Genomic DNA, 68721 nt, shown 5'->3' with positions numbered 1-68721 from the left:
ACAGAAAATTCACAGAGAATCCCACTTTTAAGATAGTTTCAATAGCATTCTCTTACAAAACGAGTTACTATAATGCCGGGCACACAATGTTGTTATCGTTATTGTTTAATATGTAATTTGGCTTCTGTATCTTTTCTATTTTATTAATAAAATTCTATCATTTCTTTTTAAAAAAAGTATGTAATATACAAACGTCAATAATTGCTAATAACACATGTAATTGACGATAACATTGCAAAATCTTAAATATTTCTAACATGTAAGATACTAATAAAACGAGCGAAGAATTAGAAAAGAATGAGGCTAGAGATTGCTAGGGCTAAATTTCGGTTAAGAAAGAAAGGGAACTCCACAAAATCAAGGGAGGATAGGCTCCATGTAGGGTTGAGATATGGAGGAAATACAAGATGACATGTTTCGGTAAGGAGGGGGATATCGTTAACGACAAAAGATGGGTAATAGGGAGGTTGCGTGAGAGTTTTGGAGAAAGGAAAAGAAATTATGGCATGTCTATTTACTTTGAACGAAAAAGGTTATGAATCGAAGAATGGAGTAAAGAATGGGGATGAGATCAACAAGAAGTTTATATGATTCATGATTTTCAAGATTTCAATTACAATTTTTCATGCATGTTTCGATTCTACGTGTCAGAATTCATGTTTTAATAAACGGAAGTAAAGAATCAAAACGACCTTATAAGATTAGGTCCACAAACTTAATATAGTGTTGGCATATATAGTAACTTATGAAGTTGACAAATAGGGAAAAAAAACATGTACCATATGTTGAGAATGAGTCACCAATTGATGGGAGGATGGACCTTACATGAGCTTATAAGAGGTTGGGCTATTCTCAATATTGTCAATTGGTTTTATGATGGAACCTTAACTTTTTTCATGGTATCAGAGCAGGTTGTCCCACGTGTGAAGCCAAACGGCCACACGCGCTCCACGTCACCCCGTTGTGTTGTCCACGTGTTAGATTTGAAAATTCGCCACACATGAGGTGGCTTGTTGAGAATGAGTCTCACATAAATTGAATGAGAGACCTTACATGGGCTTATAAGATGTTGGACTACTTTTCATATTCTCAATTGGTTTTATGATAGAACTTCAATTTTCTTTACTATAAAATTACTAAAAAAACTACGAAGATTTGGTTGATTCGGTTCGATTTAAGTTTTGAATTTATACTACATTAGCAACTAGTTCCAATCTTTTTGAGATTTGAAATTGAATAACAATAGGTGCGTAGTATCCCTCGTAAAATGAATTAATATACATGAAATCCATGGGTGCTTTGGTTGGACCACAAACAAACACATGCAATTTGGAGTTGCTTAGAAGCAGCGGCGCTAGGGCGGACATAGGGAAGTGGATATATAAAAATAGAGTCACGGGACCACCGTGAATAGAACTAGTGTCGCCATCTTTCGGTGGTGGTGCTGTCAGAGAGAGAGAGGCAGAATGACATTCTCTTCTGCTCTTTTGTATTCTCTTCGGGATGCGTTATTTTATGCTTTTACTTTCGTTTCGTCAACGTAACGGACTTGCTTTACACTCACTCACTGCACTCTTTTATCTCAATCTTCGTCTCCTTTTACTGTGACACGTACTGGTTGATTCATGATTTGGAACGTTGGGGGTCTTAGTGTTAAAGTTTAAAGTTTTTTTAAGCGGGAAGTGTGAAAAAAAAAAATTCAGTTTATTCACAGAAATATTTTGTTAAAAACTTGGTTGATTTGTTATCTTCAACCGAACCATGTTACGGACATATCAAGAGATATCGACGCATATCAAAGCAATCTAATAATTTATATCGTGTTTAGTAGACATTACACCAAACACTTAGTGAGTAAATGAGAGACCCATACCAAACATTCGAAAGGCCTTTTGAAGTCCTTCACATTTATATTTTTTGAATTCCGAATGAATCATTTGATCTATATGTACATCCATCATTAGTGACACGACGGATCCCTATCTCCTTGTCCTCATTAATTTTGCATTTGGCGAGATTTATTGTGGTTGGAGTAATTGTTGGCCGGCTGTCGCCGCCGTGGACGGTGGACCCCAATTTATTAGCGCCCATTTTACTCTTAGGGATAATAATCTAGTATTGCAAGTGCAAAGCATCTTTTAGTTGCTCAAATCATTTACTGTTTTGCTTGCCCATTTCTGGTACTAATTAATTCCCATCACAAATGTCATCACTCACTTCTTTGTTAATCGTGCCTCCCGCTTTTACAGCTCAATCTGCCAACCAAATTTTTTACTAGCCTTTTTTTTTTTTTTTAATTGTTAATAGAAAGAAATGTTACCTACCCACTTCATGTTTAAAGATAAATGAACGTGACGGATAAAATCTCTTATTTACTTGTTAGAAGTAACAATGAGAGATGAATCGACGATCGTATATAATGTGTGCAAGCGCTAAGACGATAATGTCAGATCTTTCAGCTCCAACAAACATGCATCATGCATGGGGGTATGCATTGCGCATGCACATGATAGAACTAAGTTGAAAAACAGTCTAATCAATGTATGATATACATTATTGTTAAATAAAGGGACTCGTGATACATTGGTCTTGATTTCTTTTTGCTTTGTCGCCTCTATAATTTGAGTGTCACATACATTAATAGGATGAAAATGAAAAAGAGATAATTCATTAGTAACTTAAAAAATAAACGGTTTAAATTATTTTTTGATATTGAATATAATAAGAATGAAATTCGAAGAAGTAGAAAGAAAATGTCGGTACTCAGTAGCACCACCATTGAAGAAAGGCACGCGAAGCAGATGGATGAATATTTACGAAGAAATTATATTAGTATTAAATGAGGGAAGCAAGTAGGAAGGGTACATCGCGAAACACAAGTTAATGGAAGTGAGAAAGCTTGAATAGTGCCGGGCTAGGCGTGCCTGCGAGGAGCCGACAACCAAATGGGAGATGAGATTGAGAGGAGAGGAGATGGATTGGTGGGAACCACAAGGCGGATAGATTGGGACCCACCCGGATCGTGATGAGAATTTGATATACTCATCTGCGCTCTCTCAAGAGAAATTATTCATTGTGATCGGAATACGAGTGGTACATCATATATTTTTATATAAGTAGTGAAATTTTTTATTTTTTAAGTTATTAATTTTTTAATACACATATCGCACAATTTGTATTGTGACACGTAATGTAACACTTCGTGTTTTGGTCACATTGAAAATCCTCTCTCACATCATAAATCACAAACAAATGGTAGAATATTCGGCGGCGCCACTTTAAATGGATTGGCCGCTACGCCCATTCTCGGTTTACCGTTTTCCCACCGCATTTAAACTAGTAGGCGCCTGGACGGCCCCACTATAACTCTAACTGGTATTTTGTTAATGTTTCTTTTATTTCTCCTACCATAACAACAAACTATCATATTCGTGTTTTTCAAAATTTTTTTTTTTTGTGCAAAATATATTATAATTCATTTTTAAAAATTTGTAATCAATGATTTAAGATCTAAATTGAAAAAGAAAAAAAAAAGAAAGAAAATGATACGATCGGTACTTTGATAACTATTCTCCTTAAGGATAATCGGTATAAAAATAGCGACTGATTTCCCAAAAAGTCGCTATCTTCATACCGATCCCTCCCTTTTCAATTTTTTATTTTATTTTATTTTGTTAATGTTTCTTTTATTTCTCTTACCATAACAACAAACTATCATATTCGTGTTTTTCAAAATATATTTTTTTTTGTGAAAAATAAATTATAATTCATTTATAAAAATTTGTAATCAATGATTTAAGACCTAAATTGAAAAAGAAAAAAAAAAAAAAACGATACGATCGGTACTTTGATAACTATTCCCCAACAGGATAATCGCTAAAAAAATAGCGACTGATATCGCAAAAGGTCGCTATTTTCATACCGATCTCTCCCTTTTCAATTTTTTATTTTATTTTATTTTGTTAATGTTTCTTTTATTTCTCTTACCATAACAACAAACTATCATATTCGTGTTTTTCAAAATATATTTTTTTTGTGCAAAATATATTATAATTCATTTTTAAAAATTTGTAATCAATGATTTAAGACCTAAATTGAAAAAGAAAAAAAGAAAAAAAAAAAACGATACGATTGGTACTTTGATAACTATTCCCCTTAAAAATAATCGCTAAAAAGATAGCGACTGCTATCCAAAAAGTCGCTATCTACATACCGATCCCTCCCTTTTCAATTTTTTTTTAATTTTATTTTGTTAATGTTTCTTTTATTTCTCTTACCATAACAACAAACTATCATATTCGTGTTTTTCAAAATATATTTTTTTTGTGCATAATATATTATAATTCATTTTTAAAAATTTGTAATCAATGATTTAAGACCTAAATTGAAAAAGAAAAAAAAGAAAAAAAAAAGAAAACGATACGATCGGTACTTTGATAACTATTCTTCTTGAGGATAATCGCTAAAAAAATAGCGACTGATTTCGCAAAACGTCGCTAACCTCATACCGATCCCTCCCTTTTCAATTTTTTATTTTATTTTATTTTGTTAATGTTTCTTTTATTTCTCTTACCATAACAACAAACTATCATATTCGTGTTTTTCAAAATATATTTTTTTTTTGCAAAATAAATTATAATTCATTTATAAAAATTTGTAATCAATGATTTAAGACCTAAATTGAAAAAGAAAAAAAAAGAAAACGATACGATCGGTACTTTGATAACTATTCCCCTTCAGGATAATAGCTAAAAAAATAGCGACTAATATCGCAAAAGGTCGCTATTTTCATACCGATCCCTCCCTTTTCAAATTTTTATTTTATTTTATTTTGTTAATGTTTCTTTTATTTCTCTTACCATAACAACAAACTATCATATTCGTGTTTTTCGAAATATATTTTTTTTTTGCAAAATAAATTATAATTCATTTATAAAAATTTGTAATCATTGCTTTAAGACCTAAATTGAAAAAGAAAAAAAAAGAAAAAAAAAAAAAAAAACGATACGATCGGTACTTTGATAACGATTCAGCTTCCAGATAATCGCTAAAAAGATAGCGACTGATGTCGCAAAAGGTCGCTATTTTCATACCGATCCCTTCCTTTTCAAATTTTTATTTTATTTTATTTTGTTAATGTTTCTTTTATTTCTCTTACCATAACAACAAACTATCATATTCGTGTTTTTCAAAATATATCTTTTTTTGTGCAAAATATATTATAATTCATTTTTAAAAATTTGTAATCAATGATTTAAGACCTAAATTGAAAAAGAAAAAAAAAGAAAAAAAAATAAGAAAATGATACGATCGGTACTTTGATAACTATTCTCCTTAAGGATAATCGCTAAAAAGATAGCGACTGATTTTGCAAAAAGTCGTTATCTTCATACGGATCCCTCCCTTTTCAATTTTTTATTTTATTGTATTTTGTTAATGTTTTTTTTATTTCTCTTACCATAACAACAAACTATCATATTCGTGTTTTTCAAAATATATTTTTTTTGAGCAAAATATATTATAATTCATTTTTAAAAATTTGTAATCAATGATTTAAGACCTAAATTGAAAAAGAAAAAAAAAGAAAAAAAAAAGAAAACGATACGATCGGTACTTTGATAACTATTCTCCTTAAGGATAATCGGTATAAAAATAGCGACTGATTTCGCAAAAAAGTCGCTATCTTCATACCGATCCCTCCCTTTTCAATTTTTTTTTAATTTTATTTTGTTAATGTTTCTTTTATTTCTCTTACCATAATAACAAACTATCATATTCGTGTTTTTCAAAATATATTTTTTTTGTGCAAAATATATTATAATTCATTTTTAAAAATTTGTAATCAATGATTTAAGACCTAAATTGAAAAAGAAAAAGAAAAAAGAAAATGATACGATCGGTACTTTGATAACTATTCTCCTTAAGGATAATCGCTAAAAAATAAGCGACTGATTTTGCAAAAAGTCGTTATCTTCATACGGATCCCTCCCTTTTCAATTTTTTATTTTATTTTATTTTGTTAATGTTTTTTTTATTTCTCTTACCATAACAACAAACTATCATATTCGTGTTTTTCAAAATATATTTTTTTGTGCAAAATATATTATAATTCATTTTTAAAAATTTGTAATCAATGATTTAAGACCTAAATTGAAAAAGAAAAAAAAAGAAAAAAAAAAGAAAATCATACGATCGATACTTTGATAACTATTCTCCTTAAGGATAATCGCTAAAAAAATAGCGACTGATTTCGCAAAAAGTCGCTATCTTCATACCGATCCCTCCCTTTTCAATTTTTTTTTAATTTTATTTTGTTAATGTTTCTTTTATTTCTCTTACCATAACAACAAACTATCATATTCGTGTTTTTCAAAATATATTTTTTTTGTGCAAAATATATTATAATTCATTTTTTAAAATTTGTAATCAATGATTTAAGACCTAAATTGAAAAAGAAAAAAAAAAAAAAAATCATACGATCGGTACTTTGATAACTATTCTCCTTAAGGAATCGCTAAAAAATTAGGCCCAAAGTGCTTGAACGTAATGGTTTAGGCCCAACCCACCCTCATCTCTGTAAAAGTTTTGGGTGGACGGATAACCAGACACAAAAGTTAGGTACGACCGGATGCTCTTAACCGCTTCAGCTACAAGCATTCACATGACTCCATAAGGTTAAATATCTATGATGTATGTGTCACAAATCAACCATTTCTCCCAACTTTTTACAAAATACAGGAGTTATGACAAGTATTGAAATTCTCCGCCAAAAATTTTCGCTTCTACAATCTGCCTAATTAGTTCAAGATGCAAAAGTTATGAGGATTCCGAAACATTCATGGCGTAATTACCAAACTAGATTGGAGTGTGGAATTGCACTTTTCCCGAAGCATTCCAACGTTTACTAAGATCCATGGAATGAGAAAAAATGTGGAATTAAGGCTTAATATTTCGGAACAGAGTTGAATTAATGCTTGGTTATGTAATAAATGTACATTTAACACCGAATCAAGCAGAAATGTAAATTTTTCTCTTTTGTTTTTAATCATGTTTGCTCAAAATCTCATCTTCCATGTGAAATGGAGGAAAAAGTTTAAATGTAATTAGTACAAGTTCTTGTGAACATACAAGTGGAATCAAAATTGGAAGCACTGAAGAATGAAAAGTATATAGTATGGATCAATATCAAATACCTATTTACCGTTTATATACTCAAGAAGTTGCCTGTCGAGCTTAAAGTACCCCGAAAGAAATCTCTGCAACACAAACAAGAAGCCCGTAGAAATAAGTCACAAGAAGTCGGACCACGTTAACATGAAATCACCTGTTGAACTAAGTATTATCAAAGCATGATAGATTGAATTGGAAATATTTGATTATGTTACTCAAAGAGCTGGTGAACCCAACTGAAATCATCAGTCGATTGAGGTTCTGGGAAATCGAAAACAACTTGAGATCAACGACTACAAAATTGGTTCATACCTAGCTATGTTGGATATGGAAGGGAAGAATAAGGTGGTTGCAATTAGAAATAACGGAAAACAGGAAAATTGACTGCGGTCTAGGCAATATAATTTGTCCCGGTACCTTAGTTATGGGATCACGAAATGCTTTTGCTTGAGATTCTAGTTGTGGATAGCGTGCAACTTCAGCTCCATTCGTGAATAAGACATAGGTAGGAAGTTGTCCCATGCTCCCTGCAAGTACATGATCTCAGTATGGATTGCTGGGCAGTAAGCCAGTAACTAAATATAGCAATATGGAAGACATATTATGTACTTTGGCTTTAGAGGTAATTAAAGAATTTCGATTAAAGATTAATAATCAAGTTCAGGATTTGTTATCCAATATCATTTACCAGAAAGGGATATTCCAAAATACTCTGCAGTGTTTGGGAAGAGTCCGAGATCAACTATTCCAAAAGAGAAATTTTTGTTGGAATATCTGTAGATAATGATTCATGGCCAACACAAAATTCAGTGACAAGTAATACGATTATAGGAACAACCACGAAAACAATTTAAAGGAGAAAAAAGTAAAATGATCACATACGTAATTGAAAGCTCAGGAAAGCACCGACTTGTGCGGATGCAAGCAGGAGAGTAAGAAGCACGAAATTCAATCTGCCAAATATTCCATATTAAATATACCAAAAGAGAACATTTAACTCTCTTTCGTATACTATCAGTGCATTTATTGAAATGATGTATATAGCACAATACCCTATATCTTATGAAAATAAAAATCTCGAGAAAAAGTCTGCACAACAAACCAGCCAATGTTTCGATGTGCTCCCTTCAGTCAGCAAACTTTCTAACTGCAACGGTGTCAATTTACCAGAAGTACCTGAGAGAATTTGAAAAATGAAAACAGAGAATAAGTTTTTAATTTAAGTCATTATATAAAAAGCAAAACTCGTTCACAATTTGCATTAATCTACATGATGCAAACAGAGGAAAAGGAAAGGAAAAGAAAGAAAGACGGGGAAATAAAACAGTTTATCAGGTACCTAATTTTTGAAAGGCAGGTTGTTGTGTGAAAATATATATCACTGCACAAAATAAAACAACAACAAATGTGCATTTAGATCAAAATATATATATCATTGCAGAAAAAAGAAAGGGAATTTGAGATGTACCCACCTGTAAACACCACAACATACCAGAGAGTCAAGTGGCGGTCCAGAATTAAAGTGAGACCGATAAGAAAAATCTGAAAACAGAACAAACAAATTACCCCGCGTAGAAATAGGTGTATACAAAAAGTGGAATTTGATCGTAAACACCGGCATTGTCATTTTGTTTGTTAATAACAGTTTCAGCTTAGGTTGATTATGAATTTATGAGCTCCATATGCCATAGGCTAGTGATTTTCACGGTCCCAGTTTAGCTTCTGGCATTCCCTGAGTGTAAAATCGAGAATTAATAATACAACGACCACATTGTGCCAGAAGCTAAACCGGTAGTGCCAAAATCGCTACGCCCAATAATACAACGAATACATTGTTAAAATGGTGATTAAGACTAATCAGTGGTGGAAATGGAGATTATTATTTGTCTCACCTTAGCAAAAAAGAGTGAATCAGCAATAAATCCTTCCCAAGTTTCTTCCCTCACCATCTATAATTCCAAATAAAACATTTAAAAAACAAAATGCCCAGAAACATAAATTGAAAATTAAACGTGGGTTTTGCTCCAATTGCAATGCTGAAGTTGAAAAAATCCAAACCTTGATTGCAGTCAAGAGCCCAAATGTCAAAGCTGCTTGAATTTCCTGAAAAAATTACAATTATAAACAAAAAGGTAAATTTATGAATCAAAATGGAAAGGGAGAGAGAGACAGAGTAAGGGATGGAAAATTACTCGGTGGAGGAGGTGATCGGTGATGTGGGCGGAGAGGACGTGGGAGGCGGAGGTACGGATGACGAGGTAGGAGAAAAAAGCCAAGAAATGGAGCAGATAGTATGGCTCTGATACCATCGTGTTTAACAGCTCCATTGGTTTGCTCTGCTTCTTCTCCATTGCTTTGTCCCTCTCTCTCTCTCTGCGATTTCGAGCTCGATCTGACTCCGGTCAAGGTCTGAGGTTTCAGTGCTCCATCGCAATTCACAACGCCTTGTGTCCCTCCATTGTTTATTGGTACATGGGCCTCTATTGGATTGGAGGAGATTGGACCAGGTAAAGGCCTAATTAAACCCAGGCCCATTTTCTTGTTTTCAAACCCAACAAAAAAACTGAGATTTGCCCCAAACAAGAAACAAAAAACCTGATAGGTATCTTCTGTAGCCTTGACTGCTTATGTAGAAAACACTTTTGTTCGTACAAACTTATATCAGAAGAATGGTTGAAATCCAAAATGATCTTTGTAGTGTTTTCTGATAGAAGTGCTTTCGATTGTAAAAAGAACTTTTAACCTTTACAAAGAAAAAAAATATATATTTATTTATGATTTATTTCGCCCGTTAAATAAAAATAAAAACACATTTACCACTCAACTCCCTCTCCGACCATGGTTGTCACCTTGTCGGACAAAGAGAGAGTGAAAAGCTTATGCCAATGTATCATTCCCCTGGTATCGGTGGAGTTTGGTCTCTTCTCTATTAGAAGAATGATACGTTAAACAACCAGTAGAAATTGAATTAATCTTGAGTGTAACCAATTATATACAGTCAGTAATAAGGAAGTTTGTCTTGTTGAAATTATACAAATTGACTTAGGGCTCATTTGAACGTGCTTTTAAAATGACTAAAAGCACTTTTAGAGAAAATATTTTTGGGTTTCAAAAGCGCTTAAAGTGTTTTCTGCAAGAAGGAAACACTTTAAGTGTTTTTCCATAATTCATTTACATCTTTACTAATGATTGGTTTTAAAAACATTTTCACCAAATGCGTCTTCAGTCATTTCAAAAGTATATCCAAACGAGTTCTTAAGCAGTTGCTTGATTCCACATATGCACTTTGTCTTCTACATGAGTTATTCTTTTTTGGGGAATTCCATTTGCAAATATCAAAAAGCTTAATTAAGCACTTGACTTAAGCAACCAAAGGAAGAAACCAAGGACAACGGAGCTAGCTGGGATGGCAAAGTGGTAAATATGCCCCCACCACAGCACCAAAAATTGAAAAAGAAAAGGACTTGGGCTTGCAATGCAAGGCTGGCGGCATTGCATAGAGCTTTTATAACCCTTCTCGTTACATTGTAACATTTTACCTCTCCTGACGCTAAGGGAAAGTCATGACGGTTAGGCATTTTTTTTCTAACACAGTGCATCTCGTGTTAAAATTTTTGTTTTCTTTGTTGTTTTAAAGTAGTAATATCGTTTGTATTAAAATAATAAATATAATTCTTGCTCCATTTTGACGATCAAATTCTAATTACTTTTTGCTTTCCTTTTAGCTTTACCAGTGGAAACCCTAATTAATGCTCACTTTAACGAAAAATCACATTTTTACACTAAAAAATCAATAATGATACTATTCACTTTACCTTTTATTTTGTCCTTATCGTTAAAACTAAAAATTTTCAAGCTCTTTTCATTAGTTTTACTTTAATAATATGCACCCTATTATTTATTTATTTTCTAAAGCAACCCAGGTTCTTCATTATTTACAAACCTCTTCCCTTATACTTCTTTTTCTATCAAAAACATATTTCTTTGTATTTCCTTTAGCCTTTCTTGCATGCACGTTATCGTAAACTACATGGTGATGAATCATCAACCCAGGCAAAGATGGCAATGGGGCATATTGGGTTGGGATGTGTCATTCCCATACCCAAACCCGTTTATTTTCCCCGAACCTAAACCTGTAGAATTCTCGAATAGTTTTTCCCCATAACCGAACCTATTGGGTGACGGATTTGTGATCGAGGAACGGTTTTCCCCATTATGATATTTATATATTTATATTAATAACTTGTACAAGTTTTCAAAGTCTAGCATGAGTCTTCACTGCTGGGCACACTGCACCCTCTGAGCACCATCATGCATGTCATCATCCTCATCATAGGCCTCTTGCTGAGCCTGCTGCTGCTTCCTCCTCATCTCCTCCTCCATGTTCACATCATGCAGAGTCGTCTCCTCACACTCGTCCACCTCCATATCCGTGAGGCTTCAATGCATGATTATTAACAACTCTTTTTCATACAATAAATATTTATATTTTTTTATTCATTGATGAAATGGTTCGGTTTCCAGTATGGGTTTGGGGCGGATACCCCAATAACCATAACTAAACCCGAAACCAAAAAATTTACCCGACGGTTACCCATAACCTTAAAATATCTGAAATTTTATGCTTGAAACCGAATCATTTGGATCGGTTACTGTGGGGATCAGATTTGACAGGTTAAATTGTCATCCCAAAACCCATGCATGATTTATATCTAAATTCGAAAGTTAAGTTACTTGGTACTACGGTTTAGTGGTATTCATCTTTACTTGTAAGTGAGAGGTCTTAGGTTCGATTCTTGTCAAAGGCGAATTTGAACCATATCATTGCTAACTCATTTTGAGGCTAAACTCATCCACTTCTTTTAATATAAATAGTATCGTTTGCTAAAAATAAAGGGAATTGTTATTAACACCTTAAAAATCTTATTTGGCACTCCAAACTTTCTATAATTAGAACGAAAATTACACTTGTAAAGAGTATAGAATGAGATTTTTGAAGTGCTAATAACAATTTCCAAAATTAAAAAATAAAAAAATTAAAAAAAAAATAAAAAAAAAACAACAACATATCGGGTCGGAACATCTCACAAAGGGCAATGCGTTATTGATTCACGACACGTGTCATTGACCACCGTCAGTTTAGCCTTACGACACGAGCGAAAGCACGCACATGGGCCGCTGATATTACTCTATCTCGTGCAAACTGGACCCCACGCCAAATAAAATATATGTCAAATATTTTTCAAAAAACGCTTCAAAAATTTAATTATAAACTTTTTATATAAATATACAGAGAATTTAAGTGCACAATTAAGTTTTTATAATGTCGATAATATTTTTCCAGGTAGAAAATAATTAATAATATTACCAAAAAAATTGATTAAAAGACTAAATAATATGTGAAAAACGAAAACCCTCCAAGCCAACCTACAGCTCTCTTTATCAGGCTTTCCTTTTAATTCGGGAGCATTTTTGCTTACCACTATTTAATGTGGTGTATGCTCACCATCCTATTTATCATCGTTAGATGAGTTTGAATTTCGAGATTTGTGTAGTGGATAAGCACAAATCTCAAAATTCAAACTCATGCTAAATTGGGTGATAAGCATACACCACACTAAATGGTGGTTAACAAAAATGCACTCTTTTAATTCACGCAAAAAGTGAGAAAGAAAAGAAAATTATCAAAAAAATAAGGGAATTGTTATTAGCACTCCAAAAATCTCATTTTACACTCCTCACAAATGTATTTTTCTTTCTAATTATAATAAGTTTGAAGTGTAAAATAAGATTTTTAGAGTGCCAATAACAATTATCAAAAATAAAATAAAATAAAATTTAAGAGCAATAAATAAGAACAGTAACACCTATCCAATTCTAGCCCAGACTTAACTTGGGATTGGTGCCATCAGATTCGGGACCCACCTCACTCAAGCCAGCACTTCTCGATGTCTGCCACGTGGTGACTACCCGACATTCAACAGTGTGATTAACGTCATCTATTTGTCGCTCCGGAAAGTGTTCACCGCCCATGAGCTTAAATTATGCATGTTAATTGGACGACGTCGTTTCTCCTTTTTTTTTTTTTTTTTTTTTTTTTTTTGTAGTAAGATTAGATTGTTGGAGGAGGTAGAGAGAGTTACTGTTTGTTGGGGGCAATCTAATCAAAATTCAATGGCATTGGAATCAAATTGTTCCTAACCCTACTTAACACAAATAAAATTTTGAAACATGAAAGGTATGATAGCTTTTTTCTCTTTTTAACCTATATAATTTGATCGTATTTAATTATTGAATTTGAATTTGTTTTCCGTTGTTTAGATAAATTTAACATAATTATCATATATTTTTGGAAACAATATTTATTTTTCTTCTTTCAATTATTCTTTAAAAAACATAAGTGTGTCGAATAATTATTCATTCACGCATACAAAAAACAAATACGAGGTAATTAATATGACTTTAATTTCTTTGATGAGCAATATTAGACGATGGATAGCCGAACATATGATTTCAGTGCAAGGATAAATGTTTTAACAAACTATGTTACAGACAACTTGTTAATAAACATGAATTTCTTCTAACTAAATAGTATTTGGAGCAGCAAAATATGTAGTAGTGTGATTAAATTTTTGGATTTAAAAGTTATTAACCGAAATGACATTAATCGTGTATCTAATTTAAGAAAATATGATACATCACACGTGTGCATTCAATCATAGAGAATTAGAGAATGACTATTTCTAACAGCAAACTTTACATACCATTATACTTGCATCGTGTAAGTTAGTTTTTCAATAATTGTAAGGCAGATTATCTACTCTAGTAGCTAGTAAAAGAAAAGTGTCTTACTCGTTCACAATCCTACGCGGCAAGGCGAGGTGACAAGTGAAACCCTATATGGCAGGGTAGTAGTAAGAGGTAAACACGTTGGGAAGATCCCAGCCGTTGATTAGCTGAAGTCGAGCTGCAACCGTCGTGCTCACAAGTGAGGCCTTCCCATTAAATAAACCATTTTGCACAGAGATTAGCTAGGGAAAAGAAAAAAAAAAAAAAAAAAAACGAATATTATAAGTAATTAAAAATTGGGTAAAAATCAGAAGAAGAAAAAAGATAAAATTATTAAAAAATTAAAAAAAATTAAATAAAAGCACGTCTTCCAATAAAATAAAAGCAGAGGAATCGGTCTGTATAAACTTGGACGCTAATGCACAAGTCTTAGCGACAAACCTGCTAGATCGGTTCCTAAGGGGTTGAATTTTAACTCTTAATCACGTTTTATGTTAAATAATCCAATTAAAAAATCACGTGAACTTTACGATTTTACCCTCCATGCATCACGACTGTTAACCTTGTGTTGCCAATTTTGCCCATGCCTAAGTAGTCCAGTGCAAAAGCAACACGAACATGTGATGCACTTGAATGATTCTGTGCGGTACGTGCCGTGATTATTGTTGTACAACCGGGTGATCATCCACATCATCATCCATGCACGTGCATCTGATTTGACACCCTTGATAAAGAGTGGGTCCTCTTAGTGTAGTTGTTAGATTAATTTCTTAGTTTGGATGTTAAACTATAATAAGTGACGGAGCCATTAAGGGACCAAAATGGTCTTTGGCAGATTTTATCTTTTTTTATTCTTATTACTATAACAGATGTTGTTGTACATCAGTCTAATACCTTTAAAATTTAAGTTTGTTATCAATTCAAACTTTTTCCCGTTTTAAAGCAGGCATCATTTTTTCTCTTAATCGTTCTTCTTTTGATGTAGTCTTCACTTTATCTCCTTATTCTATTAGCTTTTCTTTGGCCTTAACTTATCTTTTTAAAAAAAAAAAATTGGTTACTCTTTACCTTATATTCGGGTTTCCTGATTTGTGAAATGCTTTTAGTTTTCTTTGTTGAATCTAAAGTCTTTCAATTTTTATGCAAATTACTCTAATCTCTCATGTTATGAGTTCAAATTACCCATATATGTGAGATGCCCTCACACACATGAAATTCTAGCTTTGTCACTGACTATAATATACACATGTATTTTACTGTAACTTTTTCGCATCGTAGTATTGTACTTGGTCGGAATGCCTCTCTAGAGGCGTGCCAATCATAAATAAGTATATATCTTAAGTCTAACGTATCATTTATTCAACTGTTAATAATACAACACACTAAATTCATTAATTAGTAACACTATGCAGCAGTGTAACTATCTCAGTCTAAGATTTTCTTTCCTGTTAAAGCAAATGATAAATGGCAAACGGGCAAAACTTGAACACAAAAGAAGCGAAAAGAGCCAAAAGGGCACAAAAGTAAACATGGCGAGATTTCTCTTTAAATCAAAATTAAAGGCTCTTTAAATTTTTGTTGTAATAAGTGATTTTCTTATCTTTTCTTTTAAAATTAAAAAATTTGCTTTAATTTTTAATTTTTAATTTTTTTAGAGAGGGGGTGACTTTTATTTTTGCTCTCGTCAAAATCCACCATTTTAGGTGTCCGTCTGTCCCTCTTGAAGCGCAAAATAAACCCTCTCAGCTCTCTCCCTCTTCCTACACTTTCTCTCTCACTCCTCCCTCACTACTTTCCCTCTCCTCTCATTCCCTCCCTTTCCTCATTGCCTTAACTCCAAGGCCCAAAAAAAAACCAGAAAATAACCCAAGAAAATAATTACTGACTAAAATTCTAGAGCTCCCTTGCAGCCATGGAAGCTCCGGAGTATTACCAGAACTCTTTCTGCCCGCAATTCGCACCCGAAAAGCGCCACCCCTTCGACAACAACAAGACCGCCGTTGGTAGTGGTGGCGGGGACCACTTCAAGGTGGAGGACCTCCTCGACTTTTCCAATGACGACGACGCTGTCATTACCGACGGCGGCTGTCCTGCTGCTGCTGTTTTCGAGAACGCTGCCGGAAACTCCACCGACTCTTCGACACTCACCGTCATGGACAGCTGCAATTCTTCCTCCTTGTCGGGCTCCGAACCCCTTTTCGGGTCCCGGAATCTCGCCGACGGCCCCTTATCCAGTGAACTCTGCGTCCCGGTATATAATTTAGTTAATTTTTTGGGTCAATTTGATTTTTGAATTTGTTTTTCAATCCCAAAAATAAAAAACGACAAAATAATGATTGAATTTTAATGAATTGAGTTCTCGGCGTTACGCAATTTGTCACTTGGCCCTGCCTACAGTTCTTCGGAATTCGAAATGAAAAAATGGAAAATTTAAAATTTAAATTTAAGTGGGGTTTTGATTAATTAATTGTTTATGTGAATTTTGAATTATTTGTTTTTACAGTACGACGATTTGGCTGAGCTCGAATGGCTGTCGAATTTCGTGGAGGAGTCGTTTTCCAGTGAGGACCTGCAGAGGCTGCAGCTGATATCCGGAATGAAAGCCCGACCCGACGAGGCCGCCTCCGAAACCCGACTACTCCAACCGGACCCCACCCGAACCAACAACAATCCTTACAGCAATTCCAACCCGATATTCAACCCGGAAGTTTCGGTACCCGCCAAGGCCCGAAGCAAGCGGTCCCGGGCCGCCCCGTGCAACTGGACCTCCCGCATCCTCCTCCTGTCCTCGACTAAGGAACAATCCGACGTTCTGGTGTCGGCGGCGGAGGCGGCGACACCGCTACAGCAGCCGTCAAGCACCGGGAAGAAGACGGTGAAGTCGGCACCGAAAAAGAAGGAGAGCCAGGAAGGTTCGGGCGGCGGGCACGGTGACGGGAGGAAGTGCCTGCATTGCGCGACGGACAAAACGCCGCAGTGGCGGACGGGGCCGATGGGTCCGAAGACACTGTGTAATGCGTGCGGGGTTCGGTATAAGTCGGGTCGGCTCGTGCCAGAGTACCGACCCGCGGCGAGCCCGACGTTCGTTCTGACGAAGCACTCCAACTCGCACCGTAAGGTAATGGAGCTGCGGCGGCAGAAGGAGATGGGAAGGGCGCAGCAGACGTATATTCACCAGGTGCCGCCTCCGCACCACCACCACCATCAGAATATGGTCTTTGACGTAAGCAACGGCGGAGATTACTTGATTCATCAGCACGTGGGGCCCGATTTCCGGCAGCTGATCTAGTGGAGAAGCGAGAGTTAGCTAAAACTAGGCAACTTTTCGAGGTTAATTTAGTGGGGCCCAGTTGATCTTCTTCTTTTTTTCTTTTTGTTAATTAGACAATTTCGTCTTCGTAATGTTATTTTCTTTTTCTAAAATTCAATTGAGCAAAATGCACACTGGTTTTGTTCATAGCGAAAAAGTTCCTCTCTTAAAACAAACAAAGAAAAAAATTACCACAAAATAGTTCGAAGTCGACTGAACTCCACTAACGTCCTTAAAAACGAAAAACAAATATCTATTTTGACTTACAAGAATTCATCATGCACTCATCTCTATTGTGAAAATAATTTCCATTGAACATAATTCATATCTTTTCATTGGGAAACCATCATAATTCGTTTGCCCTTACCACGTTGTTTAGGATTTGAAATTGCGTCCAGTGCGTTTAAAAGAGTTGGAGTAGTATCATCTTCATCATGAATCATCATCTTCGTCATCATTGTTATTAAGAAATAACCCTAATTTCCAAGTTAATGATTCGTTTTCTACATGAATTAACACTATTTTTTCCCCATATCTAGGGTTTGTATGCATGATACTTATATGTAATTAAGGTAATTATTGGCAAAAAAATTGTTCATGGGGACAGACTCCAGATGATTGAAATGATATTTTGATGTATACATGTTATAGTTGTCCAAATGTGCACCCACTATGTTGGTGTCTGGTAAGAGATAATCATGTTATCTTGTTGACAACCCACCATCACCAAGTGAAAGGTCTCCAAACCTAATCATAATTTTCATCACAACAATTGCTGGACTCCACCCTATTTAATCTATCTCCTCCTGTTTAGTAATTAATTACCCATCATTCACACAGCTAAAACTAATCTTGTTTTGTTTTGTTTTCTTTATCAGTTTGTGTTAGGAGTGAATCTCATTTTGGAGAAATGAGAGGCCTTATATGTGCTTATAAGAAGTTGGGCTACTCATCATATTGCCAATTGGAATTATGGTGCAACATCAACTTTCTTTATGGTATCAGAGCAGGTTGTCCCATGTGTGAAGCTCAACAACCACACATGCTCCATGTCACCTGATTTGTGAGTCCACATGTTAGGTTTGAAAATTTGCCACACGTGAGGGGTTGTGTTGAGAGTGAATCCAACATCGGCAAAATGAGGGACTTTGCATAAGCTTATAAGTAATTGGGCTATTCCTCATATTACTTATTAGTTTTATGGTAGAACCTCATCTTTATTCAGTTTGACACGAATGACAATAAAGGCGTCAAATACAGAAACTCGATTGCAGAGTATATCATGTTAACTGCTTGAGCTACAAGCCTTGAAAGCATATTAACCGAGGTTCGTGGCTAGGTTTTCCTTCTTCTTCTTTTTTCCTATTTTACACAAATGATACTGACAAAAATAATACGAAAACTCGAATAAAGAGTAATTCATCTTAACTGCTTGAGCTACAAACTTATTGCACAACAGTAAATTACAATGTTATTTTTAATTTACAGATTTTTATTTGAAGAATAGAAAGGAAGATTACTACTAGTCTAATATTATATATTTTTGCATGAATTTCAGTGAAAAACTGATTGAAGCCAGTGGGGGGATTTTAACCATTTCAGAGAATGTTAGAAAGAAGAGGCAGATTATTTTCACATCGTTTTCTGCTGCAAGAAATCCGGTTGGCAGATTTTGTTATTTTCTCACTTTTGAAGACATGGGGAAAATCAAATACGAAATTCCCGATGAAAAGGAAAATGATTGAAGATGCATGTATTTCGCAAAATCCACACTTTTTCTATCATTTTATTGCACGTGGTTTCACTTCCACAATAATTCAGCGTTAAGTATACAAGTCCTTGGACCAAGGCCACAGTAATACAAGTTAGTCCCTAGTTTGTCTTCAATTTTTTTGGTTTCCTAATTTATTTATTTATTTAAAAGAGGATTAGCGGATAGTTTCGTTCCGGCAGTTCACTCTTTCGAGAGTTGGAGAGACTCACAGAGGCGTTTCAATTTTTTCTTAACCACCATCGTATGATTCATCAGCACCAGGATTTGAACCGAGGACTTACTGTGTGTAATGCAGTCCTAAAATTTGTCCCCAACCATTTATTTATAAATAAATTATTCGTGTCGAACTTGGGTCAAACCAAATACCATTTCAAAGCGAGGTTTGGTATTTAGGGTTCCTCACAAATACTTCAAAACTCCTTTACATGAGAAAAACGGCTTAAAATTCTGTTATCATTCACGAATAGAAAATTATAAAGTTAACCGTTATCTCACTTGATTGTTATTACATTGTAAAAATGAAGTGTTTTGTAGTAAACTGATTCTTTAAGCGTATGCCTATGATGAAATTATGCATTGTTAACAGTGTAAACTAATTTAGTGTGCAAGGGTTTTGCAGCTCAGTTGATTAGAACGTTAACCTTTGTATTTGAAGCCTCAAGTTTAAATTTGATTCTTCACACCTCGTTCGTACAAAAAAGTTATTTTCTAGTAAATGAAAAATAAATTGTTAATTGAAGTTGACAAATGCTATGATATTGCATATATGTGCATGGAGGATCCTAGGCAGTGCTGATCCAGAGATCTGTTAATTAAGTTTAATTTGTACATTGTCCTATAAATTAGTGATATTTTCTTAAGCTGGCCTTCTAATTTGTACGATTTTCTGTCTCTGAAATTTGATTTGCTTCTTATCGTTGGCCAACAAAGTAAACAGGAAAAATAATAAGAAATTAAGCGGGGAACCTTTAACCTTAGTAGTACTGGTGGGAATAATAATTAATTTAAATAAAAAATTTCTTCTTTAATTGTTAAATAGTTAATTCTGTTGAATATTTGTACATTAGCGTGAGGGTGTAGCAAAGTTTGCGGTGGTCACGTGCCTCTTTTTCATGCCCTCATGCACCCCAGTCTCACTGGTTTATGATGCCATCACTGACAAACGCAAACACAACAGTTTCTGCATTAATATTAATTTGTAACAAACAATAAAAATAATATTAATCTTATAATAAAACTGAACATATTACTTTGGGATTAAAATTTAATTAAGTTTAGCCTAACTTTCTAATGTCACGAAAAGGGGGAAATGGAAATGACAAGTAAATTGCAGGTGGTTGATTGTTGCTTTGGTTACAGTTTTCCTTTTTAGTTTAATAAGTTTTGAATTTGAACACTCCTTTTTTTTTTTTCAATGTAATTTAATGTAGAATATCGTGACTCTTCATCCACTGGAGAAGAAAATGCTCCAATTTTCCATTCTTATATGAGGTTGAAAGGTTTATTAGCAACTGGTCAGCACAAAGTGATTCATCATACTCAAACATGAGCCGATATTCTGAAACAGAATGAGAAAATTTGAATTTGATTAATTCCACTCATAAGATTCGGAACAATTGGAAAATTACGTTACATTCTAGTTAGGATTAAGAATATGCCCTCGCACTCCTCAATAGAATGGAGTTCCGAGCGGAAACATCGCCATACTTGTAATAAAAAATCTCTCAAAACTTATTTTCATGATAGGAAATACTTTTGAAGGAAAAAAAAAACACATGCACTCAATTGTTATTTCACTATATAATTGAGAAATGTCTTTAACCATACTTATTGCCCTAACTGCTACTGTACTTGACTGTTATTCAACAACTGTTGCACTAATAAGATGAGATGTGCTTACATCTATAATTCTTTAAGTGTTTCACACCAACATTATCAAATGTTTGAATTAGGATAATACGAAATCGAGATCAAAAGTGAATTAATTCTATAACATTTGACCTAGTAAGGAAATGAGAATCCCTTCAACCACACTTCATGGAAGAAAAAGCAACTCCACTCAATAAAATGACCAAATCAAGCAAAGGTGAGAAGACTGCTCATTTAGTTGGGAGGATTAGTTTAAAGCTTAATACTACTTAACATGGTCATTAGTCACTAATTGAAATCTTTGAAACCAAAAGTAGTAAATGGCTTCCATGCATGGGGCATATGTACATGGAATTGGATCCTCTCCGAGGCAATGCCTCGGGATCCTGCTGACCGACATGGACCGTTGGAATTTGATCCAACGACTACAAATAGGGGGTCCTTCTAAAGTTATAATAATTGTAGCCGTTGGATCAAAATCCAACAACCTATGTTGTCCGGTCAGTAGAATCCCGAGGCATTGCCTCGGGGAGAGGATCCAATTCCTATGTACATGTTCATTACAAAGGGTTTTGTCCCCCTTCCCACCACCTCCTTATTCTGACAAGGTCTTGGCCACCATTTTTATAAGCTTCCCAACCAACTTTGATATATTTTATTAATTAATTAAACTTCCATTCAACAAGTAGTAACTGTACAAATACACAGGACAGGTTATTTATAGACACCAGCAGAAGGAGCTGCTAAAGACAACTGTTTATTTAGCTATGGAGTGGGGTTTTGATGTTCATAAGATAAGATTTGTAACGTCTGGCAGTCATGGCTCGTTCGGTGAGTAATGGATTTTTAGTATTATTCTGGGTTGCACGATATCACTATTTTAAGATAGACTAAGGAAATAAGAAGCATTTGAATTCAAGAAAAAATAAGTTGAAGAACAAACCCTATCCATCATCGCAATTCAAAGACAATGACTTGCAACTACTGAAACTACACAGACTAAAGTGAAAATTCACCCAACTATAAGAATCAAAATCGCCCGTACAAGCAAATAACAAGACAGCAAAAATCGAACACATGATCTAAGGCGAAAAATAAAATGTTATTAACCACTTGAGCTGCAAATCGCTTGAATACGAAACAACTGATTAGATTTTGGTTACGGTTCAATCATGTTTGGAAGGTGACACATTGACAATGAGTTGCGTACATGCATATAGCTTGGGTCTGAAAGCAGTGTGTAGATGCAGAGGACTTTGTAGAGAGAGAGAGAGAGAGAGAGAGAGAGAGAGAGAGAGAGAGAGAGAGAGAGAGAGAGAGAGAGAGCGCACATGTAAGTGTATTGTGTGATGGAGGAGTTGGGAGACATTGAAATTGGGATTCAGGGCTAGCTCTTTTGTCAAACAAATGGGAAACAATTTGGACGTTATCAATTTATCACATCGATCGCCCCGCATCCTCACCTGCGCTTCACGTTTCCTATTCCTAAACCTTTTATCAAATTTTATGCTACGTGGCAGAAACCCAATTGCCCACCTTCGCAACGGCACCTTCACTTAACTTCCGGGTAAAAAGATAGAGTTGGAAAACTGTAACTTATAACACACGTCAGAATATCACCCTTTGAAATTTAACAAAATCATCACTATTATTTTCTCCTCTACATTGCTGCTGTGCCGTTATAGAGTATACGAAAAATCCCGAAAATTCTACTATGCTTCAATGTATGACACGCATGCGCGAGGATGCATCGGTGCATTATGGAAATTTCCGTGGTAGCCATAGGGAAGGTAAACAAAATACTTGCGGGAGAATTTAAAAAATTATAGCAACGAGTCAGAGAATTCATTTCTCGCAGCTACTGTGCTACATCTTCAGGATACAAAACTGTTCAGAATTTAACTCCAATGGATGATGAAAAGGACTTGCTGGTAGCAGAGGTGATGAGACTGATCCATTGGCCTCTATCTTCCAACTTCTTCAATCTCTTATCGAGGCACGCTGAGACCTAGTTCTGTATGTATTAAAGAAGTAGAAAAATAAGTACAACGTGTTAGAATCAACTGACAATAGGACGTCTTACTAAAAACGACTTCAACGAGTAAACTGCCTCCCTATCAAACAACAATATTCTGCAGAACAAAGTAAATCAGACATTTAAACAGTATTACTACATGAAGTGCGAAACGTTCAGTAGTTGCAAACTACGATTAGAAGTTGGTAAATCAACCTATTTTGATAAGTGAAATATCTTATTAGGAAGGGCAGTCAGTAATAATAATAAAAACAAACACCCATGCTTCTGTTTACCACTGTGCATATATAGAAAAACTGTGTAAAGGTTAAGAATCAAGTGTTGGAGACCCAAAGAATGAAGGGTAATTCACTCAGAAAACAATATTATTGTTTTCACATCTATCTTCAGCCTTAACAAAGAGGATGGCGCCTCCCACATCCTGACTATTGACGTCAGAATTGGAAAAACACAATCTTCATCTGATGGCTTATACCCAGAACAGAATTGGGTTTTCAGGATTGTGATTAGAGAAAAAGCCAACGACAGTAGACATCTAGAAGTTATTTATAGTGCATGATTAAATAAACCCTTACATATCACCAGGTAAACCAGCATGGAATCGTAATTTTTACTATCACTATCATATACAATCCACGAAACGAATATGACTCATTTAGACTGATAATGTTCAAGCATTCATCAAACCTAAATAGACAATATAAAACAGCTTAGATGTTAGCACTGAACAAAATGGTTAAAGTGACGACCGTGTCTACGTTTGTAAGGACTTAAATGTCTGGAAAACAAATTGAAGCTCAAACTCCGAGCATGACTTCACATACCCCTTTTTTTTTTTAAACTATAAAGATTATGGCATTAGTTTCTCAAAATACATCAGATGGACAAAATTCTTCTTGAAAGTTTATCCTATTATTTGGTATGGGGTGTGCAATTTGGCTCCAGGCTTCCATGCATGAAACTTTTGATGAAATCTTTCTTCCCATCCATAGAAGTTTAAAAGTCACTGGCTTTATCTAATAAAGGAAAACACAAAACCAATCAAGTTTCAACACCATTGGCAGCATGCAACACCTACCATCCCCAATCTAGGTGCCATTGCTAAAATTTGAATCTTACCTAAAGCTAAAGTATTATCACAGGTAGCACATAACAATAGACAAATTCAGAATTGTGACATGTTGTATGTCAAACAGCGCCTCCAAAAGTCAGTGAGAGCTGGTTTTTCTTGAGCAGTACTAATACTCTACCAGTTTTGGATGTTATTTACACACAATTTTCAAACTAGGTGGTCCAAACTTGCTTCTGTAAACTTAATTATCAGACCAAAAATATGGCTAGATAAATCACAATAAAAAAAGAACTCAAGTTTGCACAATCTGAGTAAGAAGCTAATAAAGACATAAAGGTTCAGACTGATCTACATGAATACCAATTTTCTACCTATTCGTTTCACAGATTTTGCAACGACGAGTAAACAAATTGAGCATTATAAACACAGAAATGAAGATCAATACAAATTCAGGATTCAAATTTTAGCTAACTATAGAGTAAAAAAGTTGCTTACAGAGATAATAAATACAATACATTGGAGAAATCAAACTCCTGGGTTTGCACCGAGCATACCCTGAGACAACGACCTCGAGCTCCTAGAGTCAATGCCAAGGCACGACGTGAGCCGAGCTGAAGACACCGCCGTGTGAAATGGAAGCAGAGATTGTAGACAACCCAACTGCGGAATCGGCCTGAAATTCAAAAATATCGAAAAAAAGAGTCAAGAGCTTTGCTGATTTGAGGAAAAACCCAATTGAGAAAACGACCTGAAATCCAAAAATTCGACAATAACCAATTGAAAATTTCCCAAAAGACTGAGAATTTTACAGGTTTGAAGGGCTTTGCGTACCTTGAGAGATTGATTGAAGGGCGGGTGGAGGGGAGAGAAGACATGGGAGTGGCCTTGAACGCCGGTTTGTTGACGGCAGATTTGAGAAGAGAGAAAGCCGGCTTCGAGAAAGATCTGCAGCGAGAGGCCATTGGAGCGCTGGGCGGAGAAATAGCGGAGTTAGGGTTTTGGGGTTAACACTCACAGCAGTTGGAAGTTGGAACTTGGAGAGGCAGGGACTCTAGTGGGGTTTTTGCATTTTTGGGAAAATTACCAAAAGGTCATGGAGAATATTATTATTTCACTTTAGCCAGTGTTGGGTGAGAAATTATATTTTCTTTTCCCATAGGCCATAAGCGATTAACCAAAAAAATAATAAAATTGTGAGTTACGTCAGTTGGGTAAGACAATGTGCTAAATTTTTCTGCACTCAAGTTTTTATTTTTATTTCCGAAGGTTAGGTTTAGATTTCTGTTTTGTCAAAAGTAAGGGAAGAAAAAAAATTTGTCGTAGTTAAAGCCAATCGGTCACATAATAATTAACAAGAGATTTGTATTGTTGGTATTAAAAAAACAGTAGCTTAATAGATTAAAAACATTCACTTCTAGTCCCTGGAAATGTATATTCTGGTGTTAGTTTTCTCTTCTCGTATCGCTTGTATCAAACAAACTTCAATGAAAAACTTCAAGTACTGTTCACTTTACCGAAAAACCACATTTTTACCCTAAAAAGTCAATCATGGTATTATTTACTTTACCCTTTATTTTGTCCTTATCGTTAAAACTCAAAGTTTTCAAACATTTTTCATTAGTTTTCTTGGGGTGTTATGGAAGGGAAAATATTGGATTAATGTTTCCTTTTAACAATAAAGTGTACTGGGCTCACCTTCTTTCCCCAAACAAAAAGAAGATCGTTGTAATTACTTTCATCACATGACGCTTTTGAATGGTGAAATTGGAAGCTGCAAATATTGGATTGTTGTACACCATTGAAAACTTCAAGCTGAATTCTTCACAAGCAATTACGAACAGTAGATTCATTACCCAAATCGACGAGTTTCCGTGTACACAATTCATGCCACATTTCGGCAGTCAAGAGAATGAATGATATTAATAGACCTAAAAATTTTACAATTTGTCTAGCAATACATGCCAATCAGAATACAAGCTACACGTCCACCTTTCCTTCCTATCTTACCTCCGTCGGGGATGGAGAGGGGTTAGGTCTACCGGGAACTTAATGGAATCCGACTAGAAAACTAACGACCTTCCTTTGGATAAACACTAGGGAGAATTGAATCACGTCTGGCCACTGCTTGCAACGTGATGTCAACCACCGTCACCTTGATTTACATTTAAGGGCCTCAATTAGAGAAGCAATAAAGAAGAAGAAAAAGCTACCCACGAATACGAGAGAGACATGAAGATGGAGGAAGCCTTTGCTTTCTACGGCACTATCATAGAAGAGCCTGTTTCCCTGTCACTGAATCTACTGATTCTTTTGGTCCTGCACAAAAACTGAGTAATGAGAAGACAGTGACACCTCTCGCTGTTCTTCGGTTATACATTTAGTTATGGGTAATGTAGAAAGCCTAAATAATCACTAGACAGCCATGTGGTAATGTCAGATTTCTCTGTACTCTAAAATCTAAAACATATTTCCAAGTGTGAGATGCATACCAGGTCCAATGGCAAGAACTGTCTTCGATCCACTCACAACCTGGGAAAAATAAAGTGAAAGTCAAGATCTCAACTACACTCTTATTCCCGTGCCAAAAGAAAAGCTATAATCGTATCTTTTCTGTTCAAGGTTAAATCTGAAACGACCTAGCAACTTAATAGTACTTGAACTTCCGCAAGTAAATTCATATTCATTGGCAGCTAACCACATATGTCGAAAATCCAACACTCCTCACAAATAAGCAGTTCTCGTACTAGTTGCAGACTTCAGAGTAATTTTGTACTTGGATGATTACAATATCTTACCTGTGTTCGCCCTGCATCAGCAACGACAAAAGTTGGAATGCCAATGTTCTCAGCTGCTTCCTTCAGCTTATTCCTGATTTAGAAAATTCAAAATTATAACAATAAAGAGTAAAATCTTAGCCCCACAATTCATCCCAATAGAATCGTATTTATTTATGTTATTTAGGAGTCAGAAGTTCAGAACAACATCACCGACTTACATTTCTTGTTGATTCTTGCATGCAACCACTATTTTGGGTTGCCCGTGTTGCTCCCACTGTCTCAAAAGGGATCTGTGGCTGCAGTGGATATATAATGTTATAGCGTTGATATAATGAAACTTGTAAATAAGTATATGAATCGTGAGAGGATCCACTGAATCAGCAGAAACCACTCATAATCACCTTTGCATCAGTTCTGCATACGCGCCAGTGGCAGCATCTGCAAGTTTGTGAAAGAAATATTCATTAAATGGTTCAGCAAAAGGTTTCGAAGAATAAGGTGTTGAGGTTGGGAGAGGGAATCTCTCACAGAAATCAATATTAGATGCAATGAATTAAACATATGTAGAGTAGAGAATCTAAGGTACTTACGAGCACACTGAGATGCAATTTTACCCGTTGTCATCTTTAGGTCTCGTCTAACTACCAGTACCTGTCATGAGCAGTTCAGCACTTGAAATCAGAGAATACATCAACAACCAAAATAAGAAACCTATTAAGCAAAGGAACTAAAATCAGATCATTATTCATTACTAATCTGATAATAGTACTACGAAGTTAACAACCTCTATGAGATACCGGTATGGCTATTCATTGACATTGGTAGAAAGAAAACCTGAAAAAAAACAAATGCGACATTCAACGGTTCCCCAAAACATGGGATAGTAGCTTTCTTTATTATTTCTAACTTTTCATATTTTAAAAACAAAAAAATCGGACATTTTTCTTTGTGTGTACAAAAGAGGCCAAAGGAGGAGGCAGAGGTTCAGACTCTGGCCTTAGTTGAAGGGCCAAATGCTCTCTACCACTGGAGCCACGCCACGTAAAATTCAAACAGTCTCGATAGAGGCATTAGTCTTAAATTTTTTTTATAAAATATCATCAGGGAAAGTTGCTCCCAAATTCATGAGTTCCACCTTGTTATTGTTGCATCTCATTATCGATGCCACTAAATAACCTTACTCATCGACACACAATGACATGATGAGATTTAAAGAGCATACTTATTTGTCTGTTGTCTATATCGCCCTGGCCAACGAGATTCCAATATAATTAAACAAATTCATTCATCAAGTTTTCTCAATGATAAAAAAACCAGATACGATCATACAAAATTACAAATGAACTTTACCCCCTATAATTAGGCCTATGCATAGTCGGACATGTTAACAAATATTAAGAATGCAATTACGCAATAAACCAACAATAACACTATTCCACGCAACGATTATTCAAAAGCGAAGAAGCCAATAGCATAACAACTCAATAGGATTAAGAACATGCGGCTCCAAAGACAAACCATTTTAAGTTCTTCACCACCACTGACATTACTTGTGACCAAACTCCGCTGTTGGAGCTGGCCTACCGAAGCATTGTTCTTCTTCGATCGACCCTTACCGGGCTGTGATAAATCCAGCAACAACCCAAGAATGAAGCCAATGACAACTCCTGGAATGAAGTTCTCTGGCTTAAAGCTCACTGCCAACCATTCTCTTTCTTGCTTCTGTGGCTGCATTCAGTAACACCCATGACAGTAAAATCGATACCAATTCCGGAAGTTAGCAAATTAGGATAAGAAGACGAACTATATAATTGAAATTCTCCTAATTTTGTTACTTGGGTCATAATAACTAGAACAAATTCTCACTCAACCAAGCTTATAAATTTATAATACAACAATATGGTCTCTTTCAAACTTTCTGATTGACCCATATGAAAAAAGATGCAATATTTTCTATTTGGCAGCTGGGAAATCGGTGTGTTTTCCATTTTCCCGGAAAATTCAGAAAATTTGGAACCGAAAACGAGAGAAGGAGATGTAACAAGTAGTACCTTGTTTGGATGCTGAGAAGCGTTTCGAAACATGGGTTTTGTTGAGTTGAGAGCAACGAAGACGAAGAGTAAACTGCTCAGTGCTCTGAGAGAAGCAGAGAGACTTTTGGTGGGCTTGTAAGCCGGAGGATGAGGGTAAGGTAAAGGTAAGGCGAGGGATGTCATAGGGTTAACTCCTTTTACCGTTTTCTTTTGATCTTGACGAATTCAGCAAAAGTGGGTCCCTTTCGTGCCAACAAAGCAGTTTTTTTAGAGATATTTGTTGATTTGCTCTATGAACTTGTATGGAGCTATCAATTTCCCCTTTGAACTTTAATTTTATCCGATTACCTTCTTGAACTTTTTTAATTAGCCAATTTCTATCTTGAGCTTTAATTTTAATCAATTACCCCTGAACAGTCAATTCCCCCTTAGCGTTAGATTTTAAAAACTTTCATTCAATTTTTCATCCATCCATTTTTTTCATTCTTTTTGCCCTCATATAGTTGCTTCCGTGATCAAGATGGCTGGAAAATTGGATGAAATTTTTTATAATTTAATGTCAGGGGGAAATTGGTTACTTATAAAAGTTTAGGGGGATAATCGGCTAAAATTAAAGTTCAATGGGGAAATTGGCTAATTATAAAAGTTCAAGAGGGTAATCAACTAAAATTAAAGTTCAGGGAGAAATTGGTAGCTCCATACAAGTTCAGGAGGCAAATCGACAAATGTCATTTTTGTTAACAGAATAGTAAGAGTAGACGGTAGAGACTCTAGAGAAATAAATTGAATTTAAAGAATGAGGATCCTCTCAGAATCCTCTTTGTAAGGATCTTAGGGATCCTCAAATCGTGTCCATTTATCGTATATCATGTGATCATAAATCATTTTAAATACTTTTATTTAAAATTAAATATGAAAAATACCTGACGAAAACTAATCGCACGATGTACGATGAATGAACACGATTTGAAAATCCCTAGGATCCTCACAAAGAGGATTCGGAGAGGATCCTCATTCGAACTTAAAAGGTTAATGAGAACGAATTTGAGTTTCAAGAGTATTAGATGTAATTAAAGTCTTAGTGGTTGAAAGGTGTTGAACCCTTGTATGATAGCGTAAGTTTGAACTCTATCGATGACTAATTTAATATCTAACATAACAAAATCTATTATTTGACAAAAAAAAAAACAGATCTTTTTTGTTTCTTTAGGGCCTCAATTGTTCAAACTCACAAAACCTTATGGGGGTAGGCACAATAACCAACATGTGAGCCTTGGTCACCATACATACATTGTCACACAGTTTTAACTGAGTGACCTAACTCATATGCGTTTGTAACATATAATGTTAATAATCTATTATTATTATAATATGTTGTGTGTACCCTAGGGGACACCCGAGGCTTGTTCAAACAAAAAAAAAAGGACAGAAGTGGTGAAATATGTGCGTTTCCATGCGGGGAACGCAAGAATCGTCCATAGAGAAAGGATATACAAAGGGTTGGTAAGAATTTAGAGTTATATAGGCTCACTTTTTTTGGTACTAGCTAATGCATTACAGAAAATAAATAGTCTTGGAGACCAATTTGCAAGTGCAGAAAACAAATGGTTGCCCTATAACGTGGCTCGAGAGTCTACCATCACAATCCAATTCCCTACCCTCCCGCTATCCCTCACGTACTCCTCCATCTCACACAAAGAATCCCACCATTCCCACATAACAAACAGTTCTTTCCTATTTCTCACATTTTTTGTTCTCCCAACAATACAATCACATTTCCGACTGCCACCCTAACTGCATGCCGTAACTGCCCTAATGGAGTCCGTCGCCTCCAACTCCTCCCCAGAAAACCACCGCCCGGCCCAGCGGCCACGAACACGTATCATACCCACGCAACCCTTCGCCGACCGCATTCTCCGAGCCCTACACCACAACCTCCGACTCCTTCACCACCGCGAATCCAACTTCTTTGTGTTAGGTGCCACGGGGAATGTGTACACTGTCTCCTTATCCGCCACCCCTTCATGCACGTGCCCCGACCGTACAACCCCATGCAAGCACATCCTCTTCGTGTTCCTTCGAGTGTTGGACCTCCCCCTCGATGACGCGTGTCTGAGGAGGAAGACGCTGCGGCCGTGCCAGGTCAGCCGCCTCTTAGGGCTGCCTACGCTGCCGGAATCACTGGCGGCTTTCAGCCTTCGAGAGAGGTTTCATCAGCTGTTTTTTCAGGGATCTTCGTCGACAACAACAAGGCCACGCCATGACCTGGAGATTGAAGAGGGGAGGAGCTGCCCTATTTGTTTGGAGGAGATGGTGGGAAGGGATGAGAGAGTGGTGGCTTGCGGGACGTGCAGAAACCCTATTCACGAAGAGTGTTTGATGAAGTGGAAGCGGAGCAGCGGGAGAAGGTCGGCGAATTGTGTGATTTGTAGGGCAAGGTGGAAGGATATTAATAGGATTATGCAACAGGATAAGTACTTGAATTTGGCTGCTTATTATGGTACTAATCATCATCAAGATGACATTGATAATGTTGATGAGGGTCTATATGGTAATCGTTGATCGATCCAAATAGTCTCTCTAATGTAATTTAAACTAAATTGTTAGAAGGGATGATTTATAATTGTAAATAGATTGAGGGATTATGTAGATTTGAAAAGGAAATGACAAATTGCTCAGTGGAAACTTGAAAATTAACAAAAATCTCAAAGAGATGGCCCAAGGGTTTACTATTAATTAATCAAACAAATATTGTCTTCAATTTGTATATTATTGTCTACATATCTGGCATAATAAGTATCGGATTTTATCACAAAAAGATAAGTGTTAAAATAACGAAAATTACAAGTCTTTTGAAAGGAAATGAATAAGTGCTTTTTGCATAAAATTGATGAAACTATGGTATTGCTTAATGAAAGAGATGGATGCTGACCAATTCATGCACATTCTAATGTGAAAGAAAATATGTCGTGTCACTTAGTATACAGACTCATTACGCCTTATAGAAAAAGAAATGTATATTCGATGGCATGGCATAATCTCTCATTGTATTGTGGAATGAATTGACATGTCTTGAATTGTTGATTAAGCAAGAAATTAACTATACATTCAGCTGTGGCAGGTTTAGTCAAATATAATGATCAATTGTTTGACAAGAAACAGAATTAAGTGGATAAGCTTCTTAATTCCAGTTAAGCATCTGCCAATCACAACTTCACACTACAAATCAAGAAATAGATCAGCATTATCAATGTCGACTAAAGTCACTTTGAACAAGACCCAAGTTTTATTTTTGTTTCACATTTGATTTACGTTGTTTTTTAATTGGTTGCTCGTGATTGGATGGAAATTTCAGGTGTTTTCGTCACCTTCTTTTAAGCCCTTAGTCATAATAATAAATAATAATGATAATAACAAAAGAGAAGTTCGCTATGATCATTGCGCAGTCAAAATACAATACCGTCTCATATTATACCGAATGTGCAAAAGGAAGATTTGTCGATCATCAACAAAAGATAGTCAATTTTTACATTTAATTTTATCAATTAATAATATTTAGATTGGATAAATAAAAAAGAAATGAGATAAATAAATAAACACGAGTGCGTAAAAAGCGTGGGAAAATCAGTTTCCAAATAAGAAAATATTACGGTTAAAATGTGGTCAACTGTCACATAGGTAGTACATATCTCTCAAAATTTTAGCATATAAGGGGTAACTCTCATTGGCATTTTGTCATACATCTGGTCAGGAGGGTCATTGCACAGAGAAATTCCAGCTGAAGAAAAAGACCTCTGCTTTTTTCATCGGCATTTTCTCAAACACCTTATCTTCTGGGTCTCTCCAGCTCCAAAAATGGAAGAGGAAAGCGCCAGTCCTCCGCACGGCCGCAACTTGTCTCGCAAGGTGGTGGCGGTGGCCGCCGGCGAAGCACACACTCTGGCTCTCACCGCCGATGGGTTTGTGTATTCGTGGGGAAGAGGCATGTTTGGGCGGCTCGGGACCGGTTCGGAATCCGACGAGCTCTTCCCTGTCCGAATCAAGTTCAATGATCCTCGCAGCGCAAAAGGGACGGGGCTCAAATTTGTGGGAGTTGCCGCCGGTGCCTACCACAGTCTTGCTCTTGCCGGTCAGCTTTCAGATTTTGGTGTTTTCAGATAGTTTGTTTTATGTGTGATTAAGTCTGATGGTTAAAGTTAACATCTTTCCTCGGTAGTGGGTTAGGCCAGTTGTATAGGGCGGTGTGCCCGTCCTCTTGCACCAAAGTTTGAATCCCGCTTCTCGTAGATTAGAGTAGTTTAAATATTTTCTTATTAAAAGCTCATTACTTTCCTCCATTTGCATACATAGAAGGCAAATTTGAAGTTTTAACTGGGTGCTATTGGAATTTAAAATGCTTTTGCTTTTGTTGTTGTTTGTTACAGTGATAGGGTTTTGTTGCTTGGCAAACTTCATGATAATAATATAAATAAACCAACTATACAGGTTAGCGTTTAGTCAATAAGTTAGATATCAGGGGCAAGAACATGCATCTGGGAATAGGTTTAGCCGGAATCTAGTTCGAATATTGAAGTAATACAACAATGAAATAATCGAACGCTGGACATGATTCTGCTGTGTTCTAACTTTAGTTTTGTGGTGGCAGATGATGGATCGGTTTGGTGCTGGGGTTACAACGTCTGTATCCTTCATTATAGGGTTACATATTAATTATTAATTCAATGCAACGAAATAACTTAGTTGAATCCCTAGTATTTGCCTTTGTGTTTGCTCCTCGTTTATATTGTTTAAGTTCTTGACTGTTAAATGGATGGCCAACTTGGTGTAAATGGAGAAAATTCTTTGGTGCCCTGCTTGCTGGAGCAGTTTCTTGATGTGGGATCTGCAACAGAGAGTGAAGTGCCACTTAAGGTATTGGAGAAAATTGTATTCGCCGAAATCAATACCTGATGAAGATAGGAACCTTACATGCTTTTTTTGCATCAGGTTTGTTCTGTTAAAGCTGGAGGAATGATGTCCCTAGGAATTGATAATCTAGGTACCCTTTGGGTGTGGGGAAATTTCCCACACGAAAGCAGCAGCAATGAAGGTGGGTTCTCTCTGGTGAGCGGTTTCACCCCAACTCCTGTTTGGGATTTCCATGGCCACGTTGTTGTGAAGGTGGCGTGTGGAAATGAGCACGTTGTGGCCCTGGTTTCCGCCGAAGAAACATATAAAGGTGAAGATCTTGTTTGCTTCTCTTGGGGCGGTAACAGCCATGGCCAGTTAGGCCTGGGGGATAAAGAGAGCAGGAGTCGTCCCCAAATAGTAGAACCTTTTGATCACGACTCCCCCTTCGCAGTTTATGAGGTAGCATGTGGGGCTTTTCACACGGCTTTGCTCACCCACAAAAAAAGGCCAAGTGACACATTGGAAAGCATGTGCTGGACTTTTGGCCTCGGAGAAAATGGGCAGCTCGGGCATGGAACCACCCAAAGTGGATTGTCTCCTGAACCTGTGAAAGAATTGCCGCAGTACGTATATCTGGTGTCTGTTGACTGTGGCTTATTTCACACTAGTGTTGTTTCGTCTGTGGGAGATGTGTGGTCGTGGGGAATGGAGAAGGGTCTTGGCCTATGCCCAGATGCTAGTTTTAGTGGGAATGATTCGGGGGATGCCGTTTCTCCCCTACAGATTAATGAATTGAATGGCGCAAAATTTCAGGATCCAATCCAAGTTGTCTGTGGGGCTGCCCATACGGTTGTTGTTGCAAATGATGGATTTAAGCTTTGGTCATGGGGGAGAGGAAGGAGTGGGGTTCTTGGAAATGGTAAGACAATTGACTGTTATTCTCCTGCTGTTGTCTTGTGGCCTCCGCTTACAGAGGATTTCAAGCAAGAAGAATTAAATACTGTCGATAAGAAAAAGCCTCTTGATGACGGAGATAACACTGGTGAAAGAAATTTGACAGGAGACGCCAAAGAAGAGAAAAGGTTGTCTTTGGCAATGGAAGAGATGAAGCTTCTGCAGTCAAAACTTTCAGTCATGGAAAAGTATACTGGCATACTTCATGGTTCAATATTCGGAAAACCTTTTAAAGAGCAGGATATTCCAGTCTCGTTGCAGAACTCGGGTACTTATGACATTGCAAAGGAATGGGAGAACATGTTAGAGTCAGCAGATCGGGCCAATCTCGTCAGGCTGGAAAAGTTCTACCGGAACATGCTTGCTGGTGTTAAAGACAAGCTAATGAAGAGAAAGATTCAAGAGATGATAAGGGAATGTCACGGTTCTTCTTCGATAAATCCAAGTGTGTAATTCCAATATGTGAAATACAAAGGCAATACAAATATGTTTGAATTTGTAATACAAATCCCTTTGTAGTTTGTTCAGAAACTTTGCCCAGTTGGTTTTCCCAAGTGCTTGATATGTGATGTAAAGTGAGAGTTTGATTAGAAAATAAAGAGATTATATGTAATTGTGGGGAACAATCCAAATTATTTTTAATTTTTGAATAAAGATATTGGGGATCATGCATTTGTCAGCAGATTCAGTATACAATAAATATATTGGGGATCATGTAATTTGTGAATAAATATATTGCGGTCTATAAAATGTGGTCTCCTGAGCATCAACAGTCTAAAAAAATTCAAACTAAATGAAAATTGAATTGGCTGGAACTAATGATTCCACTCTATTACAATTAGGTTTGATTTTCGCTAAATGCGAATTCGTACCAAATTAGTATGATTATTAAGCGAGAGTCGAACTTGATTATGACATTTATAACCATATAATAATTAATCACAATTGGATGGATTAAAGCCGTAACTATAAGCTAGAAAAAGAGAACAATAACGCCAGGATAGCATTTATCCGTTGCCAAACATACCCAAATTGTGAACCGGATCTCCTGCGGATCCAAAGGAATTGAACCTACTCATCAAATGATCCGGGCTATTGAAATTTGATCTAACAGTTACAATTATTATAACATTTAAAAAATCATCTGTTTGTAATCGTTGAATCAAATTTTAATACTCTGAATCATTTGAAGAGTAGGCTGAGTTGCTTTAGGTCCGTTCCCAAATTGCTCATTCCGTCATCAACTTTCACCGCTACGCGCGTTTTGACTCTCCCTCTCTTTTCTCCCCCTCACAAAACCTCTCCCAAAACCCTAAATCCCACTCACTCCCCAGTCCCATCTCTGGCACAAAATGCCCGGCGTCGCCTATGACTCCGGCGACATGGCTGGCGCATTAGGCTCCAATGACACCGCTATGGTCCCACACTCGCCTGAGATCCGGCAACCCGTCGTGTACTCACTTCACCACGGCCTCAACCCTCCGATCGCTCGCCTCTCCATCTCGTGGTCCCGGGGCAACACTCTGCGCGTGTCAGTTCTCCGTCCGCCTTCCGGCGAAGACTCCGAAAAGGATGAAGTTGGCGGGAAAGTGGTGGAGGTGAGGCTTAGTAATGGAGACGGCGAAAATGGCGATGCGAAGTGGCGGAGGATCGCTTACGGTTCTGTGCCGCCGTTCGCCCTACTACAGAGCCGGAGGAGCTCGGTTGCGAGCTTATCGAAGGTGTCAATGGGTCCGTCGCTGTACAACATTGATTGGTAATAGAAATTTTGATTAGTCTGTTTGGTTGCTGAGAAAAAAGATACAAAAATCTGCAGAATATCCAGTTTAGTTTCTTTGGATTCTTCAATTCTCCCTAAATTATGAAATGTGACTCCGTTGAGAAAAATATATTAGGTGGGAGTATGTGATGGAGTACAGCAAGGACATAAATTCACTTCTTGGTAGCTCTAAGTCGCTTCCTATTGCAGTGATCGAAGACCCGAAGATGGTTTTGAGGGTAAATTCGAGTAATTTCATTTGGTTTTTCATACGATCTTCCTTTTCCGAATTACAACTACAAATATAATTGTTAGGTCTAATTTCAAAAAAATTAATGTAGAAAGTTGAGGAGCCTACCGCTTTAAAAGCTGCGTGGGAGTTGATGGAGATATTTTATGCAGACAAACAATCTCAACCATGGGTACCTGAACGGCTTGTTGATTGGCTGGCAGTAATGATCTTGTTCTCTCCCCTTGATTTGTTTATTAGTGCTTACACCATAATTTCAGCTGTTGCTTTTTGATGGTCACAAGTCACAACTTGATGCTATGCATGTGTTTCATGGCAGGATCTCGATAGTCTACTTTCCAGCACACAGCCAACGGTCCATTCGAAGCTTGTGGATTTTCAAAATGAACTTGTTGAGTTACAGGTTTGACCTGTCCCGTTCCAGTTTCAATCAAATCTTTTCATCTTTCTTTTGGAATTTCATTAGCGTTCATAGTTCCTTAGCTGGCTCTGAAACACTTCTTGGAGTCTTACTGAGGTCTATAATGGGAACACAACAGAACTCAACTATGGCTTTTTTTAATTTCTAGCTAAGTTTTTGGAACCTATTTATGTTACCCTGCTTGTTCACTTCATCCATAGGACCATATGCCGCTGATAGTTACTTTATGGATTCTTTCTCTTGTTACACTAGCTTGTGAATGTGATTTCTTTTTGATATAATAAAGCCTAGTAATCATTAAATTTGCTTTCTTTTGATTTTAATGTAGTTGGTGTAAAAATATTGTTGATGAAGTTCCACCTCTGTGGGTTATGTCTCTGATGGTCAGTTCGTCACACACTGGTTCATAAAGATATTGGAGAATTTGATTAGATTTGTTTCTGCAGGTTATTGAGGACAATCCTAAATATTGGGAAGTATTATCTTCGGCACTGGCAGTTGGCTGGATTGAGATTGTGGTTTGTAGTCTTAAGGACCCTCTCCCTTTTCTTTCTATATTACCTTTTGTTTTATTGCTCGAGTTTTCTGTCTTCTGAATTGTTAAGTAGTTCCATTTCCAAGTTATGAAAGACTGATAGATGCTGTTTGTTTTTGTGCAGGTGAAAATGTTGCGGTTACATGGATCTTATCAACTTCATCAGCTTGGAAACCGTGAGGTAAATATATTGAACACGGAATAGGTGGTTTATAATATATTATGATGTTCCTGCTACCTCCTTTTAACTTTTCATATGTTCAAGTTCTGTGCTAATTGTTCCGTGAATCTTGTCCATGTCTGGCCACAGATCACCATATTTGTGTTCTAATGCTCCATGTAAATTTCTATTGTGTACTTTATGGATTTAGCGCTGAAACAACTGATGCCTGACCTGTGTGTAACTAAATAGACAGAGAATGGACTTGTAGAGACAGTTTCCGTCCTTATTTCAAAGATGCCACGCATGCGTCCTGAAGTAGAAGATGGAAAGTTAGGTGAATGCTTCAAAGCAAAGCCAGATTTTATCAAGGTGTGTTTGAGCCTGTAAAAGTTAGTGTTTTTTTATTTTCTTGCTTTTTTTTTTCACCCTACTGTAATTTGTAACTTTAAACATCCTTGTTGCCTAGGCATGGGAGAAATGGAGAGCGCAAATTACTAAACTCGACTGCAGTGCATTCTGGCGTCATTGTGATCACCGTCAAACCCGGGAGGGGTTGAAAAATATGATACAAATTATGCTCGGAAACACTGACAATCTCTGCAACGTAACTTGCCATTGGATAGAGCTGTTTGTTTCTCACTTTCTATATGTCAGACCATTCACAGTGGTAAATGCCCAATTACAATATCCTTGTTTTAATAGTTCTAATTACAGGATCATAATTAAAATTTCCTAATATGATGTAATTTAAGACTCTGGATAGATTGTGAGGTATGTACCTATCATCTCTTTTTAATACATTCTTACGTATAGCAGCTGGACTATAGTTGAAAACTAATTCCTTTTCTGAAAATCAGGGTCTTGAAAGCATGCATGACCTAGCCCAGAAGTGCATGCAGTTAAAACCAAGGTCTGGTTCCCATGGGTTGATAGCAATTCTTCTTGGAATCCTAGGGGAAAATACCGAGGTAAGTAGTTTGGACTAGACACTAATAGTGTACTAATCTATTTATTTTGTCCATGTTTTTCTTCTACTGAAACCTTTGGGTGTTTGGAAATGGTACAGGTTGTCCTAGCAGAATGCTCAAGAGCATTTGGGCCTTGGTGAGCTTCTATGTTCTCTTGTAACTGCGTGTATTTCAGCATTTGGTCTAGAGAGGCTGTATAATGTTCAATCATTCCCCAATTCCCCCCAACCCACCAATTTTAAAAGTTTAAATGGCTTGTGAGATTAAAAAAGATTGAATGTGCTACTACTTTGTTATTGAAATTCATATAGATGTAACTCTTCATTATTTGAAATAGGATGGTTGCCCATGCCATTGAGTTGTTGACTACTGGGAGCGATGAAGCAGAACTTCTTCTACAGGAAGAACGCGATAGCCTGGGGGGAATTAGTATAGCAGAATCACATCGACTTGTCTATGCTCAAGTCCTGTCGTCACATCCATTGACTTGGCAAGTGAGTGCAGATGAGATAATTCTAGATTGTTTTTGTTATGAGTGTTGCAGTACTTGATTCATGATCCTGTGCTTTTCCAATTTTCATACACAAATTAGCATATACAATTGTGTGCCGAAGGCAAAGTTTTTTTGCTATTACAGTATTTGATTAGGAATCCATGATAATAATTAAGGTATAAAATGTTTGTTACTTTTTTGAGAGATCCACTCTTATGTTTTGCTCAACGCAATGTGTATGAACTTTTTCTAATGCTCTACAAGCACATGATATTTCAAACCATGTTGGTCATTCAAACTGTTTCTACAATGTTTGATTCTAGGGGTACCATTAGGCTCACTGTTGTGATTGTATTGAGTCCTCTCAGTCGAATCAAACTTGTAGGCATATAAAATTTCCAGTCTTGCACATTGCGATTGATGATTTCTTGATCACTATCAGTTGAAGTGCTTATCAATTTTCTGTTACAGTTTCTCTTTGTTTCTTATGACATTGAGTTGGTAAAACTCACAGTGCACGCACTAAATATGTTGACGGTTTGATGTTCTCATGTTTGCAGATTGCTCCAATTTACTTGACATCTTGCACAAAGCAGGGAATGGCTTTGTTAGAGATTCTATTGTATAAGCTGCCAATTCAACATAATGAAACGCTACTTAAGGTGATAGGCAAAGTTTTAGAGCCAAAGTTTATTGTTACTAACCATTACACGTGGTTCTTTTCCCTGGATTGTGGATCTTTTCTTTGTGTATACTTGTGGCTGATAGACAAAATAACATTGTTTTGAACTTGTTGTGCAGAATATAGAGATATGCCGTCTTTATGAACTCAACACTGTTAGTTCAAACATTATGAAGGTATGTTTAAATTTGTAAGGATTGCCTTTTCTGTTCATGAAAAATTATCGTCAGATTATGTACTTTGTACGAGAAATCGGATATAGGAAATAGTAACCACATGCATGATCTAGTGTATAGACTGGTACTTTGTGTTTAAAAGGTTCTCAGTTTTTAGATTGCTGGGGTGTACCATTGGAAGCATGGTAGGAAAGGTGCTGGAGTTTTTTGGCTTCAACAAGCCCGAGATGAAGTTCGTCTTAGCAGGATTGCTCAGCAATTGTTTGATTCTGTTGGAAAGTCGATATCTGATGAAAGTTTCAAGGTGAAATATTATTTGTTTGCACACAACGTGAAATATTGATATTAGAACAAAAATCAGTTTCATTTTAGAAGCGACTCATGGTTTATCGTTTACATACAGCAATGGGAAGGCTTGATTGAATTGTTGGGTTCTGAATCCAAGGCTACAGGGGGTCTTGAATTTTTGCACAAGTATGAAATTTGTCTGAATTTTCATAATTATCCTCGTCATCGTTCTCCTAGATTTTTCACACGTACAACTTTTGGTGTGCTCTAGGTATAGGGATTTCAAAAAGTCCCTTAAGCAAGTTTATGATGGAAAAACCACTGATGCTGCTCGGCAAGCTGTAGAATCTTTGATATCGGTTAGTGTGTAACTTTTATGTGGCTGGTGCATTCGTTGCGTAGGATCTATAGTTTTCAAGGCTTGAAGTGTCTTGTAACTTTCTTTTTTTTGCTTATGAATTGCAGCTTATGAAAAACCCATCTACGCCTCAGCGCTTTTGGCTGCCTCTTCTGCATGACTCGGTAAGACTTATACGATATTGTTGCTAATCTGGATTTGGACATAAACTTCATATAGTATGAGTTAGCGGGTGGAGGGCGACATTTTATTTACTTTTGCATCAGTTTGTATGTAACGAAAATGATTTTTTAGATTAATTAAATGCTTGGTCGCGTTGATACACTTTCGTAAAAACATGATTTCTCACTGCATTTTCATTTACTTTTGTGCAGTTAAAGCTGCTTAACTGGCCGGACCGGCCTCTGCTAGATGTGTCTCAGACAACCCTCTTGTTGAATAAACTGCAAGAGTTGTCCATGGCTAAGCTCCGTCCAGACTTTATCGAGGCAGACTTGCCACCGCAAGCACTCATTTCTGTACGGTTAGCTCTTGCTGCAAATCTCGGCCGTGCCACCTTAGAGGAGTAAAGAAAATGTCTGTTTCTCCGGCGGCTCTGAGATGTAGAAGTCAACATGTTAAACTGCTGTAATAGATGTTGTGTACTTTTGGTATTTACCCTCACATCTTCGCTAAGACAAAGTTTCAGCAAAACTCGAGGCCTGGTAGTTTCTTGCAGACATTCCCCGAAACAGGCGTCTTTGTAAATTTGCGATATAATTTTAGAGTAAAAGTTGGGATTGCAGAAAGAATTATCTCGGGGCAGTGATTTTCACACTCCCGTCTTCTGTTTTTGTGTCTGAAATTTAAAAATGGAGTCTGTAGTACGAAAATCAGTTCCCCTTGCTCTTCGATCCAGCTGAAATGGAATCAAGTTTCTAATCAACCTTCAGGGATCTATAAATTGTCAACAACCTCACTTATATTACATTCTGATAAATTATACGACCAACAAAACGACGCTGTTCTCTGTACCAACAAGCAAACCAACAAACAACTGGTAAATATATAACATCGAACATTCGGGGGTAAGAAAAATGCTGTGCAGTAGAGCATTTATAAAGAATAACATCAATCGCATTATATAAGCCTCCAAACGATGAAAATGAATGGAAAAAAAAGAAAGAATAATCGACCTCTAGAAGTCTGCGTCCTTCTCAACTCTTCTGGTCTCCGATCTTCGTGTCTTTGCAAACTGCTGGATTTATACCAAACTCTCATGAACTTACTATACAAGAACACTGCCAAGGGCAAATGCGAGCATCTCAGCACGGTGATCATCACTTAATACACTTACAATCATTGTCTGCGCTTCCTAGAATTTTCTGCAAGACAATGCCCGCCAAAAGGCCATCCCACGGTTATCTTTCCATGTACCATCCTCGCTTTAACTTTACAGTTTCTTGGGCAGATTGTAAGTCTTCTTCAAAAACTTGGTAGCTGATTCATCATTCCTGTAGCACAACACCCGAAGGAGCGTGTTTGGTTCAGTTGGGTTCCACTGCCCAGATGTTGGGGGCAACGGGAGTCTGGACCTGGCGGACGAGCCATATGACTCCAAGGTCACTCGTCTAAACCGTTCGACGAGGCTATCAGTGTCTGTTCTGAAAAGGGGAAGCACACTTCTCACTGTTGTTGAAAACTTGTCTATCAATTCAGAAGGCAAGCCATCCCCATTGGCCCAGAATAGATCCTTGAGGGCTTTGAAATCGTCCTCTATTATTTGGGAATCCTGCTGGGAGAATGCACGAGAGGGGCCTCCAGCAAGCAAAACCAGCAAGAATCCATCAAATGACGCTCTCATTATGTCAGTTATAATCCGTGTACGAACTCTTTCATGCACAGAGTTGGATATTATGAGTAAGTTCTTCTCCAGCCCGTCAAGAAAAGCGTCTATTCTACAAGAGGATGGTTCCCCAACATACAAACCATCCCACAGAACATGACTTAGGTCATGGAAGATCATTTTATAAGCCACTGCCTCACAAAGCTGTTGGATTGCTTCCACACAAGCTGCTGGCGTGAGTTCAAACTTTTTCTCCAGTCCATTCGAAAAGTCTTCTACATTAGCAGATTCTGAATTTCTGAGATGAGTAATAATCCGTTTCTCCAAAACCTCCAACTCACTCCGGATTCTTTGCAATGTATTTATACGAGCACACATCTGAGGAATCCCAAAGGAGTTATCCCCATTGAGTGTTGCAACCTGAGAGCTCCTCTTTTGAGGAACTGGTGATTTTTCTTTCTTTTTGCCAAAGCCTTGGAACTTTGATCCCATGGTACATCTGGTCAATGCCGGCATAGTGGGAACAAACGTATTGCGAGATCCTGCACAACAGAATGAACAATATTGGTTATCACAAAAAGATCATACCTTAGTCCACATACAAATAACTTTTGAGTTACGAAATTATTTACCACATCCAGATTTTGCCTTGGTTACGTAATACTGAAGACATCTATCAAGGCCAGTCATCAAGTCAGGAAGCAATGCAGGATGCATTGGTATTGGCAGCTGAAAGAATGCTTCCAGAGTTTCATCAAGGATTCGCAAAACTTCAACAGCAGATGGGGCATATCCATCTTCGTTTACTTGTGGGTTCCATACCTGAAACATTGCAATGTAAAAGGTTATCTTTCGGAAAGATTCACCAGTCACAAGTAATGAGCAAAAATAACGAATGAAAAAGCCTAACAATAAAAGAAAATGCAAAGGAGTGTTCCAGATATAAGACCAAAAAATTGTATAAACATTTGATTCAGACTAACAAATGAATATAGTTAGTGCACACCTCTTGTTGTAGATTCCTATCAATCCATTCTTTCAATCTGTCCACTCTTGTCTTAATCCACACTTTCACCAGATTCGCAATTGCAGTTTCAGCCTCGTAAGGAGGCATCTCACGAATTATTGCCTTGCCACCATCATCACTATCTACGGAGTCTAAAACTGCTATCAGCACAAGATCTTTCTCCAGCTTATCAGCAGCTCTCAAAACCTGTACAGCATCTGGGTTCAACTCCGCTATACCCGATATGAATTGTTTAATCTCATTCGCATAGCAAGCGTGAAGGGTTGCCACAGCCACCCCGGCAGCAAAAGGATGCCATCTCTTCAATATTGGACTGAACACCTCTTTCTCCTTAACTGCCAGCTCACCAACGTCCTTTGCAAGGATGGCCAGAACAGGAAGGGGATTTGGCTGGTGTCTTGATGCTCTCCTGCTTGAATCGGCCTTTTCCATTCTCTGCAAAATAAGTAAACAAATAATTTCATCTCAGGTAGAAAAATATATGGACATCAATTATCATGTATATTTTCTAACTATTGTTTTTGTTCCTTTCAGGCCCTTTCACAATAACAGTCTACTGTTATGTCGTATGCATGATATGCCTTAAGCAAGTAATGCATTCTCCGTATAATTAGGCTTTTATTTTGGGATACATTGACAAAGCATCAACACCATGCAAGTTGTTGGATACCAAATCCGACTTTAGTATCCATGCTGCATAGATGTTACTGGCTTCATACAACATCAAAGGATCCAATAAAACCAAAATGGCTATGATATTCTTTGCATTTTCCCTCTTATTGAAGGAAGGAAAGGGGGGAATCAGCGGCAGATACTGAGGACTTGCCTGAGCAAAAGCAGTGCGCAAGGATGATCTGATGTAGGTGTCAATCCTGCTACGGGCAACATCAACTTCATTTTTCCTCCTCCTGCGGTACTCATTTGATATATCTTCAACTAAAATCTTAGCTGCTACTACCCCCAGAGAAACAATGGCCTGCATAGCATCAATGTTACTGCTATCAAAAGTGTCATGATACGCAAGGAGCCTCTTCTCTGCCCATCCCAATATTGAAGTCAATGTCGAACTCAAGATCTTGCAGTACTCGGAATCCTTTGTTGCCTTTGCGTCTTTAGCAACCTCAGCTAGCTGACTATCAGCAGCATACAAGAGGTCCAGTTCTACTTGACCAGTTGCAACAAAACGATGAAATAAAACCCAAGTAAAGCAAAGGTTATGGAGCATCTGGTTCATTCCAAGGATTGACCAGGTCTTCTTAATATGCTCCATTAGCTCGTCAACTTCCTCTATTATAGATGTTTCGTCGTGAAGATCAAAGCAGGCTTCTAGAAGCCTCTCATAAAGCCGGAGATTCAATGGCAACCCATCTGCCCAATGTGATGTATCATAGAGACCATCAGATGACCTAGAAGCAAGAGCCGTAACAGCATTACGAAGAACCTGCAGAGTCTCGTTATTTCTGCCAGTTTCAAAGGGCCTGTCCAATGCCCCATTAATAATTTGACGCAATCTCTGTGCAGCATTATTCGACTTGTCAAGTGGCACGTGGGGATGCAATAGGAGACCGGCCTCAAGAATTTTGAGGGTTCTTTTCTGCCATGCATCGTATTCTTGCTGGTCAGTGAAATCAGAGGACTTGAGCTGCTGTAACAGCTCCAGTGGCACTACCACTGACTCAATTCGCCTTCCGACCTGCAATGAATACAACAAACAGAACACTCGATCAATTACAACTCCAATACAAACGACCCTTAAACAAAAGCTCGAAAATGCTGACTATAAAACTAAACATTCGGTGTAGCATACTGAGCTCGAAACGAGATTTTGATTCATTTAACACTGTCAGTTTCATCAGATCAAACTACATTTAGTAAAGAAACAATTTTTGCAATCCAAATTGACCAAACCACTCTCAAATTTGAGCTAAACAATCTCATCACATCATCAGACTTATCAAAAACCAAAAATTACCCACTAAAAATAATTCAAAGCAAAATTATACCTTTCAAAGTCAGATCAACAAAAATCACAAATGAGAAAGAAAAAAAAGGTGAAGAAATTGAGCTGACCTGAGAAGCAGAAATCCTGAGCAGAGCTCTCCGGACTCTGGAGTCAGTGGCCTCAGAAATACCCATTTGGATCCTCATCAGCTCACCCACCGTCATTGCCCGCCTGGGCTTTCCGGGACCCGACCCGACCCCGGACCCGGCTGATCCGGGACTCTTCTTGGAGCCGGAGCCCGGCGATTTGAGACCCAATGCCTTCTTCATCTTGCTGGCAGCTGTGGAAGTGAGCGATCTCTGCATTGCGGGGGAGCCGTTGGGGGAGTTGGCGTGTTGGGTCGGCGAGTCAGCGGAGGAGGGTGTGAAAGTCAAGGCCTTTCCGGTGGATGTACGGCAGGCGGCGACGAAGATCTCGTAGGCGGTGAGTCGGAGGTCCGAGTCGCTGAGTTGGGCCGAGAGCTGGCCGAGCGGGGATGGGAGATCGGTGCCCATTGCGGAAATGGATCTGGTGGGTATGCTGAGTGGTTTGGCGGGTGAGGCGGTGGCTGTGGTGGTTGTGGGGGCGGTGATGCCTCTCTTGGATTGGCCCAGCGAAGAGAGGTCTCTGAAGAGATGAGCCATTGAGGAAGATACAGGGGAAGGGAGGGAGAGATGAACAAGTCCAAAGTTTTGGACTTTTTACTTGTACATGTTACTCTCTCTCCTCTCTCTTTCTCACACACGTCCCCCAACAGACAGTTTATTTATTTATTTAAATTTTTTTTTGTGTGACTTTTTGGGTGATTCAAAAATAAGTTTTTTGACCAAAAATATATATATATATATATACTGTTTGACAAAAAAATAATTATTATATTGTGTTTATTTTTATGAAATATTTTTTCAACTGTTGCCATTGTGGTAAAAAGTCATGTATTGAATTGATGTCTCAACAAATTCTCAAAATACGAGGAAAGAAATGGCTACACATGAAAATTACCTATATTGTTTTTTGAGTGAAATTTTACTTATCAAATTCATGGTACATTTATGAACCTGAAACTCGAGACTTAAACAGCGCTAAACAGAAATTTTTAAAACAAAGCACTATATAAATTCTATCTTCTTCTCCCCTTACTATTTCACTGCGGCCATGCTTGTTGTGAAACGAGTCAAATACAGACAAAAAGAGAAGGAGGTGTTGGCCCAAAAGAAAAGTTCATGGGATGTTTTCTCATGTTTTTGTTCCCTTAATTATTATTATTATTTTTCATCGAAAACTAAAAACATTCACAATTAAGAATTGTGATTAATTAAATATTGAATATATAATTCACAAAAGATAAGAGAGGAGGAAGGAGCGTGGGAAAGCAACAACGTCTCATGCTTCTGGAACTGGAAAAAAGGTACAAATGAAAGCTGGAACACGCAGGCAAAAGATCGGTGGTCACCGGGTCCACAACTTCCCTTTTGTTTTTTTTCACTTGTATATATTTTATTATACAAGGATTTTGCTGGGTTCCGTCGCTCTACGACGCTCGTCGGCTAAAAATAATGTGTTTAAAATTGTTATTAGAATGACTTAAATCGTTTTTATGAAAGTATTTTTGAAAATAAAATGTAAATAATCTTAAGAAATTACTTGAATTAAGAAGCAAATGTTTGGTGCAACCCTTTAATCAAAAACGCTTTTACCAAAACTTCAGTCAATCATTCAAAAATCACTTTCAAATAAGCCTTTAATTGTCGTGTACTCTTATACAATTGACCGAAATATTGCACTAATACAAATATCAAGTCACACTATACTATAGTGTGGTCTCTACAACGTAGCTTATAAGTTGATACAAATTCAAGAATAATAAACTTAATTATATTATTTTATGAAACAAAATTAGCGCCTTGGACGTGATAAAACTTCTCACTTGTTAATTTCATTAAAAGTGACGCGGTTAGCTTTCAATTGCAACAGTTAATAAACTTCAGAAGTTAAATTGCGACAATTTACACTACGTGTACCAAAACTTTGTCTGAACTACAAGGACAAGAATCATATAATTTATCGTAAATATTAAGAAAGTTGGATTGATTAAGGGTGAGAGAGTGAGTTATCAAAAGGTTTAAGAGCATAATACAGAAAATAGACAAATACTAATACATACCGGTGTTGGCAGTTGATTTTTCAATATATTTAACTATTTCAATTACTCATTTTTCGCAAATTATTATTTATTCTATGCTGGAATGCGATTGCATGTATTATTATTATTTATTAAATAATAATAATCCTTCATCATTTGTTTGTAGAGTCAAAGAAAAGATTTACAATGACGGTCGAATAATTTATATAATATAATATAATTTTATAGAACAAGATTAGTACACGACAGCATGGTTTTGAGAATGCTTACATACCATTTAATCAGTGATTACAACTAATTAATTAAAAAATTATTGTCTTAATTAGTCATGATCACCTGAAGCTTCTTATGTTTGATTCCTTCTTACGTGAACAGTTCCAGTTTCGAGTTCGAAAACCGTCGTCTTAAGAGTTAAGACTCCCCCGTCTAAATAGATTGAGGTAAGGAATTTACAAATACTTAATTTTATTGGCTAATGAGTCCAACCACTATTGATATAATTTATAAAAAATTATGTTTACACAAGCGAAAGAGGAACAAATTTGAATTTTTATTTCATCTAATAAAAGAATACTACTGATTGAGAAAACGACTCCACAACAAATGAAACTAAATTATGGACTTGCTAATTTTTTTTTTTTTTTTTTGGGAACGAGTCCACCATGTTATTATCCGACTCAATTATTGATGTTTTAGTGTGCATGTTCGTAGCATGTGATCGTCGGGTCATGTTTGAGTTTTGTAAGTTTACGCTTAGGTATGCATGGCTGCGGAGAGAATGGCATGCCATTGTTTATGAAATTTCTTAAATTTTCTCGAATTCTTCAACTATTTAAAATTTTTAAAAAGCAATTCCTAATAATATACTTGGTATGTTATAAATTTTTTTAAGGTTCTCGTTAAATACAGTTGAATTTATAAGGATTTTAATAAATTATCTTAGATTATCTCTAAATGAGATGTTAAATTCTAAGTGGAATGTCATGTAATCAAATTTGAAGATAGGAGCAAGGTCCAACCGATATGTCAATCCTATGTGGATTGACATATGAGTTTTTATATGTTAAATTTAACATATAAGAAAAGTGAGATCAGTCTTAAAGTAATAAATGAATATCTAGCCGCGAATCCAAACAGCTAAGGGAAATTCTATACTCAGAAGGCTTGAAATCGGGTCTCCATTTATGCATCATGGCCAGCAATGAACCAAGGTTACTTATTCAGAATTCTCTTCAATTTCTTTTGGTTCTGGTTTGGCTTCAGGCTTAGCCTCAGTTGTTGCCATTGACAGAAGTAGAGAGCGAGCCTTGTTTTTTGAGAGAAAAAGGAAAAGGAGAGAGTTGGCAAATGATTGTCAACCATTGCTCTTCCGAATTCTGACCTTAGCTTTTCGTCTTTGATTAGTATTAGCGAAAGCTCGCTCGACTTAATAATAGCTGTATTACTCGACTTGCTTACTAGCTGCAGTTCTTACTAATATATAAATTTAGTTAATTTAGAGTTCTAAACTGAGTACACTAGGAGAACAGTAGTTTCCTCTTTTCTCCTTTTTATGAACACGGAATGATCAGCATTGCTTCTCTGGAAACCCATCGATCTTCGTCATAACCAAACTTCATATCTCGTGTGTAGAGGTCTTTCTTTTCTTTGCCCGTTAGAAGCCCCTTTAAGGCCCGTTAGAATTAAAATGCCTTAAAATTCTCATTAAAATACAGCCTCTACATGTTGAGAAAATTTTCATCGAGCCTGTAATCAGGGTGGTACACTACATGATATTATATAAGTGGTGAGAAGTTTAATTTATAATACATTACTTGTATAATGACACGTGATGTACATCTTGTGTCCCAGACACGCTCAAAAATGGGATGTGCTATCCACACACTCTATTTTACTTCTCACATACCCCTTGATAATTTTTGTCCGTTGATCTTCTTCAATTCATCTGATCTAAAAACTGAAAAATTAAAAAGATGTGTAAGAAATAAAATAGGATGTGTGAATATCACATCCTCTCAAAAATCTCTCCTACATGTCCCTGTCATCATTCTAAAAAACGGATGCAACTTGCTTTTATGATTTTATGACCCGAGGTTGGAACTGAAATTAGGTTAAATCAAAGGCACCCCAGCGCACGCAGGCTTAACAGAGACATGTCTCAGCTAGGCGATGACGAACTAACCCTAATCCTCAATTGGGTCACCGACCCAAAAGAAAGACAATTGCTCTCCGAGGTCTGCAAGCAATGGCTGAGAGTGGAGGGCCTGAACCGATCCTCAATTCGTCTTCTCGAACCCGAACATCTCCTCCGAGTCCTACCCAGATTCCCAAATTTACTCCAATTCGAAGCATCAAAATCCATCGCCGACTCCGACCTCGAACTCATAGCTCGATTCTGTCCCAAAGTCGAAGTCATCGACCTCAATTCGAAAACCCCACGTAAGATTTCTGACGAATTTGACGAAGCATTGTTGTTTGATGATTTTGGGAACGACGGTCTGTGCGCTCTGGCACATGGGTGTCCGAAATTGCGTAAGGTTTCGATCAGAAGGAGGAAGAATGTTGGGAATTTTGGGATCGTTTCGCTTGTGGATTTATCGCGTAATTTGACGTATTTGGATTTAGGGTTTTGCAGCTTGGTTTCGGACCCAACCCTAGATGCAATTGGGTCTTCAAATTCGATTATGGTTTTGGGTTTGCAAGGATGTTCGTTGATTACGGATCGCGGGTTAAAGTTTTTGGCAAATGGGTCTTGCTCAAAAACCATGAAAAGGCTGAATCTTGCAGAGTGTGATAGAATCACTGATTTTGGGGTCTCCATTTTGCAGACTATGTGTGGCTTGGTGGAGCTGAATTTGGCGGAATGTGGTCCGAAAATCACCGACTCCGGAGTTGTTTCAATTGCTGCAATTCGATCTCTTAAAAGATTGAACCTGTCTTGGTTGATCAATGTGACAAATCAAACAGTTGTTGCTCTGGCTGAGAATTGCCGGAAGTTGGAGATGCTGGATTTAACCGGCTGTGAATTGGTAAGCGGTGAGGGCATTCTTGCATTTTCTAGTCATGCGTGCTTAGAGACAATTGTTTTCTGTTCTTGCTTCAATGTCAGTGTGTGTGACATCGAAAACTTAGTTCTTCGATGCTCGTCATTGAAGTGCATTGTGCTGGATAAAGGACTGAGAACGTGGATGCAAGAAAGGATTGGCGAATTGGTTGGTTTAGTTTGGCGTTGAGAAATGGATGCAGCTAGCATCTCTTCTGCTCTTGTGCTCCATGGGTTTGGAAACTTTGCTTATTGACTGTTTGGTGTAAAAGGTTAAGAGAGCTTCTTCGTCATGGTAGAAGTGTTTTTTGGAGAAGCACCTGTCAGGTACACTTGTATTTTTTATGAAAGTGACAACATACTTCTAATGGAAGCACTTCTAGCAGAATCGCTTTGGCGTTGAAAAATGGATGCAGATAACAACTATTGTGCTCTGCTGCTTCATGGTTTCAGAAACTTTTTCGTAGTTTAGTCTCTCTAGAGTTTATTAGCCCTTAACAATTCAATTTGGCTATAATTTGGTCTAAAGAATTTCAGTTTTTCAGCAGATGATTGGATTCCAATTTCTACCAAGTTAAAAGTCGTAAATTGGAGAAATTGCAACAGTCGTGGGTTAGTAAACGGCGGGAAAATCAGCAATCAAAGTAGTTCCAATTCTCGATCCAGATTAGTAAACATGCCAAAAGTCTCTGCTCATTTTGTTTGGAAGAAAAGTGAAGGATGATCGGATGGTTTATAGTTTAATTACATAAGCACAATGCAAATTGTCATGAACTATAGAGTTTCATACACAACATATGAAATTAATGTTAAAAGATGTCAAAAAATTCGAAACTTCAACTCTGTTAAAAAATGAATAAAAACGGATCAACGGATAGAAAATTCTGACCATTTCTTAACGTGCTCTCTGCATGTAATTAGTTACCCATATTCTTATCTGCATGCCGAAATTGTTTGGTTAACTTTTGAATGAGTTTTAATTATCAAATAGGCAGTAGTTAAATGCATTTCTATTTTCTGATACCAAGCTGGCTCCGTGGGCAAATAAGTTTCAATTTTTAAAAAATTTAAACAAAAACTGAAAATAAAATGAATATCAAACGGCTCTTAAGATGGTGAACTATTTTTCGACAACCCTACAAATATAGTACATTACACGCAACGCTCACTTAAAAGCTAAGAAATATGAACAAAGATATGTCACACTGCTATACTATACTTAACTTTAGCCTATATATGTCTGCTTAAATGTTATTCATATCATATAACTTAATGAATAGCATATTTTTGTGTTCCTAGCTAAACATGACCTACACATCAACGCATTCGAAGTGGGTACATTTTTTGGCTAGCTGTAAATAACGAAACTAGAACTGCCACTGGCTAGTTCATCATTTCTTTGATTATTTGGAGGGAACCCAGCATCCGTGCAGTCCATATGGAAGACCATAGGGGAACTTTGCCCTAGCAATCTCTTCGAACGTTGATCCATCTAATAACAACGCATATCCATCTCCATTTTTCGCACTAATCATCGATATTACAACACCTACATCATGTACATATAAATGTCATAAAAATTGTTCCAAACGAACTCTTTTTTGTTTTTCTGATTGAAGGTAATTTTATAATATTAAGGAATCGTTCAATAATCATATTGTTTTTTACTTTTGACAAAAATGAAACTAAAAAAAAAAAAAAAATATTTGTGAGTTTTCAAAATTTTAATTAGTTTAACTTTTAGTTTTTAGTAAAGTAATCTCACCATCATCTTCTTCAGTTGCCCCAGGACGGGCCACAAAGAACGGTTCGGATGGCACTGCCCCTTCATCGTACCAATTCTTAGCTTTCTTCTCTACCAAATCAATCTGCAAATATATATTCAAAGAATTTGAATAAGAAATTAGCTCGAAATCGGTATGATATAATACAAAGTGGAAAATGGAAGCAGGGCATGTAATTTTGTAACTTTAATAATTAACTATACCTTGGTGAGGGTGTTAGGAAAGTTGCATGGGCGCTGAGCTCCGCAAGCATAAGCGTATCTGTATTTTTGGCCCAGAAAAGCAGGGTTTATGCTGCACATGTCCATCCCTCTACCATGCTCATTTGGGTCTAGTGCTGCCTCCAAATTTCCATATGGACTCCCATCCAGTGGTATTCTGAATCTACCAACCCTGTGTTTTCCATCAAAAGAACAACAACAAATTAGTTTACAAAATTTAAATAATAATCTAATTATCAACTTTCATGTTACTTATTTTATAAAATTTATATAATTTACATATTTAGTCTCCTTAGCATTACCCAACAAATTAATCGCTAGCTCCACGTTAAATTGAATACATAATTTTTTTTTTTTGTCGGTGAATTTAGGTCACATATTGAGTTAATTTTGTGCTTTTTATTCTAGAAAATGATAGAGAATTATTATTGACACTCCAAAAATTTAATTGTACATTTCTCATAAATAGTATTTTTCTTTATAAATATAGAGAGTTTAGAGTGCACAACTACATTTTTCGATTGCCAATAATAATTTCAAAATAATAAACATGATAAAAATTCAGCAAGATAACTTTTTTCTTGCTTTCATATTAGATAGATATTCATGTCATGTACGTACTGAGCATCTGGTAGTACATCTTTGCCAATATAAGACCGAAGATTTTGTATCTTAAGCTTGTCCAGAATCGTTGTGTCAGCGTTGTGTTCGCAACAATCTGCAATGATTGTAGTTACCCTACCATCCTCATCTGTCTCCTCATAAGCATTAATGAAATGGAACGTAATGTATAATGGAACTTCCACACTCGCCACCTTCAAAACAAAGAAATTGTATACAATTAATAAATCAAAAGAAGAACAAAAAGCAAAATAGTTAGTACCCAAAACATCAGATTGGAAGGAACTTACAATGTTGCCACTAGCTTTACACATAACATGCATAAACGCCTTGGAGTCAGGGTGCCACTCAAACTTGTACAAGGGAGTGGGTTCGGCCTTGAGCAAATTCCCAGCACAATACCTCAGTGGCATCTCGGGCACAATGATGTAGTGCTCGGTCACAGGGAAAGAGTGCACCCAACCCGGAGCCGGTCCACGGCTACAATCAACCCGCCCGATCACCTTCCTCTCATTAGTCCCCGGCTCCATCCTGACTGCCAAATATCCTGGGTTGATTAAATCCGGCAACAGAGTCAAAAACTCCGTATCGGTCACGATAGGATGTGCCGAGTGTATCAAGCCACCCAATGTGTCACTGTACTTAAATTTCCCTACAGTTTCCAAGGTAGCAGGATCAATCACTATTGACCCTTTCTGGGTCTCTGTGAGGCACACAACCCGACCATCGGCGAGCTTAACCACTCCGGTGTTGGCGTTGTCAGTCAGTGATGCACCGGAGAATAGGTTGGCTAGCTCACCAATATAAGATAGGAAATTGTTAGGCTTAGGGACCTCAGAGAATTCACGGAAACATAATTTTTTGTTCTTCATGGCGGCTTTGTAGGCCTCGGATTCGATCTGGCGGTGGCCAGCAGTGAGGCGACCGTTGTGGAAGTGAAGTTTGACGAGCATGGCATAGCCGTCAAATAGGTGGCGGAAGTTGTAGTCCCCGACGTGCCACAGCCCTGGACCATTTCTTAGGTACGTCCCTTTCTGCATGTGACATTAAGTTAATTATGAGCCAGCTGTATATTCGATAAATGTTCACCTTTTATAATAATATGGTGCTCAATAAATTTGAATCATTTTGTCTATAAATACCTGTAGATCGAAATATTAGAAATACATTTGGAATGAGACACTGATACGTTCTGAAGCATAAAAATAATTGGTAAAAAAATAAAAAGAAATGACAAGGCAAACGTCAATGACATTCTTGTCGAGGAGTTGTTGTAGCATTTTAAAAGTAATTAAAGTGAGGAATATATGTATACTTTGGCCAGCACCACGTTTGTACGTGGCGATGGACAGCAAGTTGATTAATCAGATTTAGCACTAGCATTTAGCAAGAAGACACACACATCAAGGACAAATCTTCTTTCTGTGTGCGTGGTAGGCCTCTCACTTACGAAGCAATAAAGATTAGAAAGAAAAAGCACGATCAAAGTAATGGGAATAAGAAAAGGGTTGAGCTTTCTTCTATTCCTATTTCCGGCAATTTACTGAATAAAAAAGTTGTAAACATACCTTACTTTGGCTCACAACATCCGGTGACGGATTCAGGATTTTAAACTCGGAGGGTCCCAATTATAAAGGTCAAAAAATTTATAGACAAAAATAACATTGAAAATTTAAATATAATACATTTCATTCAAAAATCATATGCAAAACAATATTACAAATTATAAAATCATAATTCAAGCGTCTATTACGAGGTTTCATAAGTTACTAGGGAGTACCTAAGTTATTAATTATCTAATATGAACTACTAAATTTAAAATACCGGTCAAATAAAACTCTCCCCAAACTCTCACTATCTTTCTAACCAAACACACCTTTTTTCTCTTTTACTGGTTTCCAAACATCCACCTTCTCTCTCACTAAGAACAAAGCTGCCATACCTCCACCAACAACATCCCTCCCCATTCTCCCTCCCCATGGCAGCTCCACCCCCAAATTTCACCAACCCATGACAGATCATATCCATCTTACTAACTTTATGAAGGAAATTTCACCCATAAGAAAAATTACTAAGATGGTTGAAATAATTTGGGAAAATTTGGGTTTATGTACTGCCCCCACCAGACGTCAAAGAAAGGTTGGAGGAGAAGTGGGTGGCACCAACGGATGAGACCATGGCAGAAGCAAGGAGGAGAGAGGCAGGAAGGGTCCCTATTTTCTTTCTTCTTTGTGCGGTCATCTTCCCCGAGAAGAAGACAGCCACTGCAACCTGCACAGACCTCATGCTCGAGTACGAGGGGTCCCCGGAAAATTTATAGCAGAGATTTAGAATCGCCGACGGGTCCTGGGACCTCCCAGGTCCCTATGTGGATTCGCCCTTGACAACATCGTACCTAGTTATTTGGCTCTGTTATTGTTTATTTTTGGCCTAACCCTATCCGTTATTGTTTATTAAGTACCTAAAATCTCCTAATTTTTTAGCGATATTTCAAATTGGTCTCAATTTTTTAAAATATTTCAAACAAGTACCCAACCTATTAAAACATCACATCCGTTAAGCCCAGTTAAATTTTTGTTAAATAATTAGGGTTTACTTTGTCTCCAAAATCAATTGAAGGTCATGGACGCATGGCTTCGACAACTAACAATCACCACCACCCCCATCAAGCCATCAACTCCACACCCAACACACAACCACCAACTACACCCTATAACTCAAGCATCCAACATTGAGAAGAAGGTCATGGAGCTTGTTTCTGCTTTTGTGATTTCCTCATTCACCGATTCTTGGCTCGTAAAGCTTCCAGTTCTTTGTAGGCGGTGAAGATGGTGGTGGGTGCATCATGGTAGTTTATACCATTTGAGCATCTTCCTTGACCTTCTTTTCGATGTTGGCGGCTTGAGTTGTAGGGTGGAGTTGGTGGTTGGCTTCCATTACCTTTTATTGATTTTGGAGACAAAGGAAGCCCCATTTTTTTTATTTTTTTTTAGCAAAAGTAAGCCCTAGTTAATTTAATAGAAATTTAACTAGGGCTTAATAGATGTGACAGTTTCAATATGTTAAATACTTGTTTGGAATGTTTAAAAAAATTGAGACCAATTTGGAATGACACTAGAAAGTTGAGGAATTTTTGGTACTTAATCCAAATAAATTCTATTGTCTGGGCAATAAAAGATATGATGTTATTATGAATCTCAAACAATTTATTACGTTGAATTTTAATAAACTTGAACAGGATTGACAAGGAAATATCACTCGTCCACATAAATTCTACATTCAAGCTTAAATACATGTGCATGAAATCTTTAGCAACAATTCTTTGATAGAATAAACCAATAATTATATACACGAAATGAATTAGTGAACGATCACATACCAGCCACAATGGTATTTCTCCTTGGACAAGCAGCTCTCCTTCCCATCTCTCCTGCCGCACACTCGTCCATGCCACGTGACTCCCGTCGTAACCATTGCCGCTCTCTCTTTTTGGGGGTGGATGAGCTATTGCCGGCAATGGTGGACTTGCTACATTTGTGGACACCAAGCTCCGACCATTGTGTTTTTTTCTAGTATTACTCAAGTTCTTCTTTAAGGGATTAAACCCATCTTTTATATGATTGGAGTTCTCAGAAAAGGCAGCTGTTGGCTGCAAAGAGAAGTTTCCAGTAGTGCCTGAAAATGTTATGGAAGCCATGAATACTAGCTAAGAACTAAGCAGCTGGGTGTTAAGAGTGTGAGGTGTACTGGTCTTTATATAGGAGGGCCTGCAGGGAAAGATTGCAAATAGGGTAAATTAACTAATTAGAAACAGTGCTAAAATGACCTGTGCGAAGCATCTCCAATTTGGAATCTTAATTGGTGGAATTCCAGTTCACTAGCTGACATAGCTAATTTTTTGTCATTTTTTTTTCTTGTTTTTTGAAAGAGAAAACCATGCTGTGAGTTGATAGTTTAACTAAAGATCTCCCTCTTGGAAAATGAATTTCGCAAATTTTTTTTTGGGGATTTTAAGGATTTTGTGGTCGTGATCGTCTATTGTATATTGTACGATCAGTTTTTGTTAGATATTATTTATATTTAAATTTAAATTTTAAATTTTAAAATGATTTATGATAGTACGATGTTCATTATATAATGAACGATCACAATTATGAAATCTTCAGAAAAAAAATCCAACAAGAATCATTTTCCATCCCTCTTATTAAGAGCATCTGCAGCAGTTTCCAATTGTCCTTGCAATTAGGTGAAACTGCCTTCTTGCCCACAAAACTTGCTCCAGCGGTGAAAATATAAGAGGGTAATTTTGGCAAAGGCAGGTGCCCTGCCAACTGCCCTGCTGATTATTGCAGGGGCTTGCGGCCTGGTGGGCCCACCCCGAGCGAAGGACATAGAGCCAACTTACTTAAATCAGGCGCAAAAATAGCCGTTGGATTTCTAAACGGTCTGTCGATCAGAACCAGTGGATTTCCAACTGTAAACAATAAAAAAATTTGAAAGTTTCGACGGCTAGGATTAATTCAACTCTCAAAAATAAAAATAAAATCTAAAAAATTACCAAATTTTTTTTAAATTATTAAAAACGTTAAAAAAACTTATGAAATTCACAAATTAAAATTCTTACAAAATTCAACACACTTGCAAATTAAACAAAAATCTTCAATGATAACTATATGATGGCGAACCCGGCTTCTCTGCCCTTCCAGTTCCCATACACTTCTATCCTCTCCTATTTTTGTGCGGTCATGGTTAAGCCACGTCAACATTTTATATTGATTTTTTTTATAGAGATAATAAGACAAAAAGTAATAGTGATATAAAATGTCAACGTAGCTTAACCGTGACCGCACAAATAGGTAGAGATGGGAGTGTATGAGAACGTGCAGAGAAACCAGGTCCTATGGTGGCATAAGACGAAGAAAAAACATCAAAAAATATAGTTGTGTATGGTAATCATCCTTTTCCGTCCTCTTTCCAAAAGAGTGAACTTGCACAAAGACAATTACTGTTTACAGTGAATAGTAAGGACAATTTTATTGCCCTGCCCTCCAAAATTGCCATTGCGCTCCACTAACTAGTAAAAATGCTCTAAACAAGTGCTTTAAACAACTGAGCTAGAAGAGCTCATTCAGCTAACAAATAGCTTACAGTTTTTCATGTCATAATATTTGTGAGAAGGGTGATGCTATTTAGTGACCTCTATTAAATTAAGGATACTATTTGGATTTTTACATGTAAAGGTCGATACTCCTTGGATAATGTGACGTGGCAACATTTTAGTGTTTAGCCATCTATATGTGTTAACAAATCAACGATTATAATAACAAATAACATCCTCATAATAAATTATCATTTTTATGCATGTGGATGACTTAAAGGTCTCCATATATCGATTGAACTTTTCAAAAATTATCTGTGAATCATGATTAAAAAAATATATTTAGATTATAATGTTTGTATGATAAATTGATGTTATGTCGTCATGCAATAAGGAAAGCAATGTTTTTTTTAATTTATAAAAAAAAAATCTAGGGCGATACCTCCAAGTTAATTACTATGTCATTTTGGTAAGGAAAATAAATAAATTAATATATATCTTGGCTTGCATACAACAAGAACTCACACGATAGGGATACCGTATATATGCTATTTAAAGATATGATGATTAGGTTTCAGCTTTCAACATAATATTTTATGCGGTAAAATGTAATTGTCAGATATCGTATATGTTATGTGTAATTTGACTGATATATAATCGACAAGAATAAATCGACGGTATGTCTAACCTGTTAAATTTTCTTTGTAAATGATAATCGACCAGAAATTGTTGGTGCCGAAATTCAGACAAAGCCTGCACACGTATTTGGCTCGAGTGTTTTTTGGTCTCAACGCTATGGAATGGCTCGAGAGAAAGAGAGAATAGACGAGCCATTGTTTGAGGCTACCAACAGACAGTGTTTGGGTTCGAATGTGTGTGAAAGTTGCACGTAAATCTGACTTTTTAATCAAATGATTGTGCACTAAATGCGAAGGTGATTCAGTTAAGTATTTTTTCTTGCCTCGAGGGAACGAGCACTTAAAATTTAATGTAACTTTGTGTACACTTTTCTAAAAAGTAAATGAAAACGAAACAAAAACTAAAGTGAGAAACAAAATGTAATCATTTCATGGTGGAGTTAAGATGACAAAATGTTTACAAAAGTAAAATCTAGGCAGGTGGGCCTAACTACATGAATGAAATGTAAATTGACCAGAAATGTAAAGAAAGTAGTAAAAAATATAGTAAGATTCAGGCCATGAAGGTCAAGATAAGGTTAGAGAAGTCCACCGAGATCACTGGTATCAGATTGGAGCAGTACAAAACATACGCATCTAAGAGGGTTGTAATGGCACATCAACCAAATCATACCATGGGGTGGTAAAGATGTAAAAGTTTTAGATTGTAAGAGTGTTTGCTTCAAAAGAAGACATTGAGACTGTAGCTGAAGAGTTAAGAGAGTTTTTGCTGAAGATCAATTCAGGTTGGGCTGAAAAACAGTTGAGTTGATTGATCATATAGATTGAATTTGATGAAAATCCTTAGCTTGAAGGCCTCTGGCTCTATTTATAGACAGTGGAGAAAGATCAACCTTGATCATATTGCTGAGTTGGGGCACAAGTAGATCGGTCGTTTGGTGCAGACAGTTACTGTAATTCCTAGAAAATGGCCTTTAGATGTGTCTTATGGCAATAATGACATAGGCATTTAAGAAAGTGAGATATTTTTCCGGTCTGATCGTCCGTGTACTAGACGCAGCTCGGTGAAGAAACTCTTTTCGAGCCCTCATACTGGTTGGGGTGGAACGACATGGTTGTCTTAACTTTTTTCTGAGATAAAATCCCAAATTAAGCTTCAAAGTTGGTAGGCTGTAGTCGGTGGCTTTTGCATAAATAAAAATAATTTGGCCCCATTGTGACATCCCACATCGCCCAGGGGAGTGATCCTTAAATGTATATTCCAATCCCTACCTAGCATGAGGCCTTTTGGGAGCTCACTGGCTTCGGGTTCCGTAGGAACTCCGAAGTTAAGCGAGAAGAGGGCTAGAGCAATCCCATGATGGGTGACCCACTGGGAAGTTGCTCGTGAGTTCCCAAAAACAAAACCGTGAGGGAATGGTAAGCCCAAAGCGGACAATATCGTGCTACGGTGGTGGAGTCGGGCCCGGGAAGTGGTCCCGCCCGGGCCGGGATGTGACAATTTGGTATCAGAGCCAATCCCTGGCCGGAAGTGTGCCGACGAGGACGTCGGGCCCCTAAGGGGGGTGGATTGTGACATCCCACATCGCCCAGGGGAGTGATCCTTAAATGTATATTCCAATCCCTACCTAGCATGAGGCCTTTTGGGAGCTCACTGGCTTCGGGTTCCATAGGAACTCCGAAGTTAAGCGAGAAGAGGGCTAGAGCAATCCCATGATGGGTGACCCACTGGGAAGTTGCTCGTGAGTTCCCAAAAACAAAACCGTGAGGGAATGGTAAGCCCAAAGCAGACAATATCGTGCTACGGTGGTGGAGTCGGGCTCGGAAAGTGGTCCCGCCCGGGCCGGGATGTGACACCCATAGCATTGCCCGAACATATTGTGGTATCAAATTTGAGTCCATTTTACAACTCACATGCAATTTGAATCTTTTATCGATGTTTTGTGCACTATTTATTTCGAGGATGATGCTAGGAAAACCACATCTATTAGGAGATGGGTTAAATGTTTCTACAAATTGAGGTATCCTATCAATTTCGTACTTCAATTGTAATTTTATACATATGTGCCATATTTATACAGCCAATGACGATTTTGTTTCTAGAAGTACGTATAAAAGGGGAAATCGCCGTATATTCTTTTCCTTATGCCTGAATATTTCATATAGAATTTCAAAATTTATTCACTTTATTTTAGTATGTCCTAAGTTAACATTGAGACAAATTATATACATGCTGATATGTGTGTGTGTGTGTGTGTGTGTGTGTGTGTGTGTGTGTGTGTGTGTATCATTACATATATATGTTCTCTTTTTTTTATTTTTAACAAAAGCCTTGGAATGTCACACATGAGTTCAAGTTAAATCAAACATTATTAGAGTGATAATTTAGGTTATACTTTCTTTGGGAGGAAACAAGATCGATAGGATCATCAATTATTTTGTCCCAATATATATATATATATATATATATATAGTGTCATCTTCACAACTTTGATCTTTGATCGCATTTTACAACCATGTAGTACGGTGTGTTTCTGTTCGTAAACTTGTTGAACAACACATTTAAGTTATTTGAGGGATACCTTATAAACGATCACAGACCTTGAATTTTAATTTTCTGATTTGGAGTTGACCAAGCGTGGCTATTAGATTGTGTATTGTTGCCGATAGACCAGTTCTGGAGGTGTAAGGAGGGTGTAGCATTCTTTCTCCTTCGTTCAGAGTTTTCACAATGAATTTTCTTTAAGGTTCCAATGAGGCTCCCACAATTTTTGCAACTATTTCTTTATTGAAATACAATACCCTACAAAAGTGTCCCTTAATTGAAGCTCCCTTCATAGAAGTGTGCCACTAGCTAGGGTTACGAATTCATATTAAATGGTAAATTACAATGAGATCATTTTGGTTCACTCTTAAATAAGGTGATGCACCAGTTAGTACTACGATCTAGTGGTATTCCTCTTCATTTGTAAGCGAGAGGTCTTAGGTTCGATTCTCGCCAAAGACGAATTTGAACCATATCATTGCTAGCCCATTATGAGGCTAAACCCACTTTCACCCTTAGTGTAAATAATATCGTTTGTTAAAAAAAAGTGATGCTCACCACCTCATTGGTTATTGCTAAATTAATTTAGTTTAATTGATCTAAAACATAAAATCTCAAAATTTAAATTATTCTAACAACAATGAATTGATGGCGATCATCATCAACCCATGAACCCACTTTAAGGGTCAGCAAAAATATTCCCAATTACTATACAGACCTTTATTTGACTATTATATATTTGGGTTGTATTCTCATTGGTACATGCAGGCGGCAAGTTCTGAGTATACATAATGTCAAATATTCATCAATTTTTGTGTAGAAGAATAAATTTGAAATTGGAAAAATTAGTATCCGGTCTCTAATTACTAATGTTTATTGACTGAAATTTTATTAGTTCTTAGATTTTGATCAAAGTCCTTATCATTAATGTAATAATGAATTCACATGTCAGTTACATAATTTTTTAAAATAAAAATTAATAATTGATTTAGAATTTTAATACTCACACCTTTATTAAACTCCTAACTAATTTTCAATTCAAAACATTTCTAAAATAAATAAATAAAATTAGAATAAGTTTGTACCCATTAGCTTTTCTTCAAAAATATATTTTCAATTTTTAAATCTTATATGAACCCATTCATTTAAATTTTTTTTTTAATTTTTAATCTTAAAATGTACTCATTCTTAAATATACCAATTTGTTATATGTAAAATGTACCATTTTATATATATAAAATATATTCAATATTTTTCTAATCTATTTTTAAACTTATATGGGTACATTCTTTTTTCTTTGATTTGAGAATGTACCCTATCAAGTTTAATCGAAGAAATTTACTAATATTATTAAGCCTAATATCTTCTTTTTTTTTTTTTTTTTTTTTTTTTTTTTGAAGAATGTACCCATGTTTTGGTACAATAATTTTGTATTAATTTTGATGAATGTACCCATGTTTACACACACACACACACACACACACAATAGTATATGTATATTTTAATATTTTTAATCCCACAAATTTTGGTTTTTTATTTAAAATCTCATTAATATAAACAACTATAATTTTTAATTTTTAATTAAAAAAATATAGTAACATACATAGAAATTGTCACATCTCGGCCTGGGGCAGATCACTTCCCAGTCTCGCTCCACCACCGTAGCACGATATTGTCCGCTTTGGTCCCCGACCACACCCTCACGGTTTTGTTTCTGGGAACTTACACGAGAACTTCCCGATAGGTCACCCATCATGATTCATGGGAGTGCTCTCGCGCGTTACTCGCTTAACTTCAGAGTTCCGATGGAACCCGAAGCCAGTGAGCTCCCAAAAGGCCTCGCGCTAGGTAGGGATGAGAATATACATATAAGGATCACTCCCCTGGGTGATGTGGGATGTCACAATCCACCCCCTTAGGGGCCCGACGTCCTCGTCGACACACACGCGGCCAGGGTTAGGCTCTGATACCAAATTGTCACATCTCGGCCTGGGGCAGATCACTTCCCAGGCTCGTTTCACCATCGTAGCACGATATTGTCCGCTTTAGGCCTCGACCACACCCTCATGGTTTTGTTTCTGGGAACTTACACGAGAACTTCCCGATAGGTCACCCATCATGGGAGTGCTCTCGCGTGTTACTCGCTTAACTTCGGAGTTCCGATGGAACCCGAAGCCAGTGAGCTAACGAAACCATACATGTCTAGTACAACTGTTCATTTCGTTGTCTGACTTAATTTTAGCAATAAATTATTAAGAAAAACCGGGCCAGGAAAAGGTGAAAAAATTAATCAAACGGTTCTTTTCATGTACATGTAAATGTTGAAGCATCTCATCTAATATATATATATATATATATATGGGCATTTTCTCATCCACGCGTAGCTACTAGCAGTAGGGATAGGCACTTGGAACTGAAAACTAAAATTGAGACACGAATTAAATTGAATAACACTAAACGGTTCAGTTTTTGCGATTTTAAAACTGAACAGCAATATGGAAAAACGATTTGGTTTTGATTTTGAATTCAAGTATCATCTCTGGTACTCTTAATCCACAACCACACTAACAAGCTCCAAGGCAATCTCAAGCTTCTAATTCACAAGGTTTCATGACTTCTCATCCATCCGTTTCACTTTCACAAGGTTCATGGTCTTCCCAAGTATCGCCTTCTCAAGCATGTTCATAAGCTCAAAGGCCTCCTCAACCTTCGAAGAGTAGGTGTCCAAAAGAAAAAGGAAAGAGAAAGAGTTTAACAAAGCAAAATAGTGACTTGAATTGCAAGGACAATTTATTTTTTTCATGTTGTACTACTAATGTCATAAGGCATTTTGATGTTGAAGTTTGTTTGAACTATAGTTTAGTATGGTAAACTTAACTTTTTCAATTGGGTTGTACTAAAGTAATGCCATAAGGCCTTTTGAGTTTTGATGTTGAACTTTACTTTAAGTTGAATTTTAGTGTGGTGATCATGAATCTTTTTCTATTGGTTTGTATTAATGTCATAAAATATTTAGTTTGAAATGGTATGAAACCGAAACCAAAATCGTTTGAAACTGAACCGAACTGCAACCAAATGGTTTGGTTCCATTTTGGTCCACACTTAAAAACAGCACAAAACAGCATCGCAAAAAAATTTAATTTCGATTTTGATTTCACCTAAAACCGCAACGAACCAAAATGTGCCCACCCTAACGGGCAAGTGTCATGCTTGCTGCGTATCACAATAACATTCATGCAATATTGTATTCATTAATAGAAAACTTCATTTTAATCCTTAAAAAATATGAGTTTTAGACTATAACCTTGTGTAAGATTAAAATCCAATTTTAGTCCCTAGTACATTTAATCATCTCATTTATTAGTTATATTTTGATGTTTTATTTATCTTTTTATTTTTATTTTAATGTACTAATTACATTTAAATTTAATTTTTATTTCATTCATCATAATATATTTTAATGCCTACATTTAGACAACTAATTTTTTTATAATATATATATTCCGATAACAATTTTGTATGTTCTTCATTTAGGTACATTAATACATTTGAATATTTCGGTATATCCATTGATACAAACATATAGATACATTAAATCAATATAATGCATTTCGGTACGTATATTTTGGTACACACATTTGAGTATTGACATTTAGGTACATTAATTCAATATACTATATTTCGGTGCATACATTTCGGTACTTACATTTTGGTATATTAATTCAATATAATACATTTCGGTACATATATTTAGGTTCATTATAATATATTTCGGTACAATCATGTATGTACAAATATTTCAATACAAAAAAGTCAATTTTATATATTTTGGCACAGTCATTTTTGTATACTTATGTATTTATATATTTTTCTATCACAAATTTTGACACACCCAGATCGAAATCAGGGCGTACTGGCCGTTACATGAGGGTGACTTAGCCATGTGCACAGTGCAGAAGCAATAATAATAATAACAATAATAATAATAATAATAATAATAATGCGAATAAATAAAAACCAACTACTAGCAGTACTAGCTAAGAAAAAGTGCTAGTGCGAGATTAAGTGTGAAATACACAACCAAAGCATAAGTAGCCTAAATGCAGTTCAGCAGGACAAATGCTAGTTATACAACACCCAAAGGTGACCATACAATGGTGATAATCTGTCAGAGCTGCCATGGATTCCTCGCAAGCCACCAGAAAACACTCTTAACTAGAACCTGGAGGGGCGCAAAACAGAAAGTGTGAGTGGGCAAAAACAAAGTTTTTCAAAATCATTACATTTCTCAAAAGTTCTAACCCCTCTCTGTAAAACCTATATAATTTCCCAGAAAATAGAATATATATATATCTATACCACAACCATGCTTAGTATAGCAAAATTCACCAATATGCCATGTCAAATATCTCAGTATAAAAAAAAAAATGTAAGCCAGGTGATATAACTCAATGCAAATGATATGTTAGCCGGAGCCACCTAACGTGACCTGTACAGCTGAATCTAGAGCTCATCCATCTAGCCGGAGTCACCTAACGTGACCTATATGGCTCAAATCCACATCTTAACAAATATACCTGCACACGAGTCAGAACCACCTAAAGTGGTATGTACGACAGGATTGTGTGTAAATAAATACGATCAAGTGTTACGATCACGTGAAGACTGTGTGAATAATCGCAGGTCACCTACGAGTCGGAACCACTTATAGTGGTTTGTACAACAGGACTGTGCACCTAACTTGGCTCCAAGATGAGCGTATGGTGCGGAAGGTGCACATCACGTGAAGGATTGTGCCCTAACTCTGGGCAGGAACACTAACATCGAGGTGCAGGTTTATGAGCTCTCAACACATCTCATATTTACGAGAACTTCTCAGTGGGTCACCCATGATGGTATTGCTCTCGCGCGCTACTCGCTTAACTTCAGAGTCCCCAAAAACAAACATGTGAGGGTGTGGTAGGGGCCCAAAGCAGACAATATCATGCTACGGTGGAGTCGAGCCCATGATGTGGTGGGGGCTCGAGCCGGGATGTGACAAATTTGTTTTAATATTTTCTCATTTATGTTCATTTATAATTAAAGAACTAAATATTTGCATATTAATAAAATTAAAATTTAATGTGGGGAGAGTAAATAAAAATATACATTAAATAACAAAAATTGAATATAAATTTTGATATAAGTACAGTGTAAGGGATTAAATTAAATATATAATCTAGCACCAAGTTTTTTTTTTTTTTTTTTTTTCATTTTGTTTTTTTTTTTTTTAAATCTTTTGTAAGAACTAATGTTCAAAAACCCCATTGATTAACTACATGAAACGTGAGAATATGGTCAATGAAAAAGTCAAATTTAAAAATGGGCATCTTTTTTGTTACAAATTATGCGAATATGCTAATTAATCACATCATCCTGACATCCTCAAAATAACACTTCAGATGAAAATTAATGGTGACAAACAAATGGTTTTCATTTGGCTAGCTTTTAATTAATTTCTCTACATCTTAACCACGAGAGGAGCTACATGTAGACCGACAGTTGCCTCATATAGCTTCCCACTCTTCATGTGGCTCTATATAATTAGCATTAAAATATGTTATTTTCGTTTTTATGAATTCCTTAAGGTAGTTCAGCCACTAATTTCAACCGTCTTAATTCAATTATTTTTTCAATCCACCATGAACCACTTTAAGTGTAGACTTTGTCTCTCCTGGAAGAAATGCATCATGTCATGAGAGGTAGCTTGAATCTGGTATGTCTATGATGAAGTATAGTACTCCTAATCTGATTATTTCATCAAATGTTTTGCTAAAAAAAAGGGGATCGGTACAAGTTTCGCTTTCATTTCAAATCCAAGATGCGATTAGCTCTCTCATCTATTTAGTGTTAAGAATACCAATGCCACAAAAAATCATGTTGTGGTTTGAAAGATTCCACTCAAATGTGGGATTGATCTTCCACCAATTGAAATCAATAAATCAATTTTGACTTATCCTTAATCAAACCGGTCACTAGCTAGGACTCGTACAGAATTTTGGATGAAACTAATTCTGAAAAGGAAAATAAAAAATTAATGACCACATAATTTGTGTCAAAACTCCACAACGGGGAACAATACAAAAATTCACAAGGGAATAAAAAAAAATGACAAGGAATTTAGAAACAAGCGTTATGGGTCATGGTAGTATGGCCGTCGAAAGTGGGTGAGACAAAACAAGCTTGTTGGGCCATTTCGGTTCCAAAGAAAATTATGATGTTTTCCAATTTCCATGAATAATCCACCATTATTCATGAATTTAGTTCCCACTCAAATTCCCAGTCCATACCCATTTAGGAAAATGGAAAGCTCAACTTGTTGATTAATGTATATTTTCTTCCACATGGAAAACAAAAGGGCACACCTCATCCAAAATATCACTTACTTTGATAATTATAATTTGTTTGGTGCCATTAGCGATATACACTATATTTATAGTAATTTGAGTGAGAAGTTAAAACCAATAGAATGTACCTAAAATTTGGAGTAAAAAGAATTTGACTCAATAGTCTCCGATAGATGATGCTAAGAGACCAAATTTTCAAACCAAATAATGTGACTCCAATAGAAAATAAGCATATTAATCAACAGTTAATTAATAATCCAATCATCAACAACCACATCATTTGGTTTATACAATTTGGCTTAAAATTTTGGTTTCCCTTAGCATTGTACCCTTCCCCAATGCACCATAGAAATTGAATTCTATATGACTTTGGAGTAATATTTAAAGTTATATTTCAAATTAGATATAACTCTAGAGTTAAAATTGAAACTCCATCTTAGAAGATATAAAAGATAAAATTTGTATTTTTTGTTTATATAATTTAGAAGTATAAACTATCTCCAATACACAAGAATTAAAGTTTAAAACTCAAATTTGACTTTGTATGCATTTGATACAGAATAACTTGCACTACTTCGATTCGAGTCAAATAAAACTTTAGGGCATGTTGTCTTAACATTCTCACATGCGTTTATATGTTTAC

General features: G+C 36.7%; 10 protein-coding genes across 14 annotated transcripts; 5 read left to right on the top strand and 5 right to left on the bottom strand.

The window, feature by feature from the left end:
• Window positions 1–7019: 7019 nt before the first annotated feature.
• LOC137715754 (Thioredoxin superfamily protein) lies at window positions 7020–9624 on the bottom strand. Its single transcript, XM_068455100.2, has 10 exons — window positions 9363–9624; window positions 9229–9273; window positions 9063–9119; window positions 8643–8712; window positions 8510–8551; window positions 8273–8346; window positions 8053–8123; window positions 7859–7944; window positions 7588–7697; window positions 7020–7256 (listed from the first exon to the last, which is right to left on the bottom strand). The coding sequence occupies exons 1-10, from the start codon at window positions 9519–9521 to the stop codon at window positions 7194–7196; spliced, it is 777 nt and encodes a 258-aa protein (XP_068311201.2). The 5' UTR covers window positions 9522–9624; the 3' UTR covers window positions 7020–7193.
• Window positions 9625–15664: 6040 nt separating this feature from the next.
• On the top strand, window positions 15665–17382 carry GATA9 (GATA transcription factor 9). The gene is made up of 2 exons (XM_068457886.2): window positions 15665–16210; window positions 16463–17382. The coding sequence occupies exons 1-2, from the start codon at window positions 15872–15874 to the stop codon at window positions 17246–17248; spliced, it is 1125 nt and encodes a 374-aa protein (XP_068313987.2). The 5' UTR covers window positions 15665–15871; the 3' UTR covers window positions 17249–17382.
• A 5316-nt stretch (window positions 17383–22698) lies between these two features.
• LOC137708723 (protein NONRESPONDING TO OXYLIPINS 2, mitochondrial) lies at window positions 22699–25090 on the bottom strand. Of its 3 annotated transcripts, none has more exons than XM_068447877.2 (3): window positions 24851–25090; window positions 24535–24692; window positions 22699–22926 (listed from the first exon to the last, which is right to left on the bottom strand). In XM_068447877.2, the coding sequence occupies exons 1-2, from the start codon at window positions 24979–24981 to the stop codon at window positions 24545–24547; spliced, it is 279 nt and encodes a 92-aa protein (XP_068303978.1). In that variant the 5' UTR covers window positions 24982–25090; the 3' UTR covers window positions 22699–22926; window positions 24535–24544. The 3 variants fall into 3 exon arrangements, with proteins under 3 accessions (XP_068303978.1, XP_068303971.1, XP_068303986.1); XM_068447870.2 differs by having other exon boundaries at window positions 24515–24692; window positions 24851–25088; XM_068447885.2 differs by having other exon boundaries at window positions 24574–24692; window positions 24851–25088.
• A 760-nt stretch (window positions 25091–25850) lies between these two features.
• LOC137708366 (Peptidyl-tRNA hydrolase II (PTH2) family protein) lies at window positions 25851–29014 on the bottom strand. The gene is made up of 8 exons (XM_068447426.2): window positions 28848–29014; window positions 28315–28524; window positions 27387–27447; window positions 27198–27234; window positions 27015–27092; window positions 26815–26887; window positions 26509–26548; window positions 25851–26335 (listed from the first exon to the last, which is right to left on the bottom strand). The coding sequence occupies exons 1-8, from the start codon at window positions 29010–29012 to the stop codon at window positions 26286–26288; spliced, it is 714 nt and encodes a 237-aa protein (XP_068303527.2). The 5' UTR covers window positions 29013–29014; the 3' UTR covers window positions 25851–26285.
• A 1170-nt stretch (window positions 29015–30184) lies between these two features.
• LOC137708358 (uncharacterized) lies at window positions 30185–31590 on the top strand. Its single transcript, XM_068447414.2, has one exon. The coding sequence runs from the start codon at window positions 30645–30647 to the stop codon at window positions 31389–31391; it is 747 nt and encodes a 248-aa protein (XP_068303515.2). The 5' UTR covers window positions 30185–30644; the 3' UTR covers window positions 31392–31590.
• Window positions 31591–32556: 966 nt separating this feature from the next.
• On the top strand, window positions 32557–35355 carry LOC137740313 (Regulator of chromosome condensation (RCC1) family protein). Of its 2 annotated transcripts, XM_068480177.2 has the most exons (4): window positions 32557–32958; window positions 33475–33510; window positions 33640–33740; window positions 33816–35355. In XM_068480177.2, the coding sequence occupies exons 1-4, from the start codon at window positions 32685–32687 to the stop codon at window positions 35124–35126; spliced, it is 1722 nt and encodes a 573-aa protein (XP_068336278.2). In that variant the 5' UTR covers window positions 32557–32684; the 3' UTR covers window positions 35127–35355. The 2 variants fall into 2 exon arrangements, with proteins under 2 accessions (XP_068336278.2, XP_088542900.1); XM_088686774.1 differs by lacking the exons at window positions 32557–32958; window positions 33475–33510 and having other exon boundaries at window positions 33636–33740.
• Window positions 35356–35829: 474 nt separating this feature from the next.
• On the top strand, window positions 35830–41554 carry LOC137730394 (nuclear pore complex Nup85-like protein). The gene is made up of 18 exons (XM_068469421.2): window positions 35830–36429; window positions 36569–36671; window positions 36774–36884; window positions 37002–37085; window positions 37550–37621; window positions 37763–37819; window positions 38051–38170; window positions 38268–38468; window positions 38659–38769; window positions 38868–38905; window positions 39107–39263; window positions 39823–39924; window positions 40064–40120; window positions 40278–40424; window positions 40524–40594; window positions 40680–40767; window positions 40874–40930; window positions 41141–41554. Exons 1-18 carry the CDS (start codon window positions 36026–36028, stop codon window positions 41333–41335), a joined length of 2175 nt encoding a protein of 724 aa, XP_068325522.2. The 5' UTR covers window positions 35830–36025; the 3' UTR covers window positions 41336–41554.
• A 76-nt stretch (window positions 41555–41630) lies between these two features.
• On the bottom strand, window positions 41631–46354 carry LOC137730378 (protein unc-13 homolog). Of its 2 annotated transcripts, XR_015956907.1 has the most exons (6): window positions 45689–46354; window positions 44445–45311; window positions 43598–44053; window positions 43224–43413; window positions 41942–43133; window positions 41631–41664 (listed from the first exon to the last, which is right to left on the bottom strand). XR_015956907.1 is itself a non-coding variant. In XM_068469420.2 (5 exons), exons 1-5 carry the CDS (start codon window positions 46241–46243, stop codon window positions 42199–42201), a joined length of 3003 nt encoding a protein of 1000 aa, XP_068325521.2. In that variant the 5' UTR covers window positions 46244–46354; the 3' UTR covers window positions 41710–42198. The 2 variants fall into 2 exon arrangements, 1 of the variants encoding a protein (XP_068325521.2); XM_068469420.2 differs by lacking the exon at window positions 41631–41664 and having other exon boundaries at window positions 41710–43133.
• A 3452-nt stretch (window positions 46355–49806) lies between these two features.
• LOC137728210 (F-box protein At5g07670) lies at window positions 49807–51332 on the top strand. The gene has a single exon (XM_068467082.2). The coding sequence runs from the start codon at window positions 49896–49898 to the stop codon at window positions 50973–50975; it is 1080 nt and encodes a 359-aa protein (XP_068323183.2). The 5' UTR covers window positions 49807–49895; the 3' UTR covers window positions 50976–51332.
• Window positions 51333–51875: 543 nt separating this feature from the next.
• CCD8 (carotenoid cleavage dioxygenase 8) lies at window positions 51876–57167 on the bottom strand. The gene is made up of 6 exons (XM_068451671.2): window positions 56791–57167; window positions 53702–54445; window positions 53412–53605; window positions 52773–52962; window positions 52551–52653; window positions 51876–52334 (listed from the first exon to the last, which is right to left on the bottom strand). Exons 1-6 carry the CDS (start codon window positions 57106–57108, stop codon window positions 52189–52191), a joined length of 1695 nt encoding a protein of 564 aa, XP_068307772.2. The 5' UTR covers window positions 57109–57167; the 3' UTR covers window positions 51876–52188.
• Between the last annotated feature and the right edge of the window lie 11554 nt (window positions 57168–68721).

The sequence above is a fragment of the Pyrus communis genome, chromosome 15 (assembly GCF_041283825.1).
Source record: "Pyrus communis isolate YQ-2024b chromosome 15, ASM4128382v1, whole genome shotgun sequence".
In the NCBI taxonomy this organism is placed as follows: Eukaryota; Viridiplantae; Streptophyta; class Magnoliopsida; order Rosales; family Rosaceae; genus Pyrus; species Pyrus communis.
This window is presented reverse-complemented; position numbering and strand designations above follow the sequence as displayed.

What these genes read in the sequence shown, in the direction of transcription:
- LOC137715754 (XM_068455100.2), bottom strand. Translation starts at nt 9,521, where the DNA reads ATGGAGAAGAAGCAGAGCAAACCAATGGAGCTGTTAAACACGATGGTA. An exon ending in TTTCCTGAGCTTTCAATTAC is followed by an intron (nt 7,945 to 8,052) that starts GTATGTGATCAT and finishes CATTATCTACAG; the next exon opens with ATATTCCAACAAAAATTTCT. An exon ending in TTCGTGATCCCATAACTAAG is followed by an intron (nt 7,257 to 7,587) that starts GTACCGGGACAA and finishes TTTGTGTTGCAG; the next exon opens with AGATTTCTTTCGGGGTACTT.
- GATA9 (XM_068457886.2), top strand. Translation starts at nt 15,872, where the DNA reads ATGGAAGCTCCGGAGTATTACCAGAACTCTTTCTGCCCGCAATTCGCA. An exon ending in CCAGTGAACTCTGCGTCCCG is followed by an intron (nt 16,211 to 16,462) that starts GTATATAATTTA and finishes TTGTTTTTACAG; the next exon opens with TACGACGATTTGGCTGAGCT.
- LOC137708723 (XM_068447877.2), bottom strand. Translation starts at nt 24,981, where the DNA reads ATGGCCTCTCGCTGCAGATCTTTCTCGAAGCCGGCTTTCTCTCTTCTC. An exon ending in CCTTCAATCAATCTCTCAAG is followed by an intron (nt 24,693 to 24,850) that starts GTACGCAAAGCC and finishes TTTGAATTTCAG; the next exon opens with GCCGATTCCGCAGTTGGGTT.
- LOC137708366 (XM_068447426.2), bottom strand. Translation starts at nt 29,012, where the DNA reads ATGACATCCCTCGCCTTACCTTTACCTTACCCTCATCCTCCGGCTTAC. An exon ending in GTGGTGAAGAACTTAAAATG is followed by an intron (nt 27,448 to 28,314) that starts GTTTGTCTTTGG and finishes TGCTCATGACAG; the next exon opens with GTACTGGTAGTTAGACGAGA. An exon ending in CTGATGCAGGGCGAACACAG is followed by an intron (nt 26,549 to 26,814) that starts GTAAGATATTGT and finishes TATTTTTCCCAG; the next exon opens with GTTGTGAGTGGATCGAAGAC.
- LOC137708358 (XM_068447414.2), top strand. Translation starts at nt 30,645, where the DNA reads ATGGAGTCCGTCGCCTCCAACTCCTCCCCAGAAAACCACCGCCCGGCC.
- LOC137740313 (XM_068480177.2), top strand. Translation starts at nt 32,685, where the DNA reads ATGGAAGAGGAAAGCGCCAGTCCTCCGCACGGCCGCAACTTGTCTCGC. An exon ending in GTGCTGGGGTTACAACGTCT is followed by an intron (nt 33,511 to 33,639) that starts GTATCCTTCATT and finishes ACTGTTAAATGG; the next exon opens with ATGGCCAACTTGGTGTAAAT. An exon ending in AGAGTGAAGTGCCACTTAAG is followed by an intron (nt 33,741 to 33,815) that starts GTATTGGAGAAA and finishes TTTTTGCATCAG; the next exon opens with GTTTGTTCTGTTAAAGCTGG.
- LOC137730394 (XM_068469421.2), top strand. Translation starts at nt 36,026, where the DNA reads ATGCCCGGCGTCGCCTATGACTCCGGCGACATGGCTGGCGCATTAGGC. An exon ending in ACCCGAAGATGGTTTTGAGG is followed by an intron (nt 36,672 to 36,773) that starts GTAAATTCGAGT and finishes AAATTAATGTAG; the next exon opens with AAAGTTGAGGAGCCTACCGC. An exon ending in ATGAACTTGTTGAGTTACAG is followed by an intron (nt 37,086 to 37,549) that starts GTTTGACCTGTC and finishes TTGTTTCTGCAG; the next exon opens with GTTATTGAGGACAATCCTAA.
- LOC137730378 (XM_068469420.2), bottom strand. Translation starts at nt 46,243, where the DNA reads ATGGCTCATCTCTTCAGAGACCTCTCTTCGCTGGGCCAATCCAAGAGA. An exon ending in ATAGGAATCTACAACAAGAG is followed by an intron (nt 43,414 to 43,597) that starts GTGTGCACTAAC and finishes GCAATGTTTCAG; the next exon opens with GTATGGAACCCACAAGTAAA. An exon ending in CAAGGCAAAATCTGGATGTG is followed by an intron (nt 43,134 to 43,223) that starts GTAAATAATTTC and finishes TCTGTTGTGCAG; the next exon opens with GATCTCGCAATACGTTTGTT.
- LOC137728210 (XM_068467082.2), top strand. Translation starts at nt 49,896, where the DNA reads ATGTCTCAGCTAGGCGATGACGAACTAACCCTAATCCTCAATTGGGTC.
- CCD8 (XM_068451671.2), bottom strand. Translation starts at nt 57,108, where the DNA reads ATGGCTTCCATAACATTTTCAGGCACTACTGGAAACTTCTCTTTGCAG. An exon ending in GAGAAATACCATTGTGGCTG is followed by an intron (nt 54,446 to 56,790) that starts GTATGTGATCGT and finishes TGTCACATGCAG; the next exon opens with AAAGGGACGTACCTAAGAAA. An exon ending in GATGTACTACCAGATGCTCA is followed by an intron (nt 52,963 to 53,411) that starts GTACGTACATGA and finishes TGGAAAACACAG; the next exon opens with GGTTGGTAGATTCAGAATAC.